General features: G+C 45.6%; 1 protein-coding gene across 1 annotated transcript; it reads right to left on the reverse strand.

Annotated features, from left to right (window-relative positions):
* Window positions 1-24,290: 24,290 nt before the first annotated feature.
* On the reverse strand, window positions 24,291-31,878 carry NRN1 (neuritin 1). The gene is made up of 3 exons (XM_061194792.1): window positions 31,824-31,878; window positions 27,538-27,682; window positions 24,291-24,519 (listed from the first exon to the last, which is right to left on the reverse strand). The coding sequence occupies exons 1-3, from the start codon at window positions 31,876-31,878 to the stop codon at window positions 24,291-24,293; spliced, it is 429 nt and encodes a 142-aa protein (XP_061050775.1).
* Between the last annotated feature and the right edge of the window lie 40,021 nt (window positions 31,879-71,899).

The raw sequence follows: 71,899 nt of genomic DNA on the forward strand, positions 1-71,899 counted from the left end.
CGGGCTCCACACAGCAGGGCTGGGAGGCCTGGATCAGCTCCTATGGGAGAAGGTGAAGACCCGCCTCCCTGCTCTCCACATCCCTGCCATTTGCCATCACTCTTGCCTGATTCAGGCTCCTGTCATCTCATACTGGGACCTCAGTGGTCTCCTGGCCTCCTCCAGCCATCCCCACGTCAATCCATCCTCCCTGGTGCTACCAGAAGACATTTCCTATGACCAAGTTGCAAACCCTCTGAAAACCCTTTGACAACAGTTCTAGCAAGATCCTGCCTAGACTCCTTGGCATGGCCATTGCCTTCCATGACCTGGCAAGGGCCTCCCTCTCCTGTCTCACCTGTACCCTGTACATGGGCGAGTCTCGGAGCCAGAGAAAGGCAAGCTCTACTCTGCAACTCCCCAGACAATGAGACACCTGCTGGGGGCAGAGAAAGGACATTTACCTAAGCACTTACGTTATATCAGCTCTCACCTGCATGCACAGTAGAATCACCTGGGGAGTTTCTAAAATATGCCAATGCCCAGGCCACACCCCAGACCGATTGTATCAGAGCCTCTGAGGTGGGACCCTGGCATCAGTATCTTTAAGCTCCTCTGGTCATTCTGATCTGCGGCCAAGGTTGTGGACCACAGCTATACACCCACTCTCATGTTTTATTTATTTATTTTTAAATTTATTTTTATTGGAGTATAGTTGATTTGCACTGTTGTGTTAGTTTCTGCTGTACAGCAAAGTGACTCAGTTATACATATACATATATCCACTCTTTTTTAGATTCTTTTCCCATATAAGTCATTAGAGAATATTGAGTAGAGTTCCCCGTGCTATACAGTAGGTCCTTATTAGTTACTTACTTTATATATAGTAGTGTGTATATGTCATCATTCTTATCTTTTAAAGGAAGGAGTCTTATCACTTATTTGAAGTCCAAATCATCATCAGCCTCAGATTTTCACATCAACCACCTGCTAATCATTGCTTACTTTTGGGAGGAGCAGCAATCAATTTCAGGAAGTGGGTGTCAGGGCCGTGAAGAGGCGTGATCAATTCAGAAAGTCGGAGGTCAGCCCATCTCCGGCAAGGCCTGTGCTTTTATGAAAACCCTCCTGGATGTCAAGGAGCAGGAGCCTTCGTGGCCCGGGCAGCGAGGTGGACAGCCTGGTCCCGTCAAGCTTGGCTCAGCAGGACCTTAGAGGGGAGGGAGGAAGTGACTCAGGGCTGCCCTCTTCCCGACAGCCCAACAGGGCTGTAACCTTTCGTGAAAGGACAGGTAAAAATAGCAGCAGTACTTGAGGAAGAACTCAGAATTTTTAGCTTCTGAACCATCCGATTATATAACTGAGGGTAAGTGATCCGAAGAAGGGCAGGTACTAATCATTCGTCATCCTGTACGTATCCTGGGCTGGGTGCTCTATGGGACTCTTCTCACTCAATCCTCACCAGGACCCCGTGAATTCGGTGTGTCATCTCCCTTTTATAAATGAGGACCAGTGACTGAGAGAGAACATGCAAACAGCAGAGATGTGACGACTCCTGGCACCTGCACGTGGAAGGCCCGCTGTGCACATTTGTTAGTCAGCTCCTTGCATTGCGTGCCCCTGGCTCAGGCCCAACACGGACACTGAGGCGTGGACTTCTCCAGGGGTCACCACACGCCTGGCTGCGTCCTAGCGCTCGTGTAATGATGTGGAGAGAGGTGAGAGCAGGGCTTGAAGCAGAAATTCTTACTTCTCAGCCCCTTTGCTGCTTCCTCCTCTTCCTCCAACTTCTTTTCTTTTTATAAGGAGATTAAGAAAAACAAACAAACGTATTTATTTATTTTGGCTGTGCCGGGTCTTAGTTGAGGCATGCAGGATCTTCCCTGCGGCATGTTTTAGTTGTGGCATGTAGACTCTTAGTTGCAGCATGCGGGATATAGTTCCCCGACCAGGGATCGAACCCGGGCCCCCTGCACTGGGAGCGCGGAGTCTTACCCACTGGACCACCTGGGAAGTCCCTCTCCCCAACTTCTTAATGCCAGGGTGCACTGGGGCTCAGTCCCCGATCCTCTTCTCCGTCAAGGCATTTTCTTGACTTCAAATCCACCCATGTACTAATCCTCCCCACTTTACATCTCCAGCCCAGATTTCTTGAACCCCAGATGTGCTCTGCCCACCCACCGTCTCCCTTGGGCATCTAATAAACCTCTCAGATCCATACATGGGAAAGCTGAACTTGCAGTCTCTCCTCTAACACCTTCCCCACCTGCAACCTTCCCCATCTCAGCTGATGGCAACTCCATCCTTACAGGTGTTCAGGCTCAGGAGTCTGGACTCTACTTTCTTTCACAATCCGCATCCAGCCTTCCAAGAAATCCTATTGACTCCGCCATCAGCATATACCCAGAATCTGACAATTTCTTAATATTTTCACTATTAAGTTCTGGGGGCTGGCTGTCCAGGATCAAGGCGCTGAGAGATCTGGTATCTGGTGAGAGCCCTCTTCCTTGTTTGCAGATGGCCTTCTTCTCCTTGTATGCTCACATGGCTGAGAGGTAGAAATCATCTTTCTTGTGTTTCTTTTTATAAGAATGCTAATCCCATTCCTGAGAGCTCTATTCTCATGACCTAATTCCTTTTCAAAGACTCCACCTCCTAATACCATCCTACTGGGGGTTAGGATTTTAACATATGAATATTGGGGGGACACAAACATTCAGTCCATAACAGCTCCCTACTATATGCCCCTCTTAAACACGTTTTTTTCAGTGTCTTCATATATATTGGTGCTGTTATTTAATGTCCTGATTGAACTCTTAATTGCAAGCCCCATTAGGACAACAATATACATGTTTTGCTAGTCATTGGATTTCTAGCACTAACATAGTATACATAGCGGGGATGTAATAAATATTTGATGAATAAAGGAAAGGAAAAAGTAATAAGGAAGGCAGGTGGGAAGGAAGAAACTAATAATCTCAACCAAGCTCATTTACTATGATGAGTTTTGTGGGACATGGAAATATTTTTTTTATACCAAACTTTTCTTTCTGTATTTAACTATGGTCCTAAATCTGAGTTGCCACAATGCATGACTGACCAGTGTCTGCAGAATGTGATCTGCACACACGGCGTGGATATAATTTAGGCATAGATTTGTTTCTAAAAAAAACGGAAACATTAAATTTAGAAGTTGGGTTTATCCAGACAAAGCCTAATAGATTTGCTAATCAAGGTATTTACAAATGCAGCTGAACTTAGATAATTTAATATCTCCTAGTTCGGGCCAGGCAAAACACTCAAGGGCACAAGAAAAGATCTACAGTTGACAAAAAATAAATAAAGTTATGTTATCTAGCATCTGTGTTCTTTCTTTCATTCAGCAAAAGGCATGAAATGGTTACACATTTCACAAGAGTGTTGATTGGCACGTAGGGGTGTCGTGGCATCCAAGCTTCAGACCAAATGGGATTCTATTGTCAGCAGAGCTTCCACTTAAAAACATAGTTTTCCCACCAAAAAGAAGTGGACTAGGTCCTCTGTGTGGGCAAAGGCATGATGCAGAGAGAATGTTCCTCTGAAGCAGGAACATTCAGACACAAGATGGATCAAGGCCCCAAGAACAAAGGGAGAAGTCCTTGTCTGTGACCCAGTCAGAGCCAAATGCAGGGCCACCATCGCCCTCAAATCCTGCCTTGGAATCTTGACTCTTAGAAAGGTGCAACAGCATCAGTGGGTCCATAATAGAATTTCTCCACTTTTAAATGATGCCCTTTTTAAAAAAAAAAAATTAATTTATTTATTTTTGGCTGCGTTGGGTCTTCGTTGCTGCGCGCGGGCTTTCTCTAGTTGTGGTGAGCGGGGGCTACTCTTCGTTGGGGTGTGCGGGCTTCTCATTGCGGTGGCTTCTCTTGTTGCAGAGCACGGGCTCTAGGTGCACAGTCTTCAGTAGTTGTGGCACGTGGGCTCAGTAGTTGTGGCTCGTGGGCTCTAGAGTGCAGGCTCAGTAGTTGTGGCGCACTGGCTTAGTTGCTCCGCGGCATGTGGGATCTTCCCGGACCAGGGCTTGAACCCGTGTCCCCTGCATTGGCAGGCGGATTCTTAACCACTGCGCCACCAGGGAAATCCCTAAATGATGACTTTTACTTCAAGATATCCATTTCTTTATGTGGAAACTCCAAGTTTCAGATGTAGATGGTCCCTGACTTACGATTGTTCAACTTTATGATGTTGTGAAAGCGGTACGCATTCAGTAGAAACTGAACTTCGAATTTTGAATTTGGATCTTTTCCCAGGCTGGCGGTACGTGATGATATACACTCTCGTGATGCTGGGCAGCGGGCGGCAGCTGTGGCTCTCAGTCAGCCCCGCCATCACGAGAGTAGACAACCCATACATTTACCACCGTTCTGTACCCAGACAGCCATTCTCTTTTTTTACTTTCAGGGCAGTAGTCAATAAATTACACAAGGCAGTCAATACTTTATTAAGGAATAGGCTTTGCGTTAAATGATTTTGCCCAACTGCAGGCTAATGTAAGTGTTCTGAGCATGTTTAAAGTAGGTCAGGCTCCAATTGATTCCTGTCTTAAAAGACCTGCTTTGAACTACCTGAGTCCAGACCCCAAACCTATAAATTTCCTTTCCTCACCTCCCCCTATTCAGATCGTCGAGGTCGCGTTCTCCATTACTGCAGCAAGTCTAACGAAGTTAGCTTTGCTTGAGAGCAGGTTTCCTGGTCATCTTTTGAGATGCTGACAGTCTACGAGATAAGTATTGCATTGTGAAACAAGTTTCAGTTTCATATATGTGCACGTGTATGTGTCTGTGTTTACTGGAAGGTGACGTAAAATGTGCTGCAACTGTGGGTGGCGGTAAAAATATTCGAAAGCCATTGGTTTATCGTTGTCTTCTTCTACTAGAATAAACTTTGTCTTCTCTACCTTAAAAATAAATAAAGTGGGTGAGGCTAAGGTACGATGCTCAGTAGGTTAGGGGTATTCAATGCTTTTTGACTTATGAAATTTTCAATTTGCGAAGGGTTTATAGGGACATAATCCCATCGTAAGTTGAGGAAGATCTGTATTTGATTTTATCCGTGCTGACTTGGCCATTATTTTGCCTGGTAAAAGTTGTGTTCATTTTCTATTGCTCCCATAACAAATCACCACAAACGTAGTAACATCAAGAACATACAGTTATCATCTCCCAGTTCTGGGAGACCAGCAGATAATCAGAAGACCAGCACGGGTCTCCCTGGGCTAAAAGCAACATGTGGGCGGACTGCATTCCCTTCTGGAAGCTCTGGGGGAAATCCATTTCCTGTTCAATAGGGCTGTTGACAGAGTTCATTCCTTGTGGTTGCAAAACCAGGGTCCCTGTTTCCTCGCTGTCTGTCAGCTGAGGGCCGTTCCCAGCTTTTAGGGGCCGCTGCTGCCCTTGGTTCATGGCCTCTTCCTTCACCTTCAGATCCTGCAACTGTTACACTTTGAATCTCTCCTCTTTCCCTCTTGTCTCTGACAGCAGCTGGGACATTTCTTCATTTGGAAGGATTTTTTTTGGGCCCATGTGCATAACCCAGGGTTCTCTCTGTCTCTCTTTCTCAGTCCTTAACCTTATCTGCAAAGTAAGGTACCACATTCCAGCGATTAGGAGGTAGACATCGCTGAGGGGCCATTATTTTGCCTTCTCCAAAGTGTTCATTTGATTTAGGTGTGCTAGGTGTTGAAGAGATTTTCTTTAGAACTTTGAGCTTTTCCGTGAACAAAAAATATCCTCGTAAAGCCTCTAGCCTTACACTTCTGATATTTAAGAGCTTCAGCTCTTGCCATTTCTTGGAGAACTCCTTTATATTTTAGTAAACTCTCAAAGAACATTATTACCCGCCCCCCGAGCTTTACGCAGAGCCCCAATACCATTATTTTATTCCTCATGCTGCCTTTTTGCCTTAGCAGCATCGACTATAATGGGCCTTGCTTTTCCTTGTTGCATACGTTTATTTTCTTTCTGTTAGGTCTTTGCGAGAGGGCACAGATGATAAATTTTTCCTATTTTTCCAGAAGGAAAAAGAAGTCTCCAGCAGAGGGAAAGCATTTCCTCACTCACTTTCTATTTTGTTTCCCTAGAGTTTCAAATTTTTATACAGTCCTTGCATCTTGATTTTTCCATAAGGACATATTTGAACAGAACTGTTTGTGCAATTTCCTTGCATCTTCCCTTCACGTCATGAATATAACCAAAGATTTTAAAAAATATTCAAGAAGAAACATATCCAACGTGTTTCCCTTTATAGTCACTGGATTTTTGCACAGTTGATGCAATTTAGCCATTAAGAAACTGAAATAATTGGACTTCAAAACAGCTGAGTTGACAAATACATTGATAATCTGACCAATTTTGGGTTGTGTAACATCCAGAGGTTTTAAGAGCTGACATTAAAGAAAGGAAAAAAAATCTTGCATGTATCAATTTAGTTAATTAAAAGACCCTAAATTTCAGTTCCCATTTCTGGTCATGTACGAAATTTACCCATGTTGTTGTCTCTTTTTTACATTTGAGAACGATTCAATGAAGTTTGCTTTTTTTGAATAGGGAAGTGTTTAAACTATAATATCAAGTGAAAAAGAGACTCCAAAACAACTCATACAATGCCAACCTTTGTGTCATTTCTGGTATGATCAACAAGCGTGGGAGTGTTATCCCATGTAATCAGCATAACAACACAAGTAAGGTGGCTTACACACCATTTGGTTATATTGTCACTATCTGAATAGTCAATCAGAAGTAAGCATTCTACATATAACTTTGGGTAAAAAGTCTTCTTATGGTGCTTTATATGTTGAAATTCCATTGTCAGCTGATGTACAAATAAATATTTATTATTTCAAGAGTAAAATCCTGCATTACTAATGATTCCTTTGGAAACTCTTAATTTATGTACGAAAATTATTATTCAAAGCTTTCCAGTTTACCAAGGTGATGTGCCATGAGCCTGTGAGTGTCTGAGATTCGAGGAGGGGAAAGAGACACAACAATCAGATGCAGACACGATCCTGGGTGGATCTGGCTAAGAGAGAAAATGGCTGTGAGAGTTATTATGGGGACCATTTAGTCTCCTCATCTGAAGTTGTTGACTTTTTTCTTTGCTGGGACCTCCAAGGTGACTATAATTCCTAATTAGAGACTCGCTAATCATGCAAAGGTTTATCACAGAGAAAAAAAATAAGGCTAATTTACTGCCCACAAGAGAGGAATTTGGGAACCACAGGGTGGTAACAATGCTTGACACTGATAGATCACTCTGGAAAGGAAGATTATAAAGTCCTAATAGCTCATAAAAATCAGCGTGTTCTCCGTAGAAAACGACAGGAAAGAGAAGATTGTCACAAGGCTGCTTTTTCTTTTTTTGCCTACTCTAAGACATTTGAATCATCAGATTTCCCGTATTACTAACTTACACCACATGAGGCATTCATCCTATGATGGCAGAGCTCCAAAACGTTCTTAGAAAGTGGTTCAGAAGGGAAGGGAGTAATCGCTTCCTCGGTTCGGGTTTGGAGTTCTGCTAAGAGCCCCATCTCTAGGACTCAGTCTACACTTTCCGCCTGACTCCCTGGGAGAAGTTTCTAATGAGCAGGACCAAGAACATGAGGCAGCAAAGCCCTTCGACACACCATGAGTTTAAAAGTCCTTTAAAGGGGCTTCCCTGGTGGCACAGTGGTTGAGAATCCGCCTGCCAATGCAGGGGACATGGGTTTGAGCCCTGGTCTGGGAAGATCCCACATGCCGCAGAGCAACTAAGCCCGTGCACCACAACTACTGAGCCTGCGCTGTAGAGCCCGCAGGCCACAACTACTGAGCCCACGTGCCACAACTACTGAAGCCCGTGTGCCTAGAGCCCGTGCTCCACAACAAGGGAAGCCACCGCAATGAGAAGCCCGCGCACCGCAACGAAGAGTAGCCCCTGCTCGCTGCAACTAGGGGGAGCCTGGGCACGGTGGCAAAGATCCAACGCAGCCAAAAATAAATAAATAAATTTATTTTTTAAAAAAGTCCTTTAAAGTAGCATGCATGTTCACTCACTCTTCACTGTGGGACACGGAGATATTGGGCTGTTTGCTTATTCATTCATTCATTCATTCACATTCATTGATTCATGCCCTCAGTAGTCAGTATGAAGTTTCTTCTCTACGCAAAGATCCTAGCCAAGACTGTAGATATGGAAACATGTATGAGAGGTGGGCTCTGTTTATAATAACAACCAGGCAGGTCCCAGCCACCTTAATTAATTAATTCAGCGCATGTTGATTGTCTACTTTAGATCAGGCAATGTTCTAGAAGCTTCTATCCTAGTTGGGGTGATTGGTCAGCAATTAAACAAACAAGTTAAAAAGGGTGTTTCACAAGGAAATGGACAAGGAAAATGAACCTAGTATGGGCCATGTAATTGTGTGATTTCACCAAGTGGAGCTGAAAATACATTATCTCGTGGAGACATTTTTAGAAACATGTTAAAGTCAACCTATAAAACCTTTTTAAGCCACCATGCCTGAGTTATTAAACCAAGTTCCCAAATCACCAACCAACTACCAAATGCGTCATTGGGCTCTGGCGGAGTTCTTCAGCCTTGGCACTGTTGACATTTTAAGCTAGACAGTTCTTTGTTGTGGGGCCTGCCTGTGCCCTGTAGGATGTCTAGCAGCATCCTTGGCCTCTGTGCACTAGACCCCAGTAGCACCCCCTCTCCAGATGTGACAATCCAAACTGTCTCCAGACATTGCCAAATGTCTCCTGGGAGCAAAATTGGCCCTGGCTGAGAAGCACTGATCTATGGGGAAAGTGTTCCGAGTTTCAAGTAGGAACCCTAGAGACACACATCCTCTCCCTCTCCAATGTCCTCACCCAGTAGTCTCAAGGAGCTTCTGTTCCTCCCTGTTCCCACTTGCCCTTCGCCTATCTCTGGTCAGGGAACTAGATCCCACATGCATGCCTCAACTAAGAGCCAACACAGTGAAATAAACAAACAAACAAACAAACAAACAAACAAATAAATAAATATTAAACAAAAAAATTCACCCAGGACATTGGGAAGTACAGCCAAGGTGGAACCCCCCCCCTGGGTTGGGGGAGGGGAGCAAGTTGTCAAAGAGGAAGCAACAGCGCCCCCCAGAGGCCAGGCCAGTGGTGACAGAAACAATCGCCCAGAGAAGCTCAAGGGAGCAGTGACTCTCCCAGAAGTCAGGTAGATGAGGGAGATGGGGTCTCCCTCCCATGGAAATTCTCCCTTCTTTGCCAACTCTGAAGGGCCAGGGCTTGATTTTACTTAGGAAAGTGGCAGTTTGCTACATGTGTTTATATCATATTACAAAGAAAGAGAGATCTCTCACTGAGATGATATTTGTTAAAAAATAAACGTACGAGGTATTTCTAAGATAGTATGGTTTCCCACGAAGCGAAAATTAATACATAAGTACCATCTTACCCTTGACACGCTCTGTGTTTGTACAGATGACATCTGGTCAGGGGCTTTGACCCAGTGGTGGTTTTGGGCTGTGTAGTACCTTCTGGACCCTTCTACTGTAATCAGATATCAATTTCTGGGGCTGTTGACTGTGGGGTACAGTTGGTCAGAAACCCCCCTTTGCCCCAGCACCAAGCTCACCCAGGAGGAACCAGCCAGCCCAACATTGCCGGGCAGTTACTAGCTGTGCAGTTCACAGGGAGGGGGCAAAGGCGAGGCCTGGAGGTGAAGCTCAGCCTCCTTAGGAGAGAGAGCTACACAGAGTGTCTGTCTGCCCAATGCCTGGGAAACAGCTTTGCCCTGGGATGTTGAAACTTAGAGGAGGCAACAATGTTGATAAGAATTTATTAAACTGTGCAAGTGGCAAGTGCTGTAAAAAAAAGAAACACACATCCAGGCAACGTGACAGTGCCTGTTTGCTAGGGAGGATTTCGAGGGAAGGTGGTTATCACTTAGCAATGGAAGATCAGAGAAGGTATCTGGGAAGAGGTGATATCGAGGTTGAAACGAAATGACAAGAAGGAATATTCTATGCAAAGATTTTGGGGAGAGGCAGAGGAAATCATGAGTACAAAGGCATTAAGGGCTTATAAGCCTGGGGCATCCGGGGCAGAGAAATTGCTGGAAGGAAGTGAGGTCAGAGAATAAGGCAGATGTTGGGCCAAGTAGGGACAGGCATTTTATAGAAACAGCAAATGAAAATCCAAACCCTGACGGGTCCTCGCATCTCTTTGCTTCCCTTCCCTGTAGCAGACGTACATCTGTGACTTGGTATTTTTCACCCCGTTTCGTAATGATGCACCTGCTCAGAAATCACTGTCTGTGGTACTGAGCCAACTCCTTTCTCTTCATGTTGACAGTTGTATTATAAAAAGACCCTAACAGAAGAGGGACAAAACCAATAAAGGCTACCTCCTTGCCGAGGTGCAACGCTGCAACAGAGATGGCTGTTTTGTTGTAAGTCTGTACTTGTAAAGAAAGAAACACATATTCTTTAAAACAAGCCGTTCATTTTGAGAAAGTTTTTTCTGTATTAATTCCCCTTTCCATATGCCTCTATTCATAACTGCACACAGGCACACGGCCATCCAAAATAGGTTTGTTTTTCTTCTTAGGGTACACCAGCTTTTCTCCTCTGGCCGTGAACAAGGCAAAGGGAAGCCTGACTGGCTTATTGTATAAATCTGTACTTGGAATGACTATAAAACAATTAACATTTTTTTTTCTATAAATTGCTTGAAAATCAGTCGCTTTCGTTACGGTCAAAGCTAATGGAAAAGAATATAAGAAAGAATGTATATATATATGTATAACTGAGTCACTTTGCTGTACAGCAGAAACTAACACAACATTGTAAATCAACTATACTTCAATTTTTAAAAAAGCTATGTAATCCTTTATGTTTCCATGTCATTGTTCTCTGTTTGAATACCCCTCCTAGAAGTCAGGAATTGGATCCATTTTGGTTAACCTTGAACAGTGCAACCCCACACACAGGAGTGTTCTGAAAGTGCCTGGTGACAGCTCCTGGGCAGAGAGGGACCTGCCCTTCCACCGTCCACGGGCCATTTACGTTAGTTCAGAAGAAGCATTGTGCTCCTGGTGTTAGACTCAGAGGGACTCAGGTACTGGGGATCTGCCATCTAAAATTATTTGAGAATCCATACATTCCACTACTGCCCCACTCCTTTTAAAACCTAACAAGTAGGGCCAATGTGTAGTCTCCACGAAAGAAACAGCATCTTCAGAAGATAAGAGTGGTTGGTGGGAGTGTCTGGCGCTATTACGTGACGTTCTCTGTTCTCCTCTCCCTTCAGCCTAGAATCTCGCAAGGTATGATGACCCTGTCACTGATTATTTCAAAATGGTACAAATCACCAGCTGTTTAAAAACAAGATAAATCCATGTTGTACATCTGAAACTAACATTATATGTCAACTATATCACAATTTAAAAGTGAGATAAACCCCCAAAGTATGAAAAAATAAAGTTGTCCTAGATGCTGGAATGAAATTTCTGAGGATCCGATCTCTTCCTCCTCTCTGCCTCTCCATCAAAAGGGAAGAACTGAAGTGAGCTTGTTGAAAAGGTCAGCTTCAGGTTTTTTCAGGGCTGCTGGCTGCAGGGAAACAGCCGCCTGACTGTAGTGTTCTGCCTGGGCTTTCATCACTGTCCAAGCTCATGGCTCTCCCTTTCACAAGCCCTCCCTGGGTACTGGTTATTAAGCTTCTCCATTTTTGGGTTGGATACTTCCAGACTGAGAAGGCTCTTTCAGTGAGTCCTAGGTAATTCAATAACCATGACGTTTCTAATTCTAGAAGAGTTAATGGGCTGCTCTACAGTAGAGTGGACATTTGGACCAGCCGAGTCTAACGTTGGCCCCATAGTTCAGGGGTTGTGCTCTGACAGGCCTTGTCTTTTGTTCCTTTTAAGATTCTTAACCTCTTTGAATACTCTGGGCATAGGTACGAGCAATGATGAGTAGCTCCCATATTTTAGGCAAGGTGATGAAGGCACGAGGGACAGTACAGTGGAATCTCTGAACCAGGCTACCATGTTGGGACCCTGACTCTGCTAGTCACCATGACGTGGCTTCATTCCCCTGGGATGGAGTTTGCTCACCTGCAAAACAGATCCCAGTAGGACCGACTTTGTGGAAATGCGTAGCAGGCAAATGAGTTAACAATTGGAAAGCAGTTAGAACTGTGCCTGGCCTGTGTTAGTGCTCAGGGCGTTAGCTCTTCTTGTTAGATTTGTTCTTCTACAATTAATAAAAAGGGCTCTGATGTGGCAGCTCTTCAGAAGAATTTAGAGTTTTGAACCTATTGCTACTGGACTATGAAAGATGAATGTGGGAGCATCTGTTTCTCTGACTTTCTCCAATCACAAATATGTTGGATATTTTAGTTTTGAGTAGAGGCTTGTCAAATACGTACACCTTTATTTCCCTTTCTTTGTTACTGTTCCCAGAGACAAATAATGTCTATGGGCCCTCAGCTCCTCAGTTGCCCTGTCTTTATCTTTTCTGCCAGGACTGGAAGCTCACAAACTACATTTCCCAGACTCCTTTGCCTACTGCTTCCTGTTAGTTTCTGCCAATGGGAGGCTCTGGCAGGAGGTTGGGAGGTGGGAAGAAAAGCACAGCAGCCTCCGTTGTCACAGTGGCTATGGGCTCTGGGTAATGCCATTTTCTCTTTGGCTCCTTCAGACCTAAGCACTGCAGTGGTTTCCTACTGTCTCTGGGTAACATCACTTCTTTTCCTCTTCCAGACTTTCTGACACATTTTAGCCATTCCCTTGTATTAAGTTACCTCTGTCTGAAACACCTGGACTCTTCTTTTTTCCTGTTGGGACACACTGATATATTCCCAAACTGCCTCACGGTACCTGCTTCCCGGATGACGGCAATCATTGTTTAAAGTACTTAGATACTTGACAACCCCTTCGAAGTACTTTGCTATTCACCACACAATAGGTAAATATCAATAGAGGAAGTCCTTTCTTTTTGAGTGTCACAAATAAAACCTAACAAAATTCACGTGGACATATGCACAAACACTGAAGGATAAAATGAAAGAAAATACCAGATGCATTTTATTAGCTATTGCTGCATAACAACACATCCTCAAACAGCAGCTTAACAACAGGAATCTTTTATTATCTTTCACGGTTTCTGTGGGTAAGGGGTTTGAGAGCAGCTCGCTGGGTAGTCCTGGCTCGAGGTCTCCACGAAGCTGCAGTCAGAGATCAGCTGTGGCTGCAGCCATCTGAAGTTCCGACTGTGGCTGGAGGACCCGCTTCCAAGGCGGCTCACTCATGGGGCTAGCAAGTCAATGCTGGCTGTTGGCAGGAAGATACAGTTCCTTTCAATGTGGGCTTCTCCACAGGGAAGCTTAAGTCGCCTCATGGCATGGCAACTGGCTTCCCCTAAAGAAAATGATCCGAGAGACTGAGGAGGAAGCTGCAATGCCTTATATGACCGAGCTTTGGAGGTCACGCATCATTACTTCATTCATGTTCTGTTGGTCACACGGGGCCAGCCTTGGTTCGTTGTGCAAACTGACTGCACACAGGCACGTAGACCAGCAGTCAGGGATCCTTGGAGGTCATCCCAGAGGCTGGTCACCGCATGCACTATCATAGTCTACACTTGAGGTGATAAGTGCATAATCTGAGTAAAGAGGAGGCAGGGAGAATTCTCTTCTTCAAACAAGGAAGCAGGAAAGTTATCGATTTCAAGAGTTCCTTGAATTAGAGGGAGGGAATGAAGGGAAGAACATGAGTCTTCCAGGTCTCCCTGTAGCTTGTGAAAGAACACAGCAGCTAATGAAATGTATAGTAAGTTGTTCTGAGAAGCATGAAAAGGATATACCACGGAGGAGTTGCTTCTTTTCTTTTTCTACCCTCCTGTTTTCGCTATTATTCATTCATTCCCTTTTATACACATTGCCAAGGGCATGTCTAGTCCTTTGATTCTAACCACTGGATGGACTCCATGGCATGCATCCAACAATTTTATGCCTCTGCTTTCCCGGGGATAAACTTTCCCAGGCTGCCAGGAAAAAGTTTCTGAGGGAGAAAAAGCATTAGCAAGAAGCAGCCCAGAGATGGGTTGGCATCAGCAATACCTTTCTTTATCCTTCCAAGATTATGATGTACAACTATATATGTGTGAGGCAAGAGGGGCTGGAAATGTTCTTCACTCCATAAATATCTGTGCTGGGTGCAGTGCTAGGCATTGTGGGAGATGCAAAGATGATTGTGACACAGTCCCTGACCTCAAGGTACTTCTGCCTTAAAGACAAAACAGATCAGCAGACAAAATTAAGAACAACAAGAGGCAACAAAGGGGCCACCCAGTAATTCTGACTAGGGGGGTCAGAGAAAGATTCATGAAAGATGGAGCCTGAAGGAGTCTTGAAGGAAGAGTAGGATATCCATAGGTGGAGGGAGGTGATGGATGGAAGTGCAATGTTTTTCAGACTGGAAGAACTAAGTGAGCAAAGGCATGCAGTTGGGGAGGACATTTCATTTCAAGGAGGGGCACAGAGTCCCCTATGGCTGCCGGGTATGGGTGGGGTATGGGTGGGGACCCAGAGGGCTCCGGGTGGGGGGCAGAGTCTGGCCAGATGAGAAGGGGCCAGACCCTGATGAGTCTTCAGTGCCATGCAGGCAGCCTGAGTCTCTCAGCAATGATTCAGCAATGGAAAAGAAGTGAAGCTTGTTGAGAAGGGAAATGACGTGATCACGGCCATGTAGAAAGAGAAGAGACGCTGAGACCAAAATGCATGTTGCTGGCTGGAGAAATGATGGTTATTTAAATTTTCCCCTTTTGGGTCACCTACAGTTGCTAATTTTTCTGCAGTGAGTGTGGATTCTTGGTAAATTTTAAAATAAAACAGATAAAATAATTTTTACATGGTAAAATACAAATGGGGAAAAGGGAGGGGGCCAATGAGTAGGACGTGTCTGTAGTTGGAAGGGGAGAAGCTGGAGGCCAGCGCTGGGGCAGCGAGGGGGCTGGGAATTGAGGGGCTGGGCGAGGGGCAGGGCAGTGAGGGGGTAGGGCAGCGAGGGGGCTGGGCGGTGAGGGGCTGGCGGAGCAGGAAGGAGCATGCATCTTTCACACGTTCTTCCAATGTGTCTGCCGTGAGCTGGGCGTTGTTCCAGGAGCTTGATGGAGAAATGGGTCAGTAGTGGGGGGAGAGTAGGATGGATAAGGGGAGGGGGTTATCTTTTAGGCTTCCAGAGATTTGAGTGTGTTTGTAAGCTGAGGGAAAGGAGCATCTGGAGAATGAAATACAAGATGGCAGAGACAATTTAGTACCTAGGAGGCAAGATCCAAGAGCAAATTAGAGGGAATAAGGTCAAAGCCCCAAGTGCAGTGTGTGCAGGTGTTGAGTCTGTGTGTGTCTCTGTGTGTCTTAGAGAGAATGCATATGAATTAGAGAGCATATGAATTAGAGAGCATATGAATTAGAGAGTATATGAATTAGAGAGTATATGAATTAGAGAGTATATGAATTAGAGAGTATAAGAATTGGAGACTATGTCATTATGAATATCTGTGTAAGTGGGTATACATGAATACATTTTGGATTTGAATATACATGTATAGCAATTCCTGAAAATAAAGATTTGAGCCTCTCTTTTCTGCTATCTGTAAAAGTGCCAAAGACTATTTCAGAAAGAGGAAAAAACATACAACACATCCTATAAACAAAGCAATGGAGGAAATGCAGTTGGCCCTCTCATTCTGTTCAAAAGAGCAGGACACAGTGCAAACAGGAGGGCAGGAGAACGGTTTCACAGGAAAATGCACTGGCTCAAGGCTGCTCCGTGAAAGGTAGCAGGTGTGCCTGATACAGACGTGACGGCCCCATGTACTAGGCAGAGAGCACGCCCCCAGAGGCTGGCTGGCACCCAGGCGGGGGCTGTCACAGCTCCGGAGTGGAGTTGGCGTGGATGGAGGTACCTTCCACACACCCGAGATGCTCTCTGTCCCCTTCAAGGTTGCCTGTTGTGAAGAATTAGTGTTTGGCCAGAGTTAAATGAACCCGTTTGCTTGGGATTTCCCTCCTGCCTGAAGGAGGCACAATTCAGCAGCCTGGGGAGGCAACCAGAGAGCTAGGAGTGTCCCAGAGCCGTTTCTCACAGTCACTCCCCAAAGCTCTGCAGACCCTCCAAGGCAGTGGAAAGATGAGGCAGGCCCAGGGGCAGGAATCTGTCCACCAGGCTGAAGCTAACTCTCCGTGCCTGGCCTCGTCCACCAGCTTGCTTGCTTCGTCTTGCTTCTTTCTTACTCGAGAAGAGACTCCCACAGTGGTATCTTGATGTCAACAAAGCAATTTGTGACTTGCTTAACCCAGATGGACAAGTGTGTCCTTTTCTCTCCTCTCCTCTTTAGCAGGTTCGGACTATTTTAAGGAGTTTCTCTCCATGTGGAAGGCAGTGCCTGCCTGTGGCCGGTGTGGCTTTGTTTTTTCCTGTGTTTCTCTTACTCACCTTCCTTCCTAGACACCCATAGCAAGCGATTCATTCCAGGAATTCCATAGAGATTGGACCCACTTCCTTCTGTCCTGTGGGTCACGTACGAAGTTGGGGACACCACCACCATTAAAAAAATCAATCCAACACGTGATTTGTCCAGGTGATAAGGTCTGTAGCTAATATCAGTTGCTGTGATTTATCAAGAGAATAACCACCTGGTGATACGTTTCATGAATGTCCCATCAAACCATCTATTACTGTAGATGAACTTTTCATATCCGAGCAGGCCTGCAAGCGACTGGTACAGAACCAAGTAACTCACCTGCGTGTCTATTAAATTACCAGAGGAAAAGGAAGCAAATAGGAGGCTCTTGCAGCTCAAAGGGACACAAAAAGGAGGAGAAGATAATGAGAAAGTGTCTATGCCAACACATGGTAAAACGTCAACACAACTTTTTGTTTCTTGTCCTTTGAAACTTACTCCCTAATGTCTTCTTTCCTTCACATATACTACTGCCCCACCCCAGGCTGAAATAAAGCTGCCATCACCCCTACCTCCACCCCCCAAAACTCAAAGAAGGGCCCTGAGCAGTTCTCAGCAAACTTACATCCTGTAAACCCAGACTCTCTGGATATCTGTAATATAAAAATTAGGATTTGTATGATTTTTCTGTTTGCAACTATAACAAACTACCATAAACTTGGTGGCTTAAACAATGCAAATTTCTTATCTTACAGTTAGCTCTGTAGGTCAGAAGTGTGGCATGGGTTTCGCTGGGCTAACATCACTGGCCTGCATGCCTTTCTGAAGACGCTGGGGGAGAATCCATTTCCTTGTCTTTTCCACTTTCTAGAGGCTGCTCAAATTCCTTGGCTTGTGGGCACTTTCCTCCATCCTCAAAGTCAGCAAAGGTGGGTGGAGACCTTCTCACATCCCCGGACCCCGACCTCTTCTGCTTCCCTCTTGACTTTTAAGAACCCTGGTGAGAATATTGGGCCCTCAGGGGCAACCCAGGATAACCTCCCTATTCTGAGGTCAGCCCATTAGCAACCTAACTCCATCTGCAGCCTTAAACTCGCCTTTGCCATGTAACTAACATATTCACAGCTTCCAGGGATTAGGACTCTTTTCGAGGCCATTATTCTACCTATCACAGAACTCATGTTTCTTTGTCATTGCTGTTTTTTTTTACCTCGTGCTCTCTATCTCTCTTTTTGCTCAAAATAGTAATAGAAACAGCAAAGTGAAGTCTTAAAACAGGTTCCTGAAACAGATGCGTGCTCACATTTCAGCTCTGCCTGCTGATTTGGGGCAAATTTCTAACCTTTCTCTAAACCTGTTTCTTACCTGTGAAATAAGGCTAATATAATGTCCTACAGAAATGGGTGCAAAAATAGGATGATGTTGGCAAAGCTTTAGCCTAATGCCTAGCATGTCGTAAGTGCTCAATAAAAGTAAGTTAAATCTTAGAAGAAGCGAGGCAGAGTAAGTGGGGAAGAGACAAGAGACAGAGTATAATCCAGATCTCTGTACCCTGAACCCCCCGTCCTCCTGTTTCGCTCCCAGTTGGTCTCATTGGATGGAAAAGAGATGCTCAGCCGTCATCTTTGTGGACCTCTTCCTTCCTCACTCTCCACTGCAGACAGGCCAGGGGATCCAGCCTTGGCACTGGCCCACGGAGCCTCAGGGGGCGTGCCCTAGTGGAAGTGGCCGAGTCCCCACTCCACCTGGCCGTGGTCCCTGGCCAAGCCCGGAGGCATGTGGATTCTATTAGAGACAAAGTCAGGGGGTTTCCAGGAGTGATTACGCCTGACTTGGCCCTTGCCGCTGCCCACTGCTCGAGGGAGGGGGACCCAAAGCTTAGCTGGACCTTTCCCAGCAGTTGGGTGGTGGTCTTGGGGGGGCTTCTGGTGGTGATCAAGGCAGAGAGGGGCCCAGAGCACCCAATGCAGAGCTGGGAAGTATGGCCTTCCAGAAAGCCGCCAGTTACCTACTGGGTTGACAAAACCAAAAAAGTGTTAACATACAGTGTTGACCAGGATGTGGGGAAATGGGCAATCCACACTCTTTGGGAAAGTAATCCAACTTTTTTTTAAAAAATTAAAAGCACATATACATTTAAAAAATAAAAAATAAACACATATACATACCTTCCTGTCCAGCAATCCAAGTTTGGGGGAATCTAGTCTATCGAAGAAATAAAAATACTAGTACACAATGTTGTTTGAAGAGGACTATTTATTACAACAATATTCGTAGGACACACACACAAAATTTGAAAAGCCTAAACGTCCATCAATGGGTGGAAAATTAAATAAATTGTAGTATGGCTGTCTAAGAAATATTGTGTAACTATTTAAAAGAAGGAGTTATTTGCTTAGCTCTTGATCTTGAAGGATTAGTAGAAGAGAAATATATATCATAATTTTGTAAAACTGAAAAAAAGCCCAGTATGGGTGTATGTCAGGATATGTTTTCATGAGCATGGGGAGAGGTGTGTGAGGACCCATGTGTCTACTAACATTAGTGCAGGTTGGGTTAATATTCTTCACTCTATGTATCATTGTATCGCGTGGCTGATTACAATAAATGAACGACTTTTTTGGGTTAAATTTTGAGAGAGGAGTTTACTCTAAATGGTGGGGGTGGGGGGATGGGCTAGGGGTGGGGAGGGAAGCTGTGGAGGAGACTCCAGGAGCAAACCCGTTAGCGGTGAGAGAACCAGGGACCCCAGATTGGGGGTTCGAAGGCAGGGAGAGCCAGGGGCCTGGCCTGGGCTCTGGCGCCAGCTGGAGGTGGGGTAGGATCTGGAGACACAGAGCCTGTCCAGAGGCTGACTTAATTCAGGGAGATCATCTAGAGCTTCCTGAGAAGGCCGGAGTGGGCCGGAGTGCTGGGTAGCCTGCAGCAAGAGGAAATTAAGCTGCTGGAGTATAAAGGAAAACTGCTCCACAGTATTAAAGGTCATAATGAGGTTCTCTCCTCCAGTTTATTCTGAAGAATTCAGTGAGACCCATGGGATTAAGCCTGTTTGGAGGCAGGAGGAAACAAGAATAATAATAGCTAACAGTAGGTAAGAGGCACGTAGTGCGAAAGCGCTTCACCCATGTTATCGTATTTGACCTGAAGTACAACCCCATGAGGTAGGTATGATCATCCCCATTTTACAGAGGAGGAAACTGAGGTTCGGAGGCGTTAAGGAAGCCACCGTGGTTATGCGGCTGGTAACAGAAGTCTTCTGGCTCCTGGGTCCTCGCTCTAAAGGCAGGTCCTTCCGGGGCGAGAATCTGGACAGGAGGTTACACGCCTGTCCCCGCTTCCTTCGGGGCTGGAGCCGGGAGGCTGCCCGAGCCTGGCTGGGCAGTGCTGGGCCCAGTTTTTTTTCTTTCTCACTTTCTTTCTTTCTTCTTGGTTCGTTTTATTTATTTACTTATTTATTTAAAATTTATTTTATTGGAGTATAGTTGATTTACAATGTTGTGTTAGTTTCAGGTGTACAGCAAAGTGATTCAGTTATACATATATATATTCCTTTTTTATATTCTTTTTCATTATGGTTTATCACGGGATATTGAGCATAGCCCCCTGTGCTCTACAGCAGGACTTGTAGAGCCATTGTTACCCATTCTCTACACAAAAGCTGACACCTGCTAACCCCACATCCCACTCCATCCCTCCCCCAACCCCCTGCCCCTTGGCAACCACCAGTCTGTTCTCTATGGGCCCAGTTTTTTTATGCCGGTATTTGGGTCTGGGGCCCAGGCTGCCCCCGCCTCAATCTCAAGGAAAGGCCCTTGGGAGATGCCGTTCTTCTCCTTGGGGGAAAACCCCAAACTACTTCATTAGAAAGTTCCCTGACGCCCAGGCCTCTGGAGTGCAGAGCGGCCAACCGCTCAGCGCGTGTCCTCATGGCTCTCCGCCCCCCGCTTTGTTTTCACTCCAGGGGCGAGAGGCAAGGGCAACAACGCTTTGATTTCCTTTGGTAGGTGTGCGGAAGGAAGAAAGGAGAGGCAGCGAACCTTCCCTCGGGTCCCGTGGGACAGGGCGGTAGACTGTTCCGGAGAGTGGACCTCTCCCTGGGACCACCCGCGTCCAGCCTGGCACTGCCAGGGCGCAGCCCCTAGTGTGGGGCGGGGAGAAGGAGAGAGAGGGAGAGGGAGAGGGAGAGGGAGAGAAGAGTCGAAGGAGGACCTTTCTGGAAGCAGCTCTGCCAGGACTGAGGGAATTTCGGGAAATGGAAAAGGGGAAAGGCTGCTCTCCGCGTCGTCCATCCGAGTTCCCACGCTTGGGCTCGGCCTGGTCAGCCCCTTGGCGCTGCCACCCGTGGGGCCCTCGCCCTCCAGGCTTCAGCCGGAGTGAAAGGATCTCCAGATGCCCAGAAAGAGAATCTACGTGGTGGTCCTTGTGCTGATTCGCTTCCCTGAGGATCCTGAATGAAAACAGGTCCCAGATTCACCTCTATCCTCCACCTCCGTCCACAGCGGCTGTCGTCTCCAGTTCTAAGATGACTGCTTTCCTCTCTCCCCTCCGCTCGCCCTGCTTATGGACCGGTTCTCCCCATCTTTCTCCGAGTCCTCCATTTTCCACGCCCCGTCCTTCTTCTTCCCTTGCGTGTCTCCTCCTCCCCCATACGTCCACTTCCCAAGGGCCCTGGAGTTTTGGGGCTGAGCCGGGGGCTCTGGACTTGGCCTCTCTGACATTTTCCTGAGGATAACCAAACATTACACTCCAGTGGACTTCTGTGCCTTGAATCTACTCGGGCAAGGGATGGAGTGGGAGGGCCCTTCCCCGACCCCAGGTCCTCGAGGGCTGGCAGCCTAGCGCGAGTGCGCCACGTGCAAAGCGATGCGCAGAGCTGGAACCACCGGGCGGAGGTAGGGAGGACGATCCCCTCGGTGCCTGATACCCACTCCTCACCGCCCGCACCCCCAAACCCCATCTCAGCGATGGGACGTGACTTGTGCTCACGTTGGTTCCTACCTCCCCGAGCTGGGAGCAGGGCTTACCGCGCTGCTGCTTAAAAACGATAACACCAACTAACATATGGAGATGTCATCATGATTCAACAACAAATTAGAGTCGAAGACGGCGCGATAATAATCTGAACAATCACCACAACCAGAAGAAAAGTCCTCTACCGAGCCAGGTGAGGCAGCGTTTCCGGGACTCTCGGCCCTGCGTCCCTGGGCTCTCTCTCCAAGAGCACTGGAGGGTGTTCCCCGGCCTACCAAAGGGCGAGGGAGCCCCGACACGGCACCCAGCTCTCTGGAGCCTCCCCCGGACGATCCGGGACAGGCCGCCCCGGAGGGAGGCCCCACCTGGGAGGCAGCTGGAGCCGCAGCACGAGAACCAGGTTCCTGGAGACGAGAGCGACCGAGCCCGCGTTCCCAGTCCCCGCCCCTCTGCCCCTCCCTCAGCCTCGCCTCCTTCCAGATCTCGGAGGAGGTCGTTTTCTAGGAGGGAAGCCTGCGCTGTGAGGGGAGGGGTGTCCTCCTTGTGTCGCGGGGGTCTCCCCCCCCACCACCCCAAAGCCTGGGGAGAACGCCGCGTGCGTTTTCCTTTGGCGAGCAATGGGCCCAGTGGTGCGCGCTGGTTCGCCCCCAGTTTGCGGAGGTAGAAACACGAATAGGAGCGGGGGGGGGGCGGTTATCAAAGCAAGAACGGCCCGAGTAGACCCTCTTGCTCCTCCTCCCCCACCCCATCATTAAATAGATTCGTGTTTATAACAGGCTCAGACATTTTAATTTGAATTCCAGGGGTTGAACTCAGGCTAGAATCGTCCCACTTACACTTAGGCCGAAAATTACATCGAAATGAAACGATCGAAACCAAACTCTATGTTCCCAAACAGCCAGCGTTCCGGTGTGGGTGGCCACTCCGCGCAGGCAGCGAGGATCTCCTTTGGTCTGGCCTGAAACTGGAGGATCGGCGGAGGAGGGGGCGGCTTGGGGGCGGGGGGCAGCCGGGGAAATAGTCCCAGGAGTAGGGGCGAGGCGCGTGCGTGAACCCGCCGCGCTAATAGATGCTGTCATTAAGAATCCGGGCGGCTTCCAGCGCTCGGGGCGCAGGGACGCATGTGTTGCTGGAATTCAATCCGTGGGGGGAATGCAGATTGGGCTTCGACCTACTGGGTTTGATTTACGAACTGTTACTGTAGCGATTGTTTACACATTGCATTTCAGGGCCCCGTGCCCCCTCCAGGAGCGCGTCGCGGGAACCCGCTCCAGCCTCCTCAGCCTCCCTCCCCGCCCCCATCTCCACCCCCAGCCCCCCTCGGGGCCCCCGCAGCTCCCTCCCACCCTCACCTTGACCAAGAAATCCGATTTCGCTGTCTTTGAACCCAAAGACCCACATTCGGGTCTGCCCCCCCAGCCTGCTCGCGTCCAGCAGCCCCGGACCCCGCGCTCCTCTGCTAGCGTTTATTCGCGAATGTTTACTTCTCTGGAAGGCCATGCGGGCCTATAAATAGGAGAGGTGGAAGCAGCTCGACTGCCAGATCGATAGGCCCCGTCTCCTCGCCATTTCAGCTGAGCTGTCTTATTAATTATGAAAGGAGTCACCTGATTCCTGCCAGGGACCACAGCCTCTGGTCCCTCTGCGAGAGCCCTTAATGGTGGTTCGTCCGCAAGGTGCCTCTGGCCACCGCAGAGGAAGCGGCGTGTCGGCGGGAGGGCGCGGCCTGCGGGGCCGGTCGTTGAGGCTCCGACCCGCGTGGGTGTGCGTGTGCATTCTCAGCTGCGCGCAAGCCCAGTGCCCCCAGACCTCACCTAGAAAGGATCCTTGCCGTTTACTTATTTAAAATATAACCTCTTCTTTCTCTTAAGTAAACACAATTTCAGGGACAAAGTGTCCTGGTGGAGGAGGGTCTGCTTGAAGACGGTAGGTTAGCAGGTGGTTTGTGAACAGGTGAACTTATCACCTGGCATCCTGTGTCCCTCCAGGTAACCCCGAGAACTCGGCCAAGAAAGCAGGCTTGGGGCAGGAAACAGACGACACCCCTATTTCAAACAATAACTTTTATTTTATACTTCTCTATACTTTGTAGCAAATTTTTTTTTTGCTGAATTTAATTTATAATAAACATTTTAAATTACATCTCTCTCTCTTTTTTTTTAAAATCAAGGCTCTTTTATGTCAAAATCTTTTTTTTAACTATATTTTAGATTAACATTTAACATCCCCCCCCCACCCTTGTGATCTATACCATTGGATATTCAGGTATTACTGTATGTGTAACAGCTAAAACAAGAGGGAAAATCAAGGCAGTGGACTTGGAAAGATGCATCAACACGAGCAGGTAAAGCTTAACCTCTCAGTGATTTCAGCAGCGTTTTTTCTGGCAGCCTGTTAGAAAGACGTGAGCGTGAATTATTCACGAGATGCTTCTCTCAATTCATTCCCCTGGCCTTCTCCTCTCCTCTCTTTCCTATTAGGAGGAGCCCATAATTTGTCATGTATTAACATGATTAATATAGTAGGTGGCCCAGGGCCGTTCCTGAGATTCTTGTGCCAAAAAATTAAAATTAAAAAAATGGGGTGGGTTTGCCGTTTTCGTATTTCTGTGGGAAGACGGACTGAAGCTGAGGTGCTTGCTTGCTCACTGATCGGTAACATTTGGCAAATAAAACACAAAAAATCAAACGAAATCAAAAAGAGAATCAGGATTTCCCACAATCCTATATGAGTGTTGTCAGCATCACAGAGAATCACAACGTCCCCAAAGAACGCATGGATCTTCCTCTCGATTTCCGGGAGCATGGCGTGAGTGTGTGTGGGCGCGCGGGGGAAGCCGGCCCCGCGCTCAGAAGGAAAGCCAGGTCGCTAAAGCTGCCAAGAGAGACACCAGGAGTACGGGGACCGCCGGGAGCAGGGACCCCGCCGCCCCGTTGCCGCTGCCGCAGAGTTCGAATAAGCTGCCTTGGATGTTGAGATTTTTGGATTCTTTTCTCAGTTTATCCCACATATCTTTCGCCCCTTCCTGGCAATCCGTAAGGGCTGTGACCGTGCAGCTGTGGAAATCCTCCCAGTATCTGGCGAGGAACAGAACAAAACAGAAGCAGGTTCACTTTGGGCGCGGGAAGGACCCCGGGCCTGCGCCCCGGGCAAACCTCCCGGCGCCCCCCTCCGACCTCCTCTCCGCCGGCCCGGCGCCGGGCGGGGCCCGGTGGGCGCTCCCGGGACCTCCGCGCAGCCTGGATGCCGCTGACCAAGGTGGAGGCCGCCCCTTCCCTCTCTGGTTCCGCGGCCCGGGAGCCGGGCCGCGCCCGTTGCGCCGCGCTCGCACCTCGGCCTGCGCAGATCGCTGGGCCTCCGCGGGCAAAGCTAGGAAAACAGTGCCAAGCCTCGCAAGCTGCCGCCCATGAATGCCTCTTGGCTTGCCAGACGGGTTGCTTGCTCGGAGCACGGCCCTCCCCTCCGGGCTTCCCGCTGTCTCCTCCCCCCGCCCTTCTGTCTCGCCTCCTCCCTCCCCACGCTGCCGCGCGCTCTCCCCTTGGCCTTCATTCTCCTCCGCTCCTCCTTTTGTCTCCCGCTCTCCCCTTTCCCCTTCTTTCCTCTCCCCTTCTTTGTCTTCCTCCTTTCCCCTCCCCTCGGTTTTCCTCTCTTCCCTTCCTCACTTCCTCCTCCTCCTCCTCCGCACTTGCTTCGGTCCTCCGTGGCCCCTCGCCTTGCTCTCCACGCTCCCCCGGCTCTGATTCGGTCCGGAGACTGCGGCCTTCCTCTCCCCTCCACGGGGTCGGTGAGTGCCAGCGCCCGGGCCCCCGGGGCTGGCTTCCCGGCCTCCTCCAGCCTCCTCAAACCCCAGAGCTCCGGCCCTGCCCTTCCCCCTCTCCCGAGGCTTTTTTGTGGCCCTGGACCTCCGCGGCCTTCGGGGTGTAGTGCCAGCCCCCCCCACCCCCCAGGCCCGGACTCCTGGGCCGGCGCGGTGCCCGCCGCTGCCAGCCTTCGAGGGACCCTGCTCTCCGTCCTCCCTTCTCGCCTCTTCCCGGAGCCCCGCGCCGTACTCAGCCACTCGCTCCACCTGGGCTCGGCTCCGAGCCCCGCCCCACAACCTTCATCCAACTTGTGCTTTTTTTTTTTTTTTATTGTCCCCCTTTCTTCTGAAAACCCAAAATAGATCTCGAGACTAAATATAATTCCAACCCGTGATCGATTCCTGGGGCGCTGTCTCCTTTCGGGGCTGGGTCGATCAGTGAGCCTCGGTAACTCTGGGCCGGCTCCCACTTCGCCCGGGCCTTAGCGCCAGGTCACCAGGGAGGGCCCTCCACGAAATTTGGTTGTCATTTTCTCCCCTCTCTCCTTTCTCTCACTAGCCTGGACTGTAGGCACGATTTATCCTGGTTTCCACTCCCACCCCATCTTCTGGCTGACAGTCAAGTTATAAATGCTTGTTGGACTGCCTTGAGCGCTGGCTGCTTTCTAATGACCTCCGTGAGTCTCTGATTTATGAGGACTGGGGGGCCTGGGGCGCAGGGCTTCCAGGTTCCTCAATTTGTAATAAACACTGAGATTTAGAGAAACCAAGAGGCGGCAAGACAGCTCTCTGCATAATTACACCTCCCAAAGGATGTCTAAATCTCTCCTTTCGTTATGCATGCCCAGATGGGGACAGGGCCTTCCTGGAAGAGAGACATGGTGGAAGACGACAGAATCCAGGTGGCGCTGAGAAGAGGTGGGCTTCAGTGCCACCAACAGTTTGGGAGCCTTGACCCAGCTGTGGCCGCCACCTCTGAGAGGGGCCCACCTCATTTCCATTTTCCAGGACCAAAGTCCTGCTAAAAAATTAAAATAGCTTGGAATAACCAAGTTCTGGCAAATGATGGAGGATTTGAGAGCTGTTCCGTATTTAGCCTTTTGTCCATCGTTATAGGTACATTTCTTACCTATCATCAGACACTTAGGATTAAAGTAGGTGGGTGTGCATCCCAGACCCAGCGTTTTGTCCCTTTCCTGATAGGAAAGTAGCAGCCACTTAGCCGCTGTGACTTCTGGTGGACACCAGGGTATTTAAGACTGTGTGTAGCAAAATTAAGGATGGTGCAGAAAATGGTCACTCCAACCTATGGGAAACAAGGAACACCTTTTGCCTTGGCTTTATTGGAAGGGCCATTATGGGGGTGGGGAGGGTCACAACTATTTTTGAAAGATAAAGTAAAAATGTGTGTGCATGTGTATTGCAGAAGATGGGAGTATATCTAAGGTCTGCAGCAGCTAAAATGCGGCTGGTCCACCACAGTAGGGCTCTGCTACCCTCATTTGCCAGTGGGAGCTGTGCTTTCCAGCCAAGCTCTGGAAAAACGCCACTGGGCCTGTCCATGAACTCCCTCCTGGCCTGGCCTGGGGACACCTTGCAGATGCAGGAGGGAGGGGGGAAGCAAGAAGGGTAACTACTCTAAAGCTCCGAATTGGCTACCAACTCCGCAGAGGTGATCACTGGACATTCGGGACGTGCTCCTCTTGGGCAAAGTCATTGGCACAAAACAAAATATTCTTTCAGTCTCTCTCCTAGAAAGAGGAAGAGGGATCCGCACTCGCTTGTTGCTCGCGAATTTTCTTGGCGGGCACCGGAGGGGAGTTTTATTAGAGGAAGTGGACAAAATAGGGGAGTGCCTTTCCTTTTAAGCAAACCTAGTAGAACTACCAAAAACGCCCCTCAAACCAAACCAACCGTTCTTTGGGAAGTGCTCATTCGCGCAGCAAGAAAGGGAGACGAAGACGGCCTCAAAGCGCAGCGAGGAACTGCCAGCTGCTCTCCAAACCCTCGTCCCCGGTTCCAGCGCGTGGACTGCGCGCGCCTCTGTGCGCGCGGGTCAGGCTGCGGAGGGTGGGACTGAGCCCGGCGGAAAGGATCATCCTCTGCCTATCCCAGGCCACAGGGTCCCCTTGGGCGGGGCAGGCCCCGGCAAAGGCCTGAGGGTGGGAGCCAGAAGGTGAGAAGGCGCGGATTCGCGCTGGTGCCAAATACTGACCGCCTGCGGGAGGCGGGGCGCCCTCCCACCTCCGCAGTGCCCCTCCGAACGGAAACCTCGAGGGCCAGAGAGGACACTTACGTGCACACGGTCTTGATGTTGGTCTTGTCATCCAGGCCCTGCGGGTAGTTGGCCATGCTGTCGCCCAGCTTGAGCAAACAGTCCGAAAAGCCCTTAAAGACTGCATCGCACTTGCCCGCTGCTCTCACGGCCTGCACCAGGTACGCTGCGGGGAGGAGGGGACACCGGTCAGCAGCACCGCGACCCCGCCCCGCAGCCCGACGGCCCGCCCGCCTGGGCCCAGCGCGCCTCACCCCGTCCAGCGGTGCCCACTAGCGCCCGGGCTCGGGGAGCGCCAGGTCCAAAGGTGAATGAACGGTTTGGCCCGAGAATGAGCGACCCGCACCCAACTGCGCGTCTCCTGCGGGTGGCCGGTGCGTGAGCGGTGTGGACAGGGGGAGGCGAGGCCATTCCTATTGTGCGACTCCCTCCCGCATCTGACTCCGTATCTTTTTCTGTTTCCATCGCCCCCTCTTCTCACCTCCCCCGCCTCTTTTATTTCTCTCTTTCTCCTCACTCCCGCCTTCGTTTCCCAACGCTTCCCCAGCGAGCCCGTCAAGGCTCTCCAAGTGAGATCGTCCCTTTCTGAGGTGACGGAGGGGGTCCGAAAGCACAGCGCGGGGGCGAGGAAGGGGCTGGGAGGCGGCAGAGCCGGGGGCCGCGCAGCCGAACCGAGCGCCACGTCGGGCGAAAAAGCCTCGGGCTTGGCGGGCGCTCAGCAAACACTGCTGAATGAATAAATTAATAAAGTCGCTGGAAGCTACCAGCAGCCACCGACATGGATTGTTCCACTCTAAGGGCGACTGTCTACCATGCAGTGTGCGTTCCTAGTGAGGTCCTCGCCCCCCGCCCCCGAGAGACTGGGCGAGGGGACGAGTGGTCTGGGGCAGTCGCGGCCCGGCAGGGTCAGGATGTGTCTGAGCTAATGACCCCGGGTCACCTCCGCGGAGGCCAAATCCGTGAGCCCGGCCCCTTGCTTCCCTCCGCCTCTATCCGCGGCTCGGCTCCCCTGGAAAGACCGGCCACCACTCCCGCCAGCGGGGGAGGTGAGACCCTTCCTCGCCAGGCCCCAGCAGTGCGCCTGAGGGCCCAGGTGGCTGCCGCCAGGGGCTCTCGGCCTCCAGCTCCAGGCTCCCTCCAGAGGGGACCGGGATCGCAGTCGGGGCGGTGGGAGGAGGTGGAGGTGGAGGAGGTGAAGGAGAAGGAGGAGGAGGTGGGGGGCGGGGAAGGAGGAGGAAGAAACCCAGGCCGCACCGAGGTCCTCGCTCCTGGTCTCAGGTCGGCCAAACCCCGCGGCTCCAGGCGGCCGGCGCGCTGCCGTGGCCATTTCTCTCCTTCCCAAGGCCCACGAACCGGGCTAAAGATTCCGAGGCGAGCGGCCAAAAGCACCCGGGACGCCAGGAGGGCGCGCAAGAAGCGCAGATCTGCGCTGCTGGGCCGAGGGGAGGGGAGAGAAGGGGCGAATCTTCTCGGAATCGAAATCGGCCTCCAGTGCCCGGACCCTGAGCGCCGGGCCCTTCCCGGCAGCGTTCAGGGCGCCGCGGCGCGCGTGTGGGTGTCTCCGGGGAGGACCTCACCACCCCAAGCCGCCGGTGCCCAGAGCCGGGCCAGAAGCAGGCGAGGGGGAAGGTGACCGAAGCTGCAGAGGCCTCCGAGAGCGCACCGTTTGCAAATTGCTGCAGGAAGAGCTGGGCGGGCCTTGCGCTTTCTAATCCGGAACGGGAAGCTCTGGGGAAGGGACTCGACCTCGGCTCGGGCAGATACGTAAACCTTTACCAATCTCCCGGTCCCCCTACGAAACAGTAAGAGCCCTTGCGACTGCAAGTATCAGCTAGAACACTGAATAAACGAATCTTTGTTCCAACAGAACGCGGTCCCGATGAAATCAACCCTGCGCGGCGCCCTCTATAATCCGTACCACAGATGCTGCTTTGCAGCGAGGAAACGAAATAAAATACAGTCCATCCTCCCTCCCGCCCCGGCACCCAGTCTCTCCTTACCCCTTACCTCCACCCCCAAGACTCGGTGGTGAGAAAGTTGCCCCTAAGATGCATTGACACTATGTTAAAGGAGAATTGGGGTTCGCCGGGGTGGGGGGCGCGGGAAGCGCTCCTGTCGCGTTATCTTTCCAGGGGCTGCTGGAGGAGAAGACATGTCACAGCGCGCATGTGTGTGTGCGCGCGCGCGTGTAAAATAAGAAGTCGTGAAAATTTCTGGTTTTTTTTGCAACTGTGGCTCCGCGGTCTCTGGCTGGCTGGGGAGGCCGGGGGCTTGCGCGCGGGAAGTGTTACGCAGGCTCACGCCTCCGGGCAGGGGGCAGCCAGCGCGACCCTGTCCGTCCTTCTTGAACCCTGGTTCAGCGAGGCTCGGGCGGGCGACCCAGGCTACTTCCCCGTTCTCTGCGGTGTCCGCGTCTCGTGCCTTTTCCTTCCGTTCATTCATTCGTTCGACCTCTCATTCATTCCAAACTTCCTCCCGCCTAGCCTTCATTTGCCTCCACCACCCCTCCACCTTCCCGTCCCTGCCCCACCCCCGCTTTTCTTGCCAAATGTCAGTGATTTGGGACAGTTCCCAGCCGGGAATTAATAAAGATCCAGGCTCTGGTGCGGGAAAGGGCAGACATTCGGGAACAAGTATGCTCCATTGCAATTCCACAGCCAACAAATGGTCATTTTCGGGCCGAGGTTACTGTGTTCCAAGCGTATTCCGCATACACAATCGCTGTCTTTTTTACCCCATCCGTAGTAAGGTTATTTCCTCCCGGGAAAGCAGATTACAATCCCTATATCAAAAACAACTGCTGTCTCCTGCTCTCTAAAAATCTGCAGGCTAACTGCAAAAGCCACATCCAGTTATTTCCAAGATTTAAGGGATTTGCTGCAATCAGAAATGTTCTTTATTTATTGCAGCTCTTTGCACTAATGTCAAAGATTCAAAACAGCCAGATTCAAAACAGCAAATCGTTTCTTAGGATTAAAGGCAACGCCAACATCCTGCATCCACACACTCTAAAGCCCCTACAATGTTCATGCAAAAAAATCAGATACTCAAAATCATGTCAAATGCATAAAAAACCCACTGCAAAGAATCCATTTTAATGTGTAGATAACTCCAAAGCCTGTTTCCTCCACATTTCTCGTGAAGAAAAATGTTATGCATTTCATCTCTTGCCCCAAACCGATTCCCTAAAGCCCCTCCACCCCCCGCAATACTGCAAGGATTTGTCTGCAAAGAATGCTACAGTCTGAAGTGATAGGCACCAACAATTCCTTCATCTCCAGAAAACCCGTTTGAAGAGTTTCTATTTTTTCTCTTGTCCATTCTATTAATAATCTGCTTCACTTTCACTTTTAGGCCACATTAATTAATGCTCTGACCCGCATCAGGGAAGGGGGTTTTCTAGTGCTCCCTTCCATAATGCCTTCTTCATTTTGGATGAAAAAATGTGAACTTTTAAACAACGACAGTGTAACTAGGACTCAAGATTCCTTAACATAAAATGGGGACTATATAAACCCACCCATAATCAATCCCAAACAAACAAAAATAACAGGCACCCAACACGACATATTGCAAACACTTCTTAACCCCTTCTTATATAGAAAATACTGATGCCTATGTGGAAAGGAACAGGCAAATGAGCATAGAAAATTATATCCACATATATTTAGCTGAACTCAAGCTCCTCAATGATAAGCATATTAAAAGATGTACTCTGGGGTTCCCTATGATTCTCAATTTGTCCCCCAGCCCTGTCTGCGTTGCCCGGTGTGAATGCTGCAGCTAGGATACTGGGGCTGGGGGGGGGGCGGTAGGATGACAAAGTTCTAAATGCTGCAGTCTGAACCCCAGAATATCTTTGCTTTCTGCACATAAACTTTCCAGTTGTAGCTGCCTAGGCATCTTGTTCCTGCATTCACCTTTTGACCCTTCAAAATAATACCTTGCAGTATAGCAGGAACCAGTGCATTTCCCCAGAGCGCACCAAACCTGGTGAACCCAAGAGAGGGGAGCAAACCCAAGGACGTGCGCTTTGGAAAAAGGGGGGAAAACCCCTCCAGAAAATGCCGGCTGCACACATTTCCTGGCGAACGTTTGGAATCTCTCCCCCCCACCACCCCCCCTTTTTTTTTTTTTTAGAAAAACCAACCCGGGACGCGCCAGTCCCTTGGAGCCCATGCTCCCACCCCTGGAGGTTTGCCGACTTCTCCGCACCCCCGGGCGGCCGCGGGCCAGTCGGTTCCTTTGGGCACCTCGGACCCAGCCGCCCGCCGCACCTCCGCGAGCCCGGCCCGCCGGCCACTTACCTATTTGCACCGCGAGGATCAGTGAAATGTATCTGCCGTTCAACTTAAGTCCCATCCTACGTTTAGTCAAACCATTTGCGACCGCAGACCTTTAAATAGTTAGTTTAGAGAACGCGGGGGAAAGCTGAAAAATAGGCATTGCCAACAAGTTCCAGGAGCGACGGAGACTTTATGCACGGGGAAGGCAGAGGGAGGAGAGAAAGAGAGGGAGCGAGGAAGAGAGAGAGAGAAAGAGAGAGAGAGAGAGAGAGAGGCTGAGGGAGAGGGGGAAGTGCTGGGAATGGTTCACTCCATTAGGAGGGGCGGAGGAAGTACAGCCTCACGCCCACGAGCAGGCCTGACGTGGGGGATGACACGGAATGATTTTTTTTCAAAAAAAATAAAGACACCTTGGTAGAGAATCGCCATTTATAGTCATCAGAAGCTCGAATTAATCAGTTATCTCCAATTAATGTGCGATCCGAACGAATTCTCGCCTCTCGGAGGTGACCACTTCCCCAGCCCCGCGGCCGCCCTCCCCCCGCCCCCCCGCCCTCTCGCTGTTCCCGGGCCCCCAACCCCGCCCCCTCTCTGCGCAGAACCGGGGCTCCCTCTCCCCTCCCCGCCCGGAGCCGGGGAGTCCTGGCGCGCCCACTCGATTGTTTCAACCTGCCCCCCTCCTCCACCAGCTCCACGGCGAATCCGGCCCCCTCCCTACGTTGCAGCGGGGTTTAAAGAAGCGAGAGCGGGAGAGGGAAAAACTGCTCAGCCGGCTCCGTTAATTCGACAGCCCCCTGGGCCGCCTGCCCCCCTGCACTGGCCTACTCTCTTCCTCCAACCCTGCAGCTGCACTCGGGGCACAGCCCGGAGCGCGTGAGCACACACACACGCGCACGCCCGCGAGCCGAGCCGAGCGCCCCAGACCCTCCCGCACACACGGCACGGGAGCGCGCGCACACACGCCCAGGCCCGGGGGGTTTAATCTGCACACGCGGGGGCCCTGAAATATACACCTCGCGTCCTCGGTGACGCCCCCGCGGGCGAGGGGCCGCTTCAAGAGACAGGGCGACACCTGTATTGGGGAGCGGGGAGAGCAGGGAGGAAGGAGCCTCTGCAAAGACGAGTTTCGGATACTAGGGATGTACTAACTCGCAGAGCTTTCGGAAATTTACGAGGCGATCGCTAGTGTGAGGGGTTCCTTCTCATCCTGATGCGCCTCTTGAGGTTATTTGTTGGCGCACACACACGTACACACACGCACACACGTACATCACGTACGCACACGGACACCCGCGTCCACACACACCTGCACTGTCTTTTGATGCTCGGGCGCAAACCCTGTGTAGACGCAGCCTTCTCTGCAACCAAGTGCTTCCGCAGCTGCGCCTGTGCCCGCGCGAGGTGCTACCGCGACAGCGTGAGTTAAGGATGAGAGAGGAACAGAGCTATTTTCTTTCTAAACGCGGTTAGGCTTTGGTTTCCTTCCCTTCCTCTGCACCAAAAGAAGCCTAAATCCTAGCTTCTTTAATCAAATGTTAAGGAAGGAGCCGGCCGACTTTGAGCCCGTGAAGAGAAAAAAGAAATGAAAGATGAAAAGGACCCGCTAAATCTCCCAAAGTTACAGGAGAAAACAAGATATTAAGTAAGCGGTAGATATGCAGTCGGATGAAGGCGGTATCGAATCGAATCTACTTCTCCAGGCACTGTGCCACCTGCGCGCCCATCTCTTTGGAGATGCAGAGACAGAGAAAGGGCGAGAAGGGGGCAAAACAAGGGCGGTGGGACGTGCTGCGGAGGCTGAGGGGATGAAGGGGGGCGCGGGGGCTCCGACTGCGGCCCTTTGTGTCGCGGAACGTCTGCACATGGTGGCCCCTTCCCCGCATCCCGCAGGAGCGGCGCACCCAGAGCTGGGGGCCCGAGGGCCAGGGCCCGGGGCCTGGGGGCGGGGCCTCGTGGTCCCACCCTGTTGACGTCAGCAGGCGGACGGGCTGGGCGGCAGTGGGGGCAGCCTTTCCAGCGTCCAGGGGCGGTGTGGCAGCCCCGGGTGTTTCCTTTCCCTGCGCTCTGAGGCTCCTGGAGGAGCCGAAAACTTGGGCGGCCAGGGGGCGGGGCGGGGGCGGGTGGCGAGAGGCGGGTGTCTCTTGGACCCGCCCCCGACGCCCTCCAATGGCAAGGCGAGAGGTTGGTCCGAGGGGCGGGGCCTCGGGGAGCCGCAGTAGGCCCCGCCCACAGCCCCGCCCCACCCCTCGGGGCCCCCGCGCGTGCTGCCCGCCCGGTTTATCCCTCTTCCGCCCAGAGTTGGGGCGCCGGCTCCGAGCCCAGACTGTTGCAGGGCCCGACGGGGGGCGGTGTAAGGCTTTTTGCCCTTAACGTCCTTGCCTGTCTCCTGCTCACCGCCCCCCACCACCTCCGGATCTTCCAAAACGTCGTTTTCTGAGAGTGCTCTGGGATTTCCCCATCCCACCCCCTGTCATCCGAACTTGGGGCGTTGGGGGTGTGCAAGCTGGCAGCGCTGAAGGGCTAAATAAAGCAGAGTGAAGCAGAGGGCGGGCGGTTTGCGCGTGCGCACGGCCACCAGCTTCGGGTGGGCCGGTCCTGGGTCCCAGCCCATCCCGCGGGGTGGGGCGCGCCGTCGCTGGAACCCCCGCTGGCCTTCCCTCCACTTTCCTCCACTTGCAGCCCAGCCTCCCCTCGCTGGTGGGGGTCGTTTGGAAAGTGAGGAAGTGAGAGAACAGAGTCAGTACTGTGCGTAAATGATATTGGGGTAAATGGTTGAAAGCAGATGCTTACAGTGTTTTTCTGTTTTTTTAAAAAAAATTCTTAATTTTAAAAGTACTGGTCGTCCTGCCGTCGGGGCTCCAAGAGAGGTTGGTTTTTCCTAATTCCTTTATTAAAGGATAATGAAATCCCTGGTTGCCAACGCATGCTGGCTCTTTGGGAACATTGCGGGCAATATCCACGGTTGAAGGTGGCCTTGGAGAACGTTTCCTCCTTTCTTTTCTTAATTTGAAATGTCCACTCCACATCATACTTGAGGCGAAAAAGCAGTGGACTGGACGAGAGTGGGGAGACGCGGGTCCTAGGCCTTGTGTCGTCAGTACTGCGGTGACCTTGGTTTGTCCCTACGCTTCTCCGACTTGCAGTTCGGTAATCTGAAAAAACAGCGGAGATCGGACTACGACCTGATCTCCAAGGCCGTTTTCGCCTTTGGAGTTTTGTGGACTGGAGGTTTTCTAGAATACTGTGGATGTGCAGCCCAAGGAATAAAGTCCATGCAAGGATGCTTGTTACAGGTGCCTTCTTGCAAAGGGCACGTTTCCTTTTGATAAGCAATTTCGTTTAAAGTTAAAGAAACGTATGCAGTTCAGGATTAAAAAAAAAATTGGTGCTGTTTGGATCTGCATATCAAAATGAGCCAGAGGTACCCCTCCCCCCCGAAAGTAGGTCTGCATAATTAAGGCATAAATGTGCAAAACTCCTTGTCCCTAAAACTGCCAGAAAGAGACCACGTCTAATTTGAAGCCTGGTTTGCACCACCTTCCTTTCTCGGTTCAGGGTCCTGCAGCTCCCCCCCACCGCACGCCTCCGCCCCCAGCGGCGCATGCAATGTTCCACACACATGCGGACACCAGGCGCGGGTGCGTGTGTTCTTGCACTGGTAACAGGGCAAAACATTGAGCCAGTCCATTTCCCAACTCTCTCTACCAATCCATCCTAAGTGGACTTTCCAGATGCTACCATTTTAAAAACACCCCTTTGAAATTATTTGCGAGAGCAGTTGCCAGGTCTACTAGGAAATCCCACCTCTTCCTGGGTCAGAAAAAAATCCACTGCTATATTAGAATAGATTGCTCTAACGATACATCTCTCTCACAAATTTAGTCTGTCATTTTTTATACCTTCAACTAGAGTCCTTAATCAAAATATGAATATTAATGTATATAGCTCTTTTATTTAAAATGACGACAGCTATACCATATTTAAATAATCATGTGAACTAAGAGGGGGTTAAATTTTTTTCGAGATATGGTGGTAGAGTCCTAATACAAACCCACTTTGGGAGGCTTGGGTCTCCCTTTGCATCTGCTACTTGGTAAGGTGATTTTTCACTCTTTGATCACTGCTTTAAAATTAGCTGAAACTTCTAGGGCTTAAATATATGGCTGGCAGAAGAAACTTGATTTTAATGCAGAAATCTGAATCCTGGGAGCAAATGTTATGTTTGAAATGTATGCGTGTCATTAGCTTTCTATTTAACAATAAATACTTTATTTTTAAAAATTAACATTTTATTATGAAATATACGCACAGAACAATGCACAAAACAGAGCTGCACAGCTCACTAATTTATCACAAAGTGAACATCTATGTGGTCTCCATTCACACTGAAACAGAACAGACATGACACCTAAAAGCAATCTGTATTCCTAGATAAGATCCTAAATCAAAAAGGTCAGAGAAATCGTTGGGACAGTTAGCAAAATTCGATTGTGGTCTGTGAATGGGACATTAGTTGGTACTAATGTTGATTTCCCAATTGGAGAGTTGTAGGGTGATCACACAGAAGGTTGTCCTTGTTTGGGGGGGGACACACACTGGAGTACTTAGGGGAGATGAGATGTCATACCTGCAGCTTGTTCCCATAGGGTTCAGAAAAGGAACAGCAGTAATGGGGATAAATAGACAGCAGTGGGACAACACAATAGAATGTTAATATTGGGGAATCTTTGGGTGAAAGGCTATGGGAGTTCTTTGTACTGTTCTGGCAATTTTTCTTTATGTTTAAAGTTATTTCAAATGAATTATTTTAAAAAATCTACTCCAGGTGGTTTAAGGACTTAGATAGCCCCCTGCCCAAAAGCTTTAAAAACTAAGTGAAATATATATCAATAGATGAATATTCTTAAACTTTAAATAAGCATACAAAGCATGAACTGGAAATGATTGACAAATTTGACCATAATAAATGAAAAACTTTTGTTCATAAAGTAACACCTTAAAGAAAAGGAAAGGGCAAATTACCAAAATCACCAAAATTGGTATCAAGAACTAAAGAATTCCTGAAACCAATTTTTTAAAGCATGTACGCATGCACACACACACACACCCTGAAATAAAACTGGACAAAAGACATGAAAAGGCATTTCACAGAAGAGAAAGCACGTATGGTTTATTCTAGGAATGTAAGCAAAACTGGCTTAATGTTCAAACCCTCAGTGTCTCCATGTCTTTCGTATCCTGAGAGCCTTTCCTTTGGGGATGATCTCACCCTGGTCCATGTGATGTTTTCTCACCACCACACTCACACCAAACAGTCATGGTGAGACTACTTCATAAACCAGGTGTGTTCTTCTCAATGAATCTCCTTAGGGAGAAACAGCATGTTGACCCGTTCCACCACTGGGGATGTTAACCTCAATGGCCTGGTTTGTCAGGTGTCTCTTCCTTAACTTCATCATTTCCCCCTTTGTAATTGGTAAGTATTTTGGAGGGAAGTATTCTGAGATTACACTGATTTCCTAGCCCTTATCATAACTCTGCATGAGGGCCCTAGCATCCACTGACCACTCCTAAGTCAGCCACCTCTATGATGGTTACCAAATGGTGATTCTCTATTTTCCTCATTTCTTCTAAATTTGTTACTTGACATTCTACTGTAAGGAAGAGCTCCCTTCTTCCCACCCTTCTTTCCCTTTTCCTTCCCCCCTCCTGCCTCCCTCCCTCCCTCCTTCCCTTCTTTCCTCCCTCCCTCTCTCTTTTTCTCCCATTCTCTCTACCTTTCTTTCTTTCCTTCTCTTTCTTTCCTTCTTTCTTTCTTTCTTTCTTTCTTTCTTTCTTTCTTTCTTTCTTTCTTTCTTTCTTTCTTTCTTTCTTTCTTTCTTTCTTTCTTTCTTTCTTCCTTCCTTTCTTCCTTCCTTCCTTCCTTCCTTCCTTCCTTCCTTCCTTCCTTCCTTTATTCCTTTATATCTGTATCATCTCATGAATTTCTGTTTTATTTAATGTGCTGTAATCCCCTCTCATTCCTATTTTAAGAGTCTCATGCTCTACTGACTGAGCTAGCCAGGTGGCTTAGCCCCTATTTTAATGCTCAAATTGTCCCCTACTTAGCCGGTGGGGGCCCCTTCAAGCCGATTTTTGTGTCCTCTCAGTGTATCCTGATCGTTCGTTGAGCGTTCTTACTAGCTGACACAAAGAGATATTCTGGGCTCACTTTGACTTGACCCAGCCCTGGAATCAGTCCTTTCTCCAAAAGCTCTGCTTCTTTGCAGTTTCAAAAGCAAGATCTAGGCCCTGACAGTGCCTGTCGCTGTTCAGGAGAAATCGTTTCTGGGCCTCCTCAGAAGACAGAGTTGGGAACGGGATGTGTGTTTACACGCACGTACATATACAGTCCTAGTTACTTCACCTGCTGCAGGAACTTACTAGTTGTTTTCAGGGAACTTATTAAATTTGGCAGCTCTTCCTTATTTCTTTCAATGGAATATAGTTTGATTCCATTATTTTCTTTTACACCTGGAGGAAGGGTTAAAAGTGACATTTATCAAGTAGCTATTTATCCCCAGAGTGAAAGCTTCAGCGGCCCATCAGGATCCTGTGTCCACACAAGAAAGAACAGCTACTTCTCCCAACAGAGCCTATGGGTGTCGTCTTTCCTCTTCTTAAAGTATTCCATGATTTTTAAAAAATAAGTTCAACTAATTCATCTGTTTGAACTGTCATTTTACCAGATGTATATTTTTCCAATGATACTTTTGAAAAATGTGATTATATTTTCAAGAACGTGTGCTGCTCGAACACTGAGACAGTCCTGATCTGGAGGCCAGGCTGACCACAAATGTGATCGATTATTTTGTGAATACAGTGAGAAGGGAGCTTGGCTGGCAGCACGGCGGCCCCTGCACAAATGTCCTCTCTCCCGTTCCCGTCCTTGTGTGAGGCTGGGCTCCAGGACAGTCTTTGTGAAAACTTTTTGGATAGACTTCCTTTCCATTTGTGGGTATAAAGAGGCTCCTGGTGATAAACTTTTGGACGTCAATCCGTCTCGCCTTGACAAAACAATAAACTCAACCTCACCGATTTCAACCAGTAAGTTCCTGACTGTCGTCAATCATTTTTTAACACAGGATGGAAATGATCACACTGCAGGTCACACTTGGTGTCAGACAGACCAACGTGGGATTTGAGTTCTGGCTTCCTCCCTAAACTTATTTGCTGTGAAAGTATGGTCCAGTTATTTACTTCTTTAGGCTTTGGTTTTCTTATCTTTAAAATGGGCATAAAGATATTGACCATACGGGAGTCGTTGAGAAGAGAAAGTGTGGTGTTGTATTTAACAAGCTCACTGTGGGGCGTGGCCTCGGAAGAGAGGAAAGCTTCTCTGCTTCCTGGGCTTCAGTTTTCAGACCACAGGGGTTCTCCCCCTTCTTACTCAGGGGGCACTGGAGCAACACTCTGGGTCTCTCTGTCTCAATTTCCTCCTAGTTCTTCAGTGCCTGTTTTTCTGGAGTCGCTTCTCCCACTGATTCAGGTCACTGTGCTGTTGGTCATTTCTTATGCTGGCAATGGCCTTTGTTTGTTTTCAGGAGCCTCTGAGATTGGTCCACCTCTGGACAGCTTGCTACGTTCGTGAACTTGGAATCTGCTCTGCAGCCCGCTTACCTCTCTCTCCTTCCAGAGACACGTGGGCGCGGCACATCGGTCCCAAGATTGGCGTGGGCAGTGGGAGGCCCACTTAGACCTCAAGATTAAGCCATCCTCTAGGCTACAAGGACATATTGTACAACACAGAGAATATAGTCAATATTTTCTAAGGACTGTAAATGGAGTGTAACCGTTAAAAATCACATAAAAATTAAATAAAAAAATAAATTAAGAAAGCCAGAATACATGCAGAAAAAAAGAGATTAAGCCATCTTCTCTACTCGAGTTTTTATTAGAGGTTTGCTGTGAGATGCCAAGTGCTTGCCCAGATGGATGAAGCTCTTCTCTGTTTCTCATCAGTTTGCGTTTATGTGTGTACTCTGTTCAGGACCTTGGGCCAAAGAGGGGGTGAGCAGCACCCCCAAACCCTGACACATTGCACATAGTCACTGATGAAAGCATATGTGTAAAACACATAACCCTGGGTGAACCTGGACCCCAAGGTTTTTTGAGGGAGACTGGAATAAAGAATTTGAAAGAGATTGAAGCAGCCAAATCTGGATTGTAGTTGATAAAGCATTATTTCAAAATGAATAACTCATACTTTAAGAAATAGACTGATGTTAAGCTGTGCTGTGATTGTCTTGTTGGGGTTATAGGTTATGGGTTGAATTGCGTCCTTCCAAAAAGATGTATTGAAGTCCTAATCTTCAGGACCTCAGAATGGGATATTTGGAAGTAGGGTCTTTATAGAGGTAGTCAAGTTAGAATGAGGTCATCAGGGTTGGCCCTAATCCAATATCACTCCTATCCTTATAAGAAGGAGAAATTTAAACACAGAGACTGTCATGTACAGAGAGAAGGTGATGAAGACAGCCATGCAACGATGGAGTCAGGATTGCATGTTGCCTCTTTAAACCAAGAAATGCCAAAGATTGCCGGTAAACCACCTGAAGCTAGAACAATCTCCCTCACAGATACTTCCTCAGAAGAAACCAACCCCGATGACACTGGGATCTCAGAATTACAGCTTCCAGAACCTTGAGACAATAAATCTCTGTCTTTTAAGTCACCCAGTTTGCGATACTTGCTTGCGGCAGCCTTAGCAAACTAATCCATAGAGCCAGACGACACTGCTGGCGGGGGTGGCTCACTGAAGGGAGAAGTATTCTTGGGAGGAATCAGTCTTGGAGAAGGAAGTGAGGCGGGCCTTAGCGTGAGGTGGAGGAAGGGCTTCCTGCCTTCTCTGTGGCCAGAGCTCCCCTGGGGCATGGGGAAGGCTGAAGTGCTTCCACTCGTGGTGGACGTCCATCAGCTACTCTGACTGCAGGAAGCAGGCTGGAGTGAGGCAGAGCCCAGGACAGTTGTGGGCTGGGGTTGTGGTTGTATATTGTTTTCTGTGTTGTAATTCCCTTCCGTCACTCCCGATCCTAGGAAAGTCTCGCTAAGAGTTTACAGCTGTATTGTGAGAAGTGATGCCCCACATTCGGGATGAAGGATTCAAGAGGTGAATAGAAGGCACCAGAAGAGGCACAAGTGCTGTCCTGGGGCCCCCTCAGGCCCCTGGATGGTGTTTGAACAGGGGAATTTGAGGGGAATGTCCCTGGCCCATTGGAGGTGGCTCTTTGGGAAATGCTTAGAAATATCTGGGTGAATTTTGGGGGAATGGATAATTGGGTAATTCACAGCAATAAATCTCACCACATTTAAAGTGTATATAACTGAGACATAATTAAATGAGGGCATACCTTTACTCAAATGATGTCTAAGGAGGATGCTTCCAGGCTTAAAATTCTATTATTTTAATTAAACAAAACTGCCACTGAGCAGTGACTAGCTGTCACAAGCCACGTGCTTGCTTCTGCAGGTGAAGGAAAGTTGCCTTCGGACCCTCAGGCGAGGCCGTTGTAGCCAATCTAGGGCCGCTGCTCAGAAGCAGGGACATACTGGCAGCTGTAAGGAGTGACAGCTGGCTGCATATGCAGAAGGCACAATTTTCACATCTGAAAAACTCTTGGGACTGGTGGTTGTGGGGAGCTGGGTGATTTCTAAGATTCTTTCCAGCACTGTAATTCGTTGATTCTAGAAGGATAGAAGAACTAGTAGGTGTCAGACCAACAATCTGAGACTATTCAGTTTGAGGACAAGCCATCCTACACATTAAGAGCCCCAAAGAGTATGAAGTATTAACGCCCATGAGTAAACTAAGAGAGCCTTTACGGAGCATCTTCCATAATACAGGTGCAATCTAGGTGTATCAGGGGAGCAAAATGGACCTGGTTTCCAACCTCACGCCTCTTAGGGTCTGGAAAGACACAGGTAAACAAACTGATGAATAATTACAAACTGTGAAAGGAGCTCACACTTTCTCATGGTGTGAGAAAGAAGAGCTAACAGAAAGAACCTCTTTACATTGGGTAATTGTATCAGTGTCTTAGGGCTGCTATAACAAATGACCACAAACTTGGTGGCTTAAAAGAACAAAAGTCTATTGTCTCACAGTTCTGGAAGCTAGAGACTTAAAATCAAGGAGTCACAGGGCCCTGCTCCTTCTAAAGTTTTTAGAGAGGGTCCTTCCCCTCTAAAGGTTTTAGAGAAGGGTCCTCTGCTAGCTTCTGGTGGTTGCTGGCATCGTTGGAATTCCTTGGCTGGTAGCTACCTCCAATCTCTGCCTCCGTCTTCATGTGGTCATCCTCCCTCTGTGTCTTCAAATCTTTCTCTCTTTATGAAGATACCAGTCATTAGATTTAGCACCCACCCTAATCCAGCATGACCTCATCTTATCTTGGTTACATCTGCAAAGGCCCTATTTCCACGTTCACACGTATCTGGGTTAGGACTTGACCATACCCTTTTGAGGGACACTACAGCAATCATGGATGTTTTCTCTGAGGAGTTGATATGTAGGTTGAGACCTGAAAGAGAAAAACAACAGCTGGGCAAAGAGCCAAGAAATAATAAAACTTGAGGTGGGAAGGAACTTGCATGTGTGAGAGTCTCAAAGAACCCAGCCAGTGAAGGTGGGGTATAGTGAGGGGACAGCGGTACCAGATGAGTTTGGACAGAAGTTGGGGCCAAGCAATCCACCTTAAGGAATTTGGATTTTATTCTAAAAGCCCTGGGAAGCCCTGGGAAGCCATTGGAGGGTTTCAAAGGAGGGCACTGTCACATGAGGGTGGAAACGTGACCTGGTCTGGACAGGACAAAGAAGAGCTCTGTGGGTCATGGAGTGAATGGGGCCAGGAAGAGGTGGGGAGTCTGTGCAGGAAGCTATCGAGGTGGCAGGTGAGAAAGGATGGAAAGAAACGGGTGGATTCTTGAGACATTAAGAGGCCGAATCAACAGGACTGATCTGGATAGATTGATTCCTAATATAGGTCTTGGTCCAGAGACACAAAGTAAATTTTTAGGGACTTGCACGTAGCTTAACTCAGCTCATCAATTTAACTTATAAAAATTAAGTAGTATCCACACCAGAGCTTGAGTCCAATGCCTTTTACTAGGTGTTGACAAAAGATGGCCCTCAGGTCACATTTGACCTGAGATAATTTTTGTATATTCTACGCAGCATTTGAATAACAGGGAGAGAACGCACAACAATCTAGAGTGCCAGTTGCTCTTGCCAAATCAGGAAAGCTGGCAGCAATGGGACCCGCAGCCTTTCTTGGCCTAACGAGCTGGAATTGAGCACAGCTTCCCCCTCTAGACAGACAATGGGCTCTCCAGTCGTCCCAGCCTGCGACTGTGTTTTGCTGTATCTCCAATGTACTCCTCTTATTTAACTTTACCTCCCTGGCCCCTGTGGGGCTTGAGTTTGCTCCTCTAATTATAGTAAACAGAATGGTTTTGTTTTGTGTGGCACCTCTGCATATGTCCCTGCACACATGAGCTTGTGTGACAGTGGGTGGGTGGGTGCTGGAGCACGTGGGATTCAGGCTCATGTCTTCCTCTCTAGAGACTTTATAAACTTGAACCAGAAGGAGTATGACAACTCCAGAAAGTGGTCTGACTGATCCCATGTAAGGATTCAAGTATTAAATTCAATAGATCTCTTGTTTCTTTTCCAAATTTTAGTTCTTCCCCCTGAAATTATCTGGCATCGGTCATGACAGCCTTTCAAACCACAAAGGACATTAGTTTATGCACATCATATTCTGTTTAAGAAAGCAGGCAAATTTTGAGGGGATTTTCACAAACATGATGAAATCCTAAAAAAGAAAGCTTGTATTCAATTCCAGTTTTCAAGGAGATTAATCTTCTTAGAATACGGCACTTCCTAGTATTGTTAGAAAGAAAGCGTTTCAGTAATTATAAGTGCCTTGGAAAATTGATTTGGATATTTCCCCCATGAACTGATTTCTAAATTATGAAACCACAAGGGACTGCAAATTGCATACAACTTCAGCTATGGGAACAAATGTTTTCTTAGCAAAGAAATATGTCTAAAGCTAACGTGAGATAATCTCTTACCCAGTCTTTTAGAGGCATGCTGCCTGCATAGCTAAGTGGGCTTTTGTTCACAGGCAAGAGGCTAAAAGGAAATTCTTGTTTCTGCTCCTGAAGAAGTAACTACCATCTCCAGGAGAGTCACAGAAAGGAAATTACTGTTTCCACTTACATGTTCTCCAAACAACAATCAAATGTTTATTAGCAGCAAAATAAAAGGACACATTATACTTTAGATTCCTAGAACTTTACTGAGCTTTATTCCCTGTACCCTTTGGCCTAATTGTCTAGTGTCTTGTCACAAAACAGGATAAAATGTACCGGAAACTTGTGACAGATTGTTCCCAGTTAGAATCTGCCTTGAATTGAGTCTGAAGTTGAGGTGACATCTATAGTCTCCATTAAATGATGGCAATGATGGCGTTCTAATGGAAAAGTAGGAAAGTGGTTTTATTAATGTATGTGTTTCAGCTTTGGTTAGAAGCAGAACTCCTTAATAACATTTGTGTTGGAAAATAGGATCTGTCTTATTGGAGTCCCTTACGTTTCTCAAAAACTAAAGCGGAGAGAAGATGGGGATGGTGCGCGATTTGACCAGCAGTTTATCCAAGTCTCTGTCATTCTTTGGAACCCAATGAATTGTTGACGATTCTTTCTTCAGCCTGAATTGGTTATAAGGAAACGTTTTTCCTCCTGCCTTCCCTCCCTCCCTCCCTCCCTCCCTTCCTTCCTCTCCTCCCCCCTTCTTTCCTTTAATATAATGCTTGAGTTTTATTACAATACATGCATAGATAAATGAATAAATATCAGCTATCAGGAAAACTGGTTGTATCCTAGAAATACGTCTTAAGAAATACATCCTGAAATTGGGTAGCCAAGAAATAATTTATGATGGAGCTGACCAGTCAGTGAAAGTGCCACCTCGGGTTAGGCAGGTGAGAGAACATTCTTGTATTCGTCAGCGAGAAGTCAATGTTCATTTGACATTTAAATCAAAAGACCCACTTTGGATGGCTATAGGCTCCCTTCCGTGCCTGTGGCATTCCTGTCTGAGTCTGGGCATTTACCCCAGCACATTTCACTGGTCTTTCCCCACCTTCGCCACCCCGTCTGCACTCTGGAGGGCCCAAAGAGGTGATTTTGCAGCACCTGTACCCCCGCTGCCAGAACGCTGCTTGCACCCCAGGCGGGCTGCTAAGGCAGTGTGCGGTGTGGATTTTCCGCTCCCTTGGGTACTACGTCACATTGAATTTAACTGAATAAGAGAGAGCATCCATTTTCCCTTGGACCCTGCCCACTGGTTACAGAATGGCGCTTGAAATTCTTTACTGAAGCCGACTAGTGTAATGTCAGAGCTGCAGGTTGGGGGTGGAGGGAGGAAAGCGGTGGTGCGTGCAATGAGCATTTTTCTTTTTCAAAGCTGAAGCCAAATAGTGTTTACCCCGACTTGGCACGTAGGTGTATAGATGTGTTGGACTCTTCGGTGATGTCTTGGGATGTTGAGGAAGCCTGGTAAATGAGACTCAGGTTCACTCTCGTCTCCATTAATCAAAAGTAGAAATGTCTGCCTGCTTGCCTGAAAGTATTGACATCAGACTCTTGCCCCAGTACTGAGTATTTGCTCAGAGGCCATTACAAAATAATTGAAAAATGGGTGCACATCCCCCCGTCTAAGGGAATAAGATTGCTCAGATCACACGTATTTACTGTGGTTTTCTGTGTGTGTATCTCCCACACTGCCCAGCACTGAGAGGTGCAGAAAAATGATGCCCTTTTCTTTCTCTTTTGGTGATAAAGAGACTGATGTTTTACATTTTTTTTTTACTCTTTTCTGAACACTGGAAAAAATGAACAATTAACATGAGAAAGGATGTAATTTAGGTGATATAAAATGTTTAATTCAGAAAAGAGAAAGTTCACGATAGGTCCTTGTAGTTGGAAAGACTTTTTCTTCTCCAGACATTTTCTCCTCTTTCTTGCCACTTGCTGGATAAGATACTCATCCTTTGGGCTTCTAAGATGGGCACATCTCATCCCTCTATTTGCCGCGTTTTATAATGATTATAAATAGGGTGACTGGACATCCCGGTTTGCCCAGCACAGTCCTGATTTATGTCTGTTATTCTAGAATAATTATAAGTGGCTCCCCCTTGTACCTCCCAGAGTCTCAGTTTAGATTATAAATATAACTCAAATATAAACTGAGGACCACATAGCCCTGGTTTTTTTAATGCTGTTGCAGTCAAATAAGCACAATCTAGTAACTAAAAGTAATTAAAAATGTTTCCTGTGTCTCGGGAAGAACATGGAAGATGATCTAAGTTATAATCTATAGCAGCATTCTTCAGAAATCTGTCTCCTCTCTTTCCTAAATGCCCCTGGTAGCAGTGGCTGCTCTAAAACCTTTCAAACAAAACACCCCTACCTTTCCCAGCACCAACCCACACCTTTTATTTTGTCTTTCTGGCTTCTCTCTCCCTTTCTCTGTCTATGCGGGTTCTCTTTTTCTATCCATTCTCTTAACTCTGTCTCATAAAGCCCCTGAAGGTAATTGGGCAAAGGTAGAACTCTCTTTCGGGGGTGAGGTAGGGAAAGATTCTGAACTGGCCAAAGTTGTCTTGAGTGCAGGGAAGCGAGAGCAGGGAAGGCTGAGGGGTCTCACTGGTGACTAAACATTGCCTCTGTCACAAGTTGTCTGAGAGCCAGTCTGAGTTCTGCATCCTAGTGGGCAGCACAGCGTTGGCAAAAAGAGCTACTCGAAATGTGAGTGAATTGAAGTAAATCAAGGAGGACTTTTACCTGGCTTTGAAGGAGGAACAATATCTGTGTGGGTGTAGAGGCAATAGGAGGAATTCCAGGGAAATAAGAATTAGGGTGTATGAAGTTGTGGGTTAATGTGTGTGTGGTGGGATGTGAAGAGTCTGGGGAGATGGCATTGGAGACTCTCAGAGGGGAAAAGTGAGGAAGTCTACTGGCTTCCAAAAGTGGAGACAGCTGAGGAAGAGCTCTGGAAGGCTGGGAGAGAGCTGTGCAGTAGAGAGCCAAGGTAGGTTCATGAAGTAGGGAATGACATGGCGGCAGTCGTAGTTCAGATTAATCTGCCAACTTTGTTTGGGGCAGTTACTATGCTTGGTCCATTGGACTGCAGTGTGATGGATAAAGAGCATATAGCACACAGAAGGAACTCAATAAATGATGGCTAACATCATCACCACCATCACCATCCTCCTCCTCCTCACCGTCATCACCACCACCACCAACATCATCACCATCACCATTTTGATTATTGGGAAAGTCTTGAAGCAGAGAGATAAACTGGTGGGTTGTTTAAGGGAGGTATTGTGGAAGGAAATAGAGAGGCTTCTCTGGGAAGAAAGGAGAATCCATACATTAGAAGGGCTGTGTGGTAGAAGAGGGAGGAGACGGCTTTCTTAGAGCTCCTTGGGTGAAGTTAGGATGAGAGGAGGGAAGCTTATTTAGGCTCAGCATTAATGGACTTTCTCATACTCAAAATGCCAACCATTCAATAGATTGTTTCACGAAGAAGGGAGCTCCCTGTTGTTGGAAGAGCCAAGCAGAATCTGGATGATCATCTGCCGGGGATATTACAGATGCTTTAATAAACATGTGGAAGAGAGGAGTTACTTCCTCTGAGATCCCTTCCACCTGAAAGATGCAAGGATTTGTAGACCTTTCGAGCATGGGCCAAGTTGGTAGCAGAGAAAATGGCACAAAAAGGTCATGGTCTATACCCGTGATTCTCAATTGTGGGTGATTTTGCCCCCAGGGGACACTTGGCAGTGTCTGGAGACATTTTTGGTTGTCAGAACTCAGGGGAGGGTGCTATCGGCATCTAGTGAGTAGAGGTCAAGGATGTTGTTAAACGTGCTGTGATGCACAGGACAGCCCCTACCCCCAAGAAAGGGTTATCTGGCCCCAAATGTTGATATTGGTGAGGTTGGGGAACACTGGCCTGTAGTTTCACAAGTCCTTTGACTTCTTCTGTTGAAGAGTGAAGAGAGTTGCTGGGCGGATAAATGTTGACTCACATTCACCAGGGAGTATTTTCCTAAGCAGTGAGCCAGAAATACTGCCGAAAATGCCCTTTCAGTTGTGGGTTTCACACACATCTTAAAGGTTCCTCTTTTTTCTTCAAAGCTTCTTTGAAGTCAGTGAAACTGGTTAAGAAATGCAGTAGGTGATAGGGACAAACTCACTGTTCAAACTTGTTTGAAACCTAATTCTGGCTGCCATCCAGGAGGCTCTATGGAGTGCAGGCTTGTATTCATCATACTTCCTGGAGGGTAAATGACTTCCTTGAAAGCTGAAGATGAATAAAGAAGGTTCAGGTTTCACAGATTTTTCTTGGTAACCTGGCCATTTCCCCATTTTGTACATGGCTCACAAATAGTTATGATGACTGTAGGTCCAGATTTACCTGAAACACTCATGGTTTGCCCATAATGTACTGGGGTGATTGTTAACAGTACCTTCTTTTATTAACAAAAGTGTCTTGGCTTAGGCAATAAGTTATATGCCCACCTTAATATTAATTGGCCAATGGGTATTTTAATGATACATTCACACCATTTTAAATAATATGCATTACTTAACTTTTGCACTATCAGTTTAAAAATAACTCCCCAATAATAATTTGATTCATCACCATCATCACAATAGCTAATTTGAATAACTTGTCCAAAATAGAGATGAGCTCTGTCCTTCAAGCCCCTTGTCAGTCCATTTCCTCTTGTGACCCACAACCCACATTTATGACTTGCTTATGCAGACCGTGGAGATGAAATCTGTGGCCACAGAAAAAAGTAAGTAACTTGCGAAGGGCCTTTTGACCTCGCTCTGACCATTACTCAACCCAGAAACACATTTCTATAAGACAAACAGCCCTTCTCTAACCTGTTATGCAAATTCTTTCTAAATCATGACCAATTCTGTATTAATTTTTACATCCCCTTTTGTCTTTTCTAGCCACTTCTCAACTCCATTTCCTAAACCAATGCCCTTTCTTCAACTTTGATTGCCAAAGAGCTGATTTTGAAACACGGTTTCATTGGTTTCCTGAAGCATGTAAAAATGATAGATCTGATTAGGCAAATCCGCATTTTACAAATACATGTATAGAGTCTCACCATAGAATACTTTAAACAGAGAATGACTCCTGTTCCATGAAGCTTTCTGGCCATATAGACCACAAACTACTTTCTATTTGTCTAGGTTGTGTTTTTCCTGCATTGTTTTGTCCTATATTGTACTCTCCTCAGCTCTTTGGGGGAGGGAAATGTTTGTTCGGCAGGCACTATGTATGGTAAATTGCTGAAAGCATTTATGCTGCTGTGTAAATAATGAACATTTCTGCACTCACAGATACTTTGATAGCCACAGTGATAATATGTCTCCCTTATTTTAGCAAAAAAAAAAAAAAAAAGATGTAAGAGTTTTACCTTGCTTCAGCAGATAAGACATACCAGGCTGGCACATGACCTTATTTTTCTTCTTCAAACCTGGAGTGTGGCAGTCCATGAGGTCGCTCATAAAGTATGCCAGTTGCTTAGAATGCAAAACCCACGATATTCACTGTACTCAATCTTAGAATTCATCTCATTTTCCCTTCCCAGTTGACTCCCCCAGTTTGGGATTCATAGGTTAAATCATCAGGAGATTCTTTTCCTACTCCTTCTCTCTGCCCTCCCAGCTTAACAGGTGATAGCACACATGTAGTCAGGAGCAGGGACTTGGGGATCCATCATGAATTAGGAAATCCGACCTATCACTTACCAGCTGTGTGACCTTGGGCAAGTCAACTAATCTCTGTGGGTCTCATTTGTCTCATACGCTTTAAGGGTATAAAAAAAGGCTCATCTGACAGGGTCATTGTGGCAATTGATATGTGTGTGTGTATATCTCAAGCACCTGGAACAGAGTAACACATAGAATAAGGTAGCAATTCTTCTTTGTAGGTGCTCCCATATCCCTACCATTACACGTCCCGCAAGGCAACTGTCATCATCTGTTCAAATACCTGTCCTCATCACAAGATGGTGAACAACTTAAGGGCAGGGGCAAGGCTTATTCATCTATATAGCCCCAAAGTCTAGCTTAGCAAAGTTTAAACATTCAGTACCTATTTTCTGAATCAATAAACCAGTGGAAGAATTTGACAGTTTTCAAGGTTGGTAATTTATTGTTACCCTCTCTCCCTACGTTCAGAAAAATTCCCTCTGAAAATCCAGACTGTGACGTGTTCAGGCTCTCCCATGATTTTGAGTACAGTGTTTGATTTGGCTTTGGGGATAACTGTCCCTCTATTCCCACAGCACCAGGGGTAATCATAGGCTACCTCTCTGGAGTAGATGCTGTTGGTGCCCTGCCCCTGTCATCTTTACCGGGCAGGTGCCTCCAACTCCTGTTGTCTGCTAACAGCACATGGCGGCAGCCTTTTTTGGAGCTTTCCCCTCCACTAACAGGAGCCCCTTGTCCACAGATGTAGGGAGATTATGTCCACCCTCCCTGCCAGGTAGCCTGCTGCTGCCAATGACTAACTGATACAGGGATGCAAAAGTCTGGCCCTTTGGGATCATAATTATGCTAAAACCAAATCAGATGGATGGTGTTGTGGACCTGGTCAGTTATGAGGTTGCCAGTATTGGGGCTGTATGTCTGTCTTCAATCAACGCACCCATAATGGGATAAAATAAAAACCTTTCTGCAGAGTTTTTCGTATAAGTACCCAGTCCAATATGAGTCTTCAGACCCATTGTAACTTTTGGCAAGTTCTCCCCCTCTCCCACTTTTTTGTACTTTGTTCACATTTGTAAAAGATAGGTCATATTTGAGTATTTCAGATTTGAAGGTTATTAGACTTATCAAGATTTACCAGTTTATGGCAAAGGATCAAAATGAGTTTCTTATGAATGTTTAATAATTCTCGACTTTTGACTAAGGAAAAGATTATTAACAAAAAGTAGTCTTTTAAAAAAGTTTTTTATTAATTTTTATTGGAGCATAGTTGCTTTTCAATGTTGTGTTAATTTCTACTGTACAGCAAAGTGAGTCAGCTATATGTATAATATATCCCCTCTTTTTTGGATTTCCTTCCCATTTAGGTTCCCACAGAGCACTGAGTAGAGTTCCCTGTGCTAAACAGTAGGTTCTCCTTAGTTATCTATCTTATACATAGTATCAAGAGTGTATATATGTCAATCCCAATCCCCCAATTCATCCCACCCCCCTTTCCCCCTTGGTATCCATACATTTATTCTCTACGTCTGTGTCTCTATTTTTGCTTTGCAAATCTCATCTATACCATTTTTCTAGATTCCATGTATATGCGTTAATATATGATATTTGTTTTTCTCTGTCTGACTTACTTCACTCTGTATGACAGTCTCTAGGTCCATCCACATCTCTACAAATGACCCAATTTTGTTCCTTTTTATGGCTGAGTAATATTCCATTGTATATATGTACCACATCTTCTTTATCCATTCTGTGTTGATGGACATTTAGGCTGCTTCCATGTCCTGGCTATTGTAAATAGTGCTGCAATGAACATTGGGGTGCATGTGTCTTTTTGAATTATGGTTTTCTCTGGGTATATGCCCAGTAGTGGGACTACTGGGTCATATGGTAGTTCTATTTTTAGTTTTTTAAGGAACCTACATACTATTCTCCATAGTGGTTTTATCAATTTACATTCCCACCAACAGTGCAAGAGGGTTCCTTTTTCTCCACACCCTCTCCAGCATTTATTATTTGTAGATTTTTTGATGATGGCCATTCTGACCAGTGCCGGTTTATGGCAAAGGATCAAAATGAGTTTCTTATGAATGTTTAATAATTCTCGACATTTGACAAAGGAAAAGATTATTAACGAAAAGTAGTCTTAAAAACATAAGTCTAGAATGCCAGAATGTTCTAATTGCATCACCGACAGAAGTACAGGTTAACTTATTTGTGCTAAACTAGCTGTTTTCCAGAATGCTTGGAATAGAACATTCTTGTAAGATAGGGAAAGAGATGACAGAACTGATTTTCCAAAGACTATATTCAAGTCTAGCAAAACTAAACTGATTGTACTTTCCCTCTGACAATATCAAGATTTTGTAGTGCTTCAAGTTGGAAGTTAAGAATATCTGTTAACTTAGCATTAGAGATAGGCAGCAAAAAATCTAATAATAGAGATTGTTCACTTATTACAACAGAGAGCTTGGAGTCAATGCATAAGCTGAGTTGACTTGATTTGCATGTTGGTCAGCAGGTTTCCAGAAACGGGTCCTATGACCACACACAGCATCTTCACCCACAGAAAGGTCCATGTGGGTGGTGCTGGAAATGATATTAAAGACCGTTTATTCTAACTCACCTATGTTATTTTGGAGATGAAGAAACTGAGGAATGGAATTCCCTGGTGGCGCAGTGGTTAAGAATCTGCCTGCCAATGCAGGGGACACGGGTTCGAGCCCTGGTCCAGGAAGATCCCACATGCCGCGGAGCAACTAAGCCCGTGCACCACCACAACCACTGAGCCTGTGCTCTAGAGCCCGCGAGCCACAACTACTGAGCCCACGTGCCACAACTACTGAAGTCCGCACGCCTAGAGCCTGTGCTCCACAACAAGAGAAGCCACCACAATGAGAAGCCCACGCTCAGCAACAAAGAGCCAATGCAGCCAAAAATAAATAAATTTATAAAAAAAAAAAGACACTGAGGACTGGGAAATGGAGTGGCCAAAACTGCAGTTCACCCTTGATTAACAGGGTTTGAACAACGAGGGTGTGGGTCAACTTACGCACAGATTTTTAAAATAGTAAATACTGTGGTACCACATGATCCACTGTTGGTAGAATCTGTGGATGCTGAGCTGTGGACACCAGGGCCTTCTATAAGGTTTACGCAGATTTTTGACCACGTGGGAGTCGGTGCTTCTAACCTCGGCATGGTTCAAAGGTCAACTGGATACATGTAAAAAAACACGTAAGCACTCCTTTCACATGCTCTCAAGTTGGAAAGGCTGCAGCGGTTCTTGCTGCGTCGTCCTGCACTGGTCAGGCTAAGAACAAGCCAGTGTGGACAGCAGTGTAGGAGGGCTGCGAAGGGCATGTTTTCTCCCATCCTCTGCAGTTTAAGGAAACACTTGTCCTGTACCGTTGTGGCCAAAGAGGCGAGAGGGGAAGGGAGTGGTGAGCTGATCTGCTAGTAGTGAGGTACCTCCACCTGCACCCGTGTACCCTGGGCTGGTTCTGGATATTCTAGCATCCCCTGTGGCTGATGGGGATCCGCAAGGCCCACAGCCGGCTGGAAGTAGCCTGGAGCAGAGGGAGAGATTGTGTACTGGGTCACGAACACCTCTGCGAGGGTGTGTTGATGTTACATGTTCCCCTCCTTTCAGTCTCACGGGAGCCCATCATATTTCAGCGGTAAGGAAATGTGGGAGAGGCTCAGAATTTGGGTTTTTAAGGGTCCGTGTGCAAGGAGACTGGATATCTTGAGTGGCTCCAAATGGACGTCCAAACAGACTGAAGACTTGAAAATGTGGGGACCAGAGCCGGGTGGGATTCACGGGACCCTGTGGGCGGACCCTGAGCACAGCACGGGTGCTGGAGCGTCGCTGCACCGAGTCATAGGCCACCAGATGCTGCTCGGAGCTGCTCACGTGCAGCCCACGCCAATGACAAATGATTCTGGAGCGTTCAGAGCACTCAGAGATCATTCAACGAGCTGAGTCAGGCAAGGGGGTGAAGACCGAGGAAGTTACAAATGAAGGCCATTGCGGTTCTGTGTGCAGACTGAATCCTAAATTGGGGGTTCCCTTGTTTGCCTTTGCTATAGGAGAGCAGCTGATTGAAGTCCATCTATCAGGAGATTTGAGATACTGCAGGGGGCTGTTCAGACAAGCAACACATGTGTCAAAAGGGAGGTAAAAGGAAGGGCAAAGAGTAACCAATAAATAAATAACCCCCAAGCAAACAAACAAACAAAGCCCCCCACCATCACCGCTGGAGATGGCCTCATTTTTAAAAACAATGAACACAGAAGCAAAAAAACAAAATATACTCTCCCTGTGCCATTCTCTCTCAGGAGCTATAAGCAGCTGGAGGAGGTGGAAAATAGATTGTGTTAGTAACAAAACAATCGCCCATGACATTTTCAGGAGGAATGCAATATTAGTTGAGAAATGATACAGACAGCTGTGAGAAAACACAATGCGTAAAGTCCTACGTTTCTTTCATAAAGTTATTTTTAATACTAGCAGGCAGAGATTTTTTTTTAAATGACTCTGTGCCCTTCCTAAGCTCTGAAGTCATGTTACTTCAGATTTATGGTTATTGGCAATCAGGACGCTGTCATCACCATAGGTATTTGGACAGGTGGAAGTTGGTATCAGAATCTGGAGCATGACATGTCAATGGTGCCTTTTCCATGTGTCTACAGGGAGCTGCCCCATCACCAGGTTCATTACCAAGGTCAGATCAAGGGCCCCTCTCTGGGCACGACCCTCCTATCTCTCTGTAAGTTATTACCCAATGTGTATTCTTTTTGAGGATCTTTGAAGTAAATGCTTAGATGCAGCATGTTGGCATTATGACTATATTTTGACGGAGGGAAAGGAGCTGTAGAGTTTTGGTGTTCCATCACTGAAACAGGTACTAAGGTCAAGGTGCCAAATGTATAGCTGACCTCTGTTTGCTAGACGAGCAGCAGCTCTAAATCCCTCTTCTTCTCTTACTTGTGTACACACGATGGTGGTATCACACATTGCCATGCGTATTTCTGGATTTTGATGAATTCCTACAGAATGTTGTAGAGAAGTAAAGCAAATCACATTACATTTTTTATGGCATTCATAAAATATATTGTATAAGCATGTAAATAATGAATTAGCCTTTTCGAGATCTCAAAACTTGTCCTTTTACAAAGAAAATAGGGCTCATCTAATTTTGAAAAAAAAATGATTGAATTTCTAAAAAGAGGCTTTGTGCTTCCAGAGTGTCACTCCATAAGTAATTTTAACAAACTAGAAAGTATGTGCTATCAAAGAATAAGAACAAAAAAAAAGTTATTTCATGCAAAAATTACATGAGGATTTATTAATTTTCAAAATACTCTTATTTTAATGTTTTTTATTTGTCTACCTTTGATTTTGAAGTAACAGTTGGCATGTGACTAACCAGCATGTTCATAGCATCCTTGTCACTCATGTGCCCTGAAGATACGGATGTACCTATGTTTCTTTACCTATAGTCACACTCTTCTTTAGGTCAACAGAAAAATCAAACGCAATTAACTATAAAATTGCAACTCAGAAGCACTACAAAAATGCATAATCCCTAAATATATTTTTATATTGGAATTAAATGTTTTGTTGTTTTTATTATAAAACACAGTACATGTTTATTGCATAATCCAAAGACAAAGTATACAATGAAGAAAGATGACTGCTCCCCTACATAAGCACAGCCTACAAATAAAACACGATGAACAGTTAGGAGATATATATACTTTATCTATCTATCTATTTATCTATCTATCTATCTATCTATCATGTCTAAATCTTTTATTTTTTTTCAATGGGATCATACTGTAACCTGCTTTTAAAACTTAGCAACACAGCATGGGTAGTCTCCATGTCAATACACACAGAGCTACCACATTCTTTTCATCGCCACCAAGTGGAGTAGTCTGAGAGGAGGCCACCAAGGCAGGCAGGGGCCAGCTAGTGCAGAGCCTGGTAGTACATCTGGATTTTATTTTAAGAGCAATGAGAGCCACTGGAGGAATTTAGTAAGAGGAGACACAAGATCAAATCTACATCCCTAAAGCCCATGGTGGCTGCAGTGTGAAGAATGGGTGGACAGAGGACGAGAAAAAATTTAGGGAATGAACAGGGCTCCGGCTGTTTCCACAGCGGGGATGATGGTGCCTTAGACCCGGTGCCACCAATCTGCTGATTTGAAAGGCAAAAATACCTGTCATTTGACTTTGACTTTCTCTAAGGCTTCAAGCATTGTTTGGGTTATTTTTTTGGAGAGTAACTTGTTTATACATTTTGCTTGTTTTTTCTTTTTCTATTCTGGTGTTTATTTTTTCCCTTCTTTAGTTTAGAGAGCGTTATATGTATTAAGGAGTTTAACTCTTTGTCATCTAGATGACATCTAGATGACATCTCCTCTGTCGTTTGTCTATTCAATTTGTTTATAATATCTGATATGAAAATATTTTTTCATTGTATTTATTTCTCTAACTTTTGAAATGAGAAGTACATTCACATAATTCAAAAATTAAAAATAAAACAAAGTTGCGCAGTGAAAAATCTTTTCCCCACCCCTGTGCACTCCCATTCAGTGCCTTTACTGCCCGACTGTGACAGATACTACTATTATTAGTGCCTTATGTATTTTTCCAGAGTTTATTTTTGTGTATAGAAACAAATACATATATAGATAATATAGATGTCGACTTTTCCTTCTTTTATACACAGAAGGTATACAATGATACACATCGTTCTGTACCTTTTTAAAAAAAAAATTAATAGTACATTTTGGAGTTCTTTCCATATCAGTACATAGAGACCTGAAAGCTGTAGAGTGTCTTGATAAGAAGAGCTTTCCATCTTTTAAAATTATAAACCTAATTTCTCGTATTTCTTATATTTTGATAGTTTTAATTTTTACATTTATATATTTCACGTCCGGAAATTATCTTCATGAGGATTGAATTTAACATTCTTTCTTTCTCAAAAGGAGATCCAATCGTCCCAACAGTGCTTATTGAATAATCCATCCTTTTCCCACTGATTTGAAATGCCATCTTTACCCTACGATAAATTCTTATAAATGACGGTGTCTGTTTCCAAAATCTCTCTTCTGTTTCACTGATTGATTTGTCTGGGCCAGAACAGCACTGCACTGTTCTAATTTCTCCAGTACTGCAATGTATTTTGTTAACTGGTAAGGCAAACATCCTCTCGTCTCAATTCTTCTCTCAAATTTTCTCATTCTTTTCTTTTCTTTTCTTTTCTAGGTGAACTTTATAACGAATCAGTCCAGCTCAAAAAATGTTGTTAAATATTGATTGGAGTTGTATTAAGTTTATAGATAAATTTGTGGAAAAATCTTTATATGTTGACTTTCCATTTGGAGAATAAAATGTCTCTTTATTGATTGAGCTCTTCTATGTTTTTCCTTTATAGGTCTTTTCTACTTCTTAAGTTAATTTCTAGTTATTTTCTATATTCTTTGTTGCTATTAAGATGGCTGACTCCCTTTTTCATAATATTACCCAACTGATTATTAGTGGATTATTTGTGATTATTTGTCTCTGAGTTTTATAAATTTATCGATTTTTATTATAGCCTTTAATATAGAAAATTCCAAACATACACAGAACTAAAGGCAACATGCAATAAATCTTTGTGTTGCTATCACCCAGTCCCAACAGGCATCATCCCACAGCCAGTCCCATTCCATCCGTATCACGGGCACAATCCCCAGCAACTCCAGGTTATTTTGAAGCAATTACCCGATATCCCATTTCATTATACGTTTCTAAAGGACACAGTCTCCTTTCTAAAAACAAAGTATAACCACAATACCATTAGCATGCCTAAATAATATTAACAGCAATCTCTTAATATCGTTAAATGTCCAGTGTTTACATTTCCCCATTGTCTTTATTTATCTATTTATTTTTAATAAATTTATTTATTTATTTATTTATGGCTGCATTGGGTCTTCGTTGCTGCACACGGGCTTTTCTCTAGTCGCGGTGAGCCGGGGCTACTCTTTGTTACGGTGCACGGGCTTCTCATTGCGGTGGCCTCTCTTGTTGCAGAGCACCGGCTCTAGACGCGCAGGCTTCAGTAGTTGTGGCACACGGGCTCAGTAGTTGTGGCTTGCGGGCTCTTGAGCGCAGGCTCAGTAGTTGTGGCGCACGGGCTTAGTTGCTCTGCAGCATGTGGGATCTTCCCGGACCAGGGCTCGAACCCGTGTCCCCTGTATTGGCAGGCGGATTCCCAACCACTGCGCCACCAGGGAAGCCCCCCATTGTCTTTATTTTTAAAGTTTATTGGAATCAGGCTATAAACACGTTCCAACACGTTGTAATTATCTGATATGTCACATATGTCTTTTCATCTATAGGTTCACCACCACTTCTTTGTTTGTTGTAGTTGCTGACAAGTTTGCCCTCTTTTTCTGTCGAGTTCCCCACATTTGGATTTTTTCTGTTTGAATCCCGTGGTGCCTATCTTCCTTCCAGTCCCCTCATCAAGGTCTCTCGACTCACTGGGGTCGATTGTGGCTCATTCTCCTGTGGATTTCCAGGAAAGGATCATGGGAACACATTCCTGAGTTCCTGAATGTCCACAACAGCTTCTCTGCAGACTTTATGTTTGAATGTCAGTTTGATTGATGTAAAATTCTTGTCAATTGTGGGGTTCTTCTGTTCTGAGACTGACAGACACCCTGTTATCTCCCCCCGTGTCCTTCTGCACAGTGGCTGATACCGCATGGATCTTGTGGCCCTATTTGTCCCCCACTGGTCCTCCTGTTTGAGGCTCTTGGGAGTATCATATCATCTAGTTTTGTTGTAGATGTTATCTGTGGCTTATTGGTTATGTGATTCTAGTTTCTCTTTTTTATGACAGGACGGGGGTATTCAGGGAGATTTAAAAAGCTCTATAATTACCTCAACTCAACAACTTACCAAAATGTATGGCTTTAAAAAGTTTTTCTAGTCAGCCGTTATGATTTTTCTAGGTGGAAAATCATACCATCTGTTTTTTATTTTGTATTCCCAAGAGTTTGTTCTTGTTCTCATATTTTTTCTCTGCTGATTTTGTTTTGTCTTCCCAAACTTCTCAAATCTCACTGAGGGTTCAATCTGGAATATTTTAGAAGTTCTGTCCATTACTGCTTTAATTAGGTTTTGGTGGGAGCAAATTGTTTTGATGACTCAGATATTTTATGTTTGTACTTTTAAGATTATCATCTAGGTTGGTAAGTTTTGGAAGATGGTGTAGTCTCCATCAGTAGTTATGTGAACGACTGTCTGGTTTCCTGATGGGCTTCTTTCCCTCCCATGTGCCCAGCAGTGGCAGGCAGCTTTTGAAGCCCATGGTCTGAGTCTCCCTCAGATGTGGGGCTGTGAGAGCAGCTCCAAAGCTGTTTCCTTTGGGATGTACCAGCAAGGAGCAGACTGGTGGGAGATGCCCTCATGGATGAGATAGGTAATTAGAGGACCTCACTTGGAAGTATTATTGGTGGCATTTACAGTGGTTGCTTACCATTGGTGATACTCAGTTTTGACTTAATAGTTATTTCTCCAACATCACCCTTCTCTCTCTCTCGAACAATTCAGACGGAATATGAATGGGAGTAATGGCATTAGGGATACACACACACACACAGACACACACGGACACACACACATGCACATACAAATGGTAATTTATAAATGTGACCAATGTAAAAGGCAAATTACTTAAAAACCCAAGTACTTTAATAATTAAATGTGACAAATTGTTTGTGATGCACTTCAGAATTGATATTGACAAGCCAGGTGTCTCAAAATCATAGCATCTTGCATGAAAATAAGTGATTTCACACAACACAATGCACTTCCCATCACACACTTTATATGTTGCATCATACTGACATAAATGCCATCAATTAAAGAACCTGTGAGATTCTTCCGTTGAACCTGGGTCTTGTCAACATTAGGTAAAAGTTATATACCTTATAACTGATTTATTTAACAACTCGTTAGTTGGTTTACTTTGAGTCTGATCAAATATGATTATCACTAAGTCCTCTTTATTCATGCTATGCATACAAAGCTGAACTGTGAGGAAATATTTTTATGACTTTTGTGGTGAGAACACTTTTAAGGACAGAGCTCATTTTAAATGAATATGTTACAATGAATGATAATGAAGTTTACTCACTATTGAATTAGGAAAGCCCGAGTGAGGGCTATTGGCTGTGAAAATTCTCTCAGCTTTAACTTGGTATTATAGCCTAGAACTATGATCCACATTATTTAGAGTATTTAGATGCCATGGTAGAAATGGGATCTAAAAATATCTTAGTAGATGTTCTCAAAGCAAAGTAGGAATTATTTCATACGCAAAGATGGAGGAGGGGAACGTTCCCGTGTTCCCTCTAGATAAAAGGATTTTCAAGTGGCACACGAGAAGGACACATTTTGACTATTATCTCTTTCTCTGGAAAGGCTGGCGAAATGAGGACATTTTATTCGCCCTTAAACCAGACAGCACGCCAAGTGTCGTTAAAGATGGCTCTGCTCCTGAATCATTAAAGGGCAGTAGAGAAGCGGCAATGAAATATGCCGTTTTTTGACATTCCGTAACATTGCCCTTCGCTGCCGCTGCCGACAGTGAGCAGCTGCTTCTCACATTCCCCTGCCACTTCCTAGCTTTGCTGAAAGAGGTCAGCTCTGTTTTCTCATTACGATCTTTCTACCAGCTGGACATCTGGATTCATAGTCCTTGCGTATCCTAATTCAATATTTTCTTTACTTCGTAAATGACATGGCGGACAGATTGGGCAACCTATGGTAAGAAGCATTTTTAGTTCGGCCCCCGTGACTCAGCCCTAGCAATTTAACTCAAGAAATCAGCCCATGTGATCCAAGAATCACTGTACTTTTCCATTGAGCTAAGACAGAGGAGTGCTCTGTAGGACACAAAGAGGGAAGGGAGATGAGGAAACAGAGGTCAGCCGCTTGTTCCTGCTTCCCCTAGTTTGCAGACATTTGACAGAAGGAATGCACCTAAAGATGAAGAATAAATAGAGGGCCCTCCTTCTTTCAGTCACAGCAAAATCTGACGTTCTAGAGTTAGAAGATTTCACTTAGAGGGGTTTTCTAACTCCACCCAGGCAACTTGGTAAACATAAGTAAATAAATCTGAGATTGAAAATTCCCATTTAGATATTTGGGTTCAATAACAGGAATATAATATCCAACAGGGCATTAGATGCCCTCACAAAACGAATCCTGAGGTGTTGGCCTGGGGTCTGCTTGGACCATAGTGGCCCAAGGCCAAGTTCTAGGACCACTCTGGAGAAGAGGCTTCTTCTGGGGTAGGTGTGAGGGATTCTAGGCCACAGGAAGGTCTAGAAGGAGACTCAGGGATGCACATTCAGGTCGGCCCCAGACTACTGCTGGAAAGGCCTTCATGCTCCCAGGTGTTGCCTTCTTCCCTCTGGATGGTGTTTGGGATTCTACCTCTAGAGAGTCATCCTCTTAGCTTAGCTAATACCTCATTAAGCTGTCATTATTTACACATGAATGAGTTAGATTTTCCTCCTGAAAGAAGTTTTTGTGGGGAAGGGGATTAGGGGTCAGGATTGAGAAGTCCTTGATTCAGATGAAGGTGGGAGGTTAGGGCTGGGAGGAAGGGATGATGAAGAGGAAGGGGATGGGCACCATGAAATGGGACAAGGGTACTGAATATGAGCAAGTCCAATGCTACAAGTAAACTGCGTTGTTATCAGTTTGCTTATGAGTAGCCTTGGTGAGAATCCAAAATAAGACTCGCGTGAACAATTGTGTAAGGAATTGTGATGATTCGTAACCCACACGTGGTTCTAAGGGATGTGGGGTGCACAAAGAGATCGCCGCACATCTCAGATATTCCAGAATGGTTCAACATCTTAATTTTTCTGGCTTGATGTCTCTGTCACCACTGAAACAGCTCAGAAACACTGCTGTTTTAGTTTCTGAATATGTTCTAAACCCCTGGTACTCCAAGTGTGGTCTGTGGACCTGAAGCATAGACATCACCTAGAAGATTGTTGGAAATATAGACTCTCAGGTCCCACTCCAGACCTCGTGTATGCAAATTAACAAGATCCCCTGGTTTCTAGAGCACCTCTTATAATTGGCTGCACAAATATTATTTGTCAGAACGGGACCAAGTGACCTTTGTAGAGAGATGCAGAGACAGTTGTAATTTCTCATTACCAGAGCTGAACTCCCCCTTGACATGGCCCTGAGTGGGATCTGGCTAATGTGGCTCGTTTAGGCCACATCTGGCCTCACTGGCAAAAAGGATTAAGAGCTTCAAAAGGGAAACAACATCACAATACGTCTGCTACGGAGACTCTTTAGTCCTTGGATAAAGATATTTCATTCTAAATCCCGGAGCAAAGCCAAATACTTGTTTCATTTGTGATTTTTTTGTTCATGAGCAGAAAAATGAATGGGCCCATGTGGCAGCTGGAAGGTCCTATGTACTATTCCAGCCCAAGAATGACTCAGAGCCCCTGTTTCCTAGCTAGAAGAAATAGGAACTGACTTTCTCATTGGCTCCCTTGATGATATTGATAATACTAGGTGAGTACTATTAGAGCCCCAAGACAGTATATTGTAGAAACTCTGATTTAATATGAAATGCAGAACCTTTTCATAAACATATAAGGAATTCTTTGTACTTAAGCGATCACACACCTTGTAGCTTTAAGATGATGTAGTAACTAAATCCGTCTTGTCGTTTATCATTGAAGAAGGAAAAAAAAAAGGGTTGATCAAGTAAGTCACATTGTGGTCAATGTCATCAACAGTACCTTGAAAGATTCCATCCTGCCTTTCAAGAGGCTACTATTTTTTAAACCGAGGAAATACCTGGGAGAGCTTTTCTCTGTGAAGAAAAGAACTTAGTGCATCTGGGTTTTGTCCCCAGGTAGTTGAACTGGTGGTGTTTAGATTCTAAAGGGGGTGAAGCTCTTAAGATGAAGACTTTCTCCCCAAGAGGAGGAACACATGAGTCAAGGGACTTTATCACCTGAGCCAGGACGCCCTATGGTTGGAGCAGTCATCCCTCTGGGTTGTCCCGGACAGCCCAGTTTATGTCTGCTATCCCGAAGTCATAATTACTAGGCCCGTCTCTTCCTTTCACCCAACTTGGTTTGGACCTTAGATTTTATATTTATAAAATTGCCAGCTTCATAGGTTATAAAAGTTCTGTGTGGTCATTTATACATGGTTTATAAGATGGTCACTATTATGACCCATGTGGTCCTTCATGAGTTGGCCCTGCCTACCATTCCGATTTCCTGGAACTACTCGCTTCTCAGAATATGACATGTTTTATCCTCTGTGGCTTTGTGTGGGGCTGTTCTCTCTGCTGAAGGGAATTTATTTTCCCCACAATCTGCTCAGTCAATTCCGCTTTCTTCCAGGCTCTTCTCATGTTAACTCTCAGTGAAGGCTCGCTTAGAAACCTCCATTCTTTGGTGCTTTCCCAGTACTTTGGTGCACTTGTGGAGTATGTATGGAATGTGTCCTCAAGCCCAGAGTGCCAATCAATACAAGTTTGTGCAAGGGAGAGAGGGAAGGAGGAAGGAAGAAGGAAAGAAAGAAGGAAGGAAGGAAGGAAAGAAGGGAGGAAGGAAGGAAGGAAAGAAGGGAGGAAGGAAGGAAGGAAAGAAGGGAGGAAGGAAGGAAGGAAAGAAGGGAGGAAGGAAGGAATAAAACAGGTATTGAGGACATGGGGAGGGGGAAAGGGAAGCTGGGACGAAGTGAGAGAGTGGCACGGACTTATATACACTACCAAATGTAAAATAGATAGCTAGTGGGAAGCAGCCGCATAGCACAGGGAGATCAGCTCCGTGCTTTGCGACCACCTAGAGGGGTGGGATAGGGAGGGTGGGAGGGAGACGCAAGAGGGAGGAGATATGGGGATATATGTATATGTATAGCTGATTCACTTTGTTATACAGCAGAAAGTAACACAACGTTGTAAAGCAATTATACTCCAATAAACATGTTAAAATAAAAAATAGGTATTGCCATTGTAGAGTCAATAGCTGCTAAAAACAAAAGCTGAATTTTGGGGGTAACTTTTATATGAGACTGTGAGATTTCTCTCTAGTTCTATGCCCATATTTATTTTCCCCTTGTCTTTCCCTCATTGTTGGTTGCTATAAAGCTTCAAGGAAAACCTGAAATGTCTTGTGCACTTTTTAAGAGACAGAATAGGTGGGGAGAGGCAATGAGATTGCTTCCACTGCAGTGCTGCAGGAAGAAGACTCTGGCCAGAAAGAATAGGTGGAGGCAGTTTTAAGAAGGGAGCAGAAAACCCAGTTCCTGAAGCTGGTGCATAAAATAAAAAGCACAGCAGGGGGCTAGTCTGGAACTAAGAAGGGTCTCAGGTGTCTACGTTATAAGGTTGAATCTCAAAGTAATTGCTACATTTATTACAATACTATTTATGTAAGGACAAAAATGAATACAAGGGAGTTCTTATTCCATGAGGATCTCATTAAAAGATGGATGCTCATAAAGAGAAGGCCTTAAGATGTAAATGCATTTGGTAAAATATACGTTTCTTCACTTCCTCAAGCAGTGTTTCTAACATGTGTTCCAAGGACTACCTGTACCAGAGTCACCTGGGCTGCTTGCTAAAATGCAGATTCTTGGGCCTTTCTCCAAACTCACTGAACCAGGGTTTCCGGGGGCAGCTGTGGACTACAAATTTTCCACAGGTCCACGAGGAGATCCCTGTATCTATGGTAGGTTGAGAACCACAACGAAGGGAGCTCCTCACCATTTTGACCTTGGACAGAAGTGAGCTTCTTAGGAGAATAAACACTTTCATGTGATGGTTGAAGCGGAGCTAAAATAGCCCATGTGGCTGCCTGAGACTCCCTGGGAACCCTGGGTGGGGGGCGGGGGGTAAGGTCATCTCCAGCCATGGTTCTTCTTTTGGGGCCAGTCCACGAAGTTCTCCTCCATATTACTACTAGGACTGGCTAAGAGGCTCTAGAAAATTCCTCTCCCATGTTTCTTTGCAGCAGAGGTTGAAAGCTATCAGCCTGATATCTTCTTTTTAAATTCCCTGCACCAAGGAAACAGGCATCAGATTTTCCAGCTAGCTTATTTTGGCTAGGTTGTGAACTTCCATAACAAGCTCTGTCCAGCTTCTGAAAATCTGTGGTGGGTTAACCGCGTGGATCTTTGCCCTCAGTAGCCAGGAGATGAGATTCAGGTCAGGACAAGGGTTTCCTCTGGAGAAGGAAACATTGCCACAGTGAAGACTCTTACAGCACAATGGTAGACCCAACATTTTAAGAATCCCTCTGCTTTCCAGCAGTCCCTCAATGTTGCATACATGTTAAATTGTAGTGTGTGGAGTTTTTGAAACTATTCTTATTTTACAATAATCTTTTCTATTATTTTTAATCATTGCCCACAAACTCCTAAATTCATTATTATTCCCAATTTTCAAAAATCCATATAAGAGATTTGAATCCATGTAAGAAAGCAGATGTGTCTTTCCATGTGGTCTCTGTACTACTCAAGAACAAATTATTCAAAATGATGATTTCTGTATTATTTAAGTTGTCTGTTAAATGTTGCTTTTAAACCAGTACTTCTCAAGTTGCCTAATGCCTTGAATTGTCCAGCATTTTTAACATGGATATTGTGATTGAACCCACACCTCTCTGGTTCTTAAAATTACATCTGATTAGTTCAAATAGCACATACTAAAGAAAGTCTGTATTTGGTTTGGGACTTACAGAGTCGGGATTATTTGCTTAGATGGCTCAAATAAATTAATCAGTCAGATTTCCCCTTACTTTGTGTTGTGCACTGTCCTCCATGGTAACACAAGTGCACCTTAAGGGTAAACTTGAACAGCCTTTTTGAACATGAGGGATCGAACAGAAGGCATAGTAAGCAAGCATCATTAAGACAAACAGCACGTGTAAGGGCGTTTTGCTTGTCGCTAGTATAAGCCAGGGAGGAATCACCAGACATGAAGAATCACTACCATTAGGGTTTATATTCTGGTGTTGATAGTCACTTAAAGGAAAGGTAAATTAACTATCCCAACGGAGAGGTTAGTCAAGTTGAATTCGCTCCAGCAGGGGGCACTGCATCTCTGTCCTTATGCATATATGTTTAAGTGACTATTATATACTATTAAATATGCCCTATATTACAGCAGTGTAAGACTATTGTCTTACATAGAGCATATATGTATATTTAACATTCCTTTAAGAACTTATATTTTCCCCAAAGGCTGAGAGGTTGCTTATGTATGAAAACATGGCTTGTAAATGAAACGTACATGGTAAAGCATTTAAATGAAAAGCAGGTACTGCATTGTTGTATATTTACCCATCCATATTAACGCATTTCTGGAGTAAGAAAAGTAGGGATTTTTCTTTCTCTTTTCTTTTCAGCATCACTGTTCTTGATTTTGGCTTTTAAGGGAAGGTATGACTGCATTTTTAGGTTAATTTCTTGAAAACTACTTTACAGCTAAAACGCCAGAATAAACACTGATTTTAAGGTTTATTTTTTGGCTTGTGCCTGACCGTAAAGCACCGACCTGGTGTCAGCCAGGACCGTCAGCTTAGGCAGAGGGCGCGGAGGTCCGTGGCTGCAGCGCTACCCGGGCCCTTGGCGCAGTGCGGTGCAGGTGCTCGAGCAGGTGCTGGTTAAGCCCCGGAAAACATCGGCGGGAGATGCTGCGGTGGGAACACTCCCGCCCCTGCTCAAGCTCATTGTCTCGGTGATTCCTGCTCCCAGTTCCTCCCTTCCAATCATTCATGTTCAAATGCGCCGGCTGCCAAGCAAGTTGAAGCAACCAGAGTATTAAACACAGCCAAGCAGTTTCTTGGAGTTGAGAACTCTGGGTTTTAAACGCAGAGCAACGAGGCTTTGCAATGCAGGGCTCATTTAGCTGCAGCGACGACGGAAGGGAAAGTTCCTTTCTCTCCATTTAACCTCGAACACACATTGCTCGCCTCATGGTAAACATTAGGGTTTCTAGAGAATAGGATTTAATTGTTGAAGTCTTCTGAATTTCAGCCCCACTGGAAAATGAATGTGTCTTCCTCTGTCTTTAATAAAGGAGAGCGTGCTCCTTTAATTGTTCTGGAAGAATTTACAAATTCCTGTTAGAGAATCTACTGCTGCAAAAAGGGCTATAAATTGTAACAACATAAGGGAAAATGTTGGATGTCAGCGGTCTCGATAATATATTTAGAAATATTTTTTTTCTAAAGTCTTAGTGACCAGAGTGCACTGGGGAAGGCCTGGAAGAAAGAGGAGAGATGTAGGCTGGACTCCACGAGATTCTAGATATTCCAGAAAGTCTGCAGAAGGCTAATTTCCTTCCTGGAAAACTGCTAACTTTTTAAAGACACAACCCCCCTCATTTCTTCTTACTTTATAAGGAATAAAGCTTCAATTAGTTACTAATATATTTTTTCTTCCAGTTTTATTGAGATGTAATTGACATACAGCTCTCTCTAAGTTTAAGGTGCACAGCATAATGATTTGACTTACAAACATCATGAAATAATTACTGTGATGTGTTTAGTGAACATCAATCATCTTATGTAGATAGAAAATAAAAGAAAAAGAAAAAAAATTTTTTCTTGTGATGAGAACTCTTAGAATTTACTCTTAACAACTTTCATATCTAACATCCAGCAGTGTTAATTGTATTAATCACGTTGTACATTACATCCCTAGTAATTATTTATCTTATAACTGGAAGTCTGTGCCTTTTGACCACCTTCATCAAATTCACCCTTCCCCCACCCTCTGGTAACCACACATCTGATCTCTTTTTCTATGAGTTTGTTTGTTTGGGTTTTTTTGAAGTTTAATTGATTGAATCTATAACACTATGTTAGTTCCTGGTGTACAACATAGTGATTTGATATTTCTATACATTACAAAATGATCACCATGACAAATCTAGTGACCATCTGTCACCATACAAAGATATTACATTGTTAGTGACTGTTTTCCCCAAGCTGTACATTTTATCCTGTGACTCATTTATTTTGTAAGCTACTGGTATAGTTTTAGCAGCGAATGCCATTAATATCCATTTAAATACAGAGGCTCTCGGCAAATAGATATTTGCTAAATGAGTGAACTCCGGTAACGCAGGACTAAAGAAATCAGATCGTTTCCCACCGCTGTGGCTTTGCTGAGGCTTTTCTGCTGCGTTAAACAACCTCTCCCCTTGTCTGTGCCAAGTTTAATCCTATTTATCTTTCCACCCCATACTTATAAGAGGTTATTTCAAAAAAACAACCACCTAGTTTTGGCAAGGGTGTGTGTGGTGAAAAGGGCAGCCCGTCCACTACTGGATAGGATGTAACTGGTTTTACCTTTCCGACAAACAGTCAGTATGAGCCAGGAATTTCCCTTCAATAAATTTGCTGTACCAAGAAGCATGGGCAAAGATGTTTGTACCAGTGAATTAATTGAAATATTAATTTTATAATGGGTCTTGGCTGGGTTACATCTAGACTGGGAAATGAATGGAGCTTGAACTAGGTAAGCAAGCCCTTTCCTGGCATCTGTTTATCATCTGATGAAATGGAAACTGAGACATTGTCTGAAGGAGCAGTGCAGATGGAATTAAAGAAAAGCATTATGAAAAACTTCAAACACAGACAGAAGTAGAGTAATAGCGTAAATTTCCATATACCTATTACCCAGATTTAACAACTATCCAAATCTTGCAACATTTGTGCCTATTCCTTGATTTTCTTTGCTGAAATATCTTCAAGCAAATCCCATTTAGCATGCCATTTCATTCCTATGTACTTCAGTGTGCATCTCTAAAAAATATTAACTTTCTTAAATTCCTAATGCTACTATCACCCCTAACAAAATTAATATTTTCTTGGTGCCATTTAATACTCAGCTCGTAACCAAAAAAAAAAAAAATTATTTGGGAGGGAGAGGTCAGGATCCAAACAAGGTCCATCCAATGCATTTGGCTGTTAGGGGATGGAAGTGTTAATGGTATTTTCATTCGGGGTTCAAATATATACAGGCTTCCCAGCTAAGCAAGACAGGTGTAGGGTAATGGAAGAGATATCGAAGGGGAGGAGAGTGAAGCCACTGGAAAACAGAACATTTTCCAGCTGTTTCACAGGAGACTCTGGAGTTGTGGCACCAGTAAGACCTAGACAGTCAGTGGAGGAAGTCTGGCAATGACTGATGTGGGGCAGTCACAACTGGCGGCAGGCAGAGCTCAGAGAGGGTGGAGCCAAGGAAGCAGGTGAGGCCGGGGGTGGGGCTTGTCTGTCCGGGAAAGTCTTTATTTTTTTCTTCATTTTTGAAGGATAGTTTCACTAGATACAGAATTCTATGTTGGTGGGTTTTTCTTTTTTGTTTCAGCGTTTTAAATGTTTCACTTCACTTTCTTCTTTTTTAATATTTAATTTATTTATTAAATTTTAATTTTTTAAAATTGAAGTATAGTTGACTTACAATGCTGTGTTAGTTTCAAGCTCTTTATATGTTAGACTGGCAAGGCCAGTGAGTTTGACATGGCAGAGTCTGGGGCAGTTGAGACCCATGGAAGCAGGATATAGGATATTTTTATAGACCCCCCTATAAAAATGCGGACACTGATATGGGTAAAGCGGGGATTATTATGAATGTTGAACAGGTTTAGAAAGAGTTTATAATTACTGTCTTTGTGATCATCAATTGCAAAAAACATTTAATAAATGTTAAGTTGGGATATAAAAAACAATCAAGAATGATCCTTGTCTTCAGTGGGCTTTAAGTCTAGATGAGGAGACAACACTTATGCATAGGAAAAAAATAGCAACAGAAGATATATCTATGTGTCTAATTTGTCTATGTGTCTAATGATACAGGGATACTGAGAAAGGATTCAAGCTTCAGAATTCTCCTTTGAGATAGGGATTTTAATACCAAGTTTATAACACTATCAGGATAAAGGCGTATTTTGGCAGGTAGCAACAAAAGGCTTCTTAGGCATTATACATCTTTATAAAGGTTAGACTTTTCCCTCCATTGTAAGTGGGGCAGTCAATATTTATAAAAGGTTGAAAATCATGCATAAACTTAATGTAGATCATACACACTCAAATAAAATTTCTTCTGCACTGAGAAAATTTTAACTAAAGTATAAATGTAAATTTAAAGTTGAGATTCTGCTCTATAGCTTTAAATGAACCAAATCACAAAAAACATTTCTGAAATATTTTAGTTTGTGGATTAAAGTCTGAGTATTCTTAAATCACTTGTAAAATTGTCTTGTGCTCATCTAGAAACAATCCATTCTATCTAGTAATTTAAAACACTAGTTTTACACAGTAGCTTAGTAAGTTCTTTTTTTTAAAGATACAGAGTTTTTCTTAAAAATATTATGATTTGCTTTGGTGAGGGTCTCTTGGTGGTAAACTATCTCAGTTTTTTTTATTTGAAAAATGTCTTTATACACTCTCATTCTTGAAAGAGAGTTTCACTAGGTACATACCTCCAGGTTTGTACTCTGAATTTTAGCTGGGCTCACTGAAGGTATTATTCCACTCTGTTCTGTCATCCATTAGTATAACTATCTTTCCTTCTAAGTAAACTCTCTTTCTCTCTGGCTGCTTCTAAGATCTCCTCTTTGTCTTTGGTGTTTTGTATCTTCATGACAATGTACTTAGGTGTTTGTTCCTTTTTATGTATCTTGCTTGATATCATTGAATTATTCTAGATCTGAGGCTTGGAGTCTCTCAATAGTTCTGGAAAATTCTGTTATAACCTCTTTGAATATTGCTTTTCCAAGTGATATTACTCTTTTATCTCTTCTGGAATTTCATTTGGATGTAAAATAGGTCTTATCTTTTTATCCTCCATGTTTCTTAAGCTCCACATTATATTTTTCATCTCTTGGTCTCCTTCGAGTGCATTCTGGAAGTGGTTATTTGGACTTCTCCATTTTAGTAGTTTTATTTTCAATCTTGTCTATACTCTTGTTTAAGTCATCCTGGAGTTTTAGATTCCAAATGGTTCTATTGCATATTTTTCAAGTCTTTGGTTTTTCTTTTAGTTCTTTAAAAGCATTGTAACTGACATATTTGTTTCAGGTGTACGACATAATGAATATTTCTTTTTATTGAGTTATAATTAACATACACTATTATATTAGCTTCAGGTGTGCAACATAGTGATTTGATATTTTTGTACATTATGAAATGATCACCACAATAAGACCAGTTACCATCTGTCACCACACAAAGTTGTTACAAGATTATTGACCATATTCTTTATGTGTACACTGTATCCTCATGACTTATTTATTTTATAGCTATGAGTTTGTATCTCTTAATCCCCTTCACCTACTTTGTCTGCCCTCCCCCTACCCCCAGCAACCACTAGTGTGTTATCTGTATTTACAAGCCTGTTTCTATTTTGTTTTGTTTGTTTTTGTTCTTAGAGTCCACATATAAGTGAAATCATACAGTATTTGTTTTTCTCTGTCTGACTTATTTCACTTAGCATAATACCCTTCAGGTCCATTCATGTTGCTGCAAATGGCAAGATTTCATTCTTTTTTATGGCTGAGTAATATTCAGTAGTGTATATATACCTCATCTTCTTTATCCATTCATCTATCAGTGGACACTTAGACGGCTTCCATAGCTTGAATATTGTAAATAGTGCTGCTATGAACATAGGGGGTTACACATATGTTTTCAAATTAGTGGATAAATACTCAGAACTGGAATTGCTGGATAATATGGTAGTTCTAATTTTAGGTTTTTGAAGACCCTCCATACTGTTTTCCACAGTGGCTGTACTAATTTTCATTCCGACCAGCAGCTCATGAGGATTCCTTTTTTTCCACATCCTCGCTGACACTTGTTTCTTGTCTTTTTGATAGTAACCGTGCTGACTGGTGTGAGGTGTTACTTCATTGTGGTCTTGATCTGTGTGTGTTTCCCTGATGATCAGTGATACTGAGCTAACTTTTCATGTGCTTGTTGGCCACCTCTATGTCTTTTTTGGAAAACTGTCTCTTCAGGTCCTCTGCCCATTTTATAGTTGGGTTGTTTTTTGGATATTGAGTTGTGTGAATTCTTTACATGTTTTGAATATCCACCCCTTGTCAGATATATCATTTGCAAATATCTGCTCCCATTCAGTAGTCTGCCTTTCATTTTGTTGATGGTTTCCTTCACCAT

Source organism: Eubalaena glacialis, chromosome 7, assembly GCF_028564815.1.
Source record: "Eubalaena glacialis isolate mEubGla1 chromosome 7, mEubGla1.1.hap2.+ XY, whole genome shotgun sequence".
In the NCBI taxonomy this organism is placed as follows: Eukaryota; Metazoa; Chordata; class Mammalia; order Artiodactyla; family Balaenidae; genus Eubalaena; species Eubalaena glacialis.

Coding starts and splice junctions, on each gene's coding strand:
- NRN1 (XM_061194792.1), bottom strand. CDS start 31,878: ATGGGACTTAAGTTGAACGGCAGATACATTTCACTGATCCTCGCGGTG. Junction 27,683..31,823: donor GATCCTCGCGGTGCAAATAG/GTAAGTGGCCGG, acceptor TCCTCCCCGCAG/CGTACCTGGTGCAGGCCGTG. Junction 24,520..27,537: donor AACATCAAGACCGTGTGCAC/GTAAGTGTCCTC, acceptor GTTCCTCGCCAG/ATACTGGGAGGATTTCCACA.